Source organism: Narcine bancroftii (assembly GCF_036971445.1).
Source record: "Narcine bancroftii isolate sNarBan1 chromosome 12 unlocalized genomic scaffold, sNarBan1.hap1 SUPER_12_unloc_2, whole genome shotgun sequence".
In the NCBI taxonomy this organism is placed as follows: domain Eukaryota; kingdom Metazoa; phylum Chordata; class Chondrichthyes; order Torpediniformes; family Narcinidae; genus Narcine; species Narcine bancroftii.
Window position 1 is genome coordinate 5,524,094 of NW_027211808.1, and position 72,089 is coordinate 5,596,182.

Genomic DNA, 72,089 nt, shown 5'->3' on the forward strand with positions numbered 1-72,089 from the left:
TATTTCCCACTTATTTTCTAATGTTATTTTCTTTATGTTTGAATGTTATTTCCCGCCACTTTACTAACGTTATTTCCCTGATGTTTGAATGTTATTTCCCTTTTTTTTTCTAATATGATTTTCCTGATGTTTGAATGTTATTTCCCGCTTCTTTTCTAATGTAATTTTCCTGATGTTTGAATGTTATTTCCCGCTTCTTTTCTGACGTTATTTTCCTGATGTTTGAATGTTACTTCCCACTTCCTTTCTAAGGTAATTTTACTGATGTTTAAATGTTATTTCCTGCTTCTTTTGTAATGTAATTTTACTGATGTTTGAATGTTATTTCTCTCTTATTTTCTAATGAAATTTTCATGATGTTTGAATGTTATTACGCGCTTCCTTTCTAATGTTATTTCCTCATTTTTTAATGTTATTTCCCGCTTCTTTTCTAATGTTTTCTTAATGATGTTTGAATGTTATTTCCTGCTTCTTTTCTAATGTAATTTTCCTGATGTTTGAATGTTATCTCCCATTTCTTTTCTAAAGTTATTTTCCTGATGTTTGAATGTTATTTCCCGCTTCTTTTCTAATGTTATTTTCCTGATGTTTGAATGTTGTTTTCTGCTTATCTTCTAATGTTATTTTCCTGATTTTTGAATGTTATTTCCCGCTTCTTTTCTAATGTTAATTTCATGATGTTTGAATATTATTTCGTGCTTCTCTTCTAATGCAATTTATTTGATGTTTGAATGTTATTTCACGATTGATTTCGAATGTTAATTTCATGATGTTTGAATGTTACTTCACACTTCTTTTCTAATGCAATTTTCCTGATGTTTGAATGTTATTTCCAACTTATTTTTTAATGTTATTGTACTGATGTTTGAATGTTACTTCCCACTTCTTTTCTAATGCTATTTCCCTGATGTTTGAATGTTATTTCCCACTTCTTTTCTAATGTTATTTTCCTGATGTTTGGAAGTTATTTCCCGCCTTTTTCCAATGTTATTATACTGATGTTTGATTATTTCCCGCTTCTTTTCTAATGTTATTTCTCTGATGTTTGTATCTTATTTCCCACTTCTTTTCTAATGTTATTTTCCTGATGATTAAATATAATTTCCCACTTCTTTTCTAATGTTAATTTCCTGATGTTTAAATGTTATTTCCCACTTCTTTTCTAATGTTAATTTCCTGATGTTTAAATGTTATTTCCCGCTTCTTTTCTAATGTTAATTTCATAATGTTTAAATGTTAATTCCAACTTCTTTTCTAATGTTATTTATCTGATGTTTGAATGTTATTTCCCGCTTCTGTTCTAATGTAATTTTCCTGATGTTTGAATGTTATTTCCCGCTTCTTTTCTAATGTTAATTTCCTGATGTTTAAATGGTATTTCCCACTTCTTTTCTAATGTTATTTTACTGATGTTTGAATGTTATTTCCCACTGCTTTTCTAATGTTATTTTCCTTATGTTTGAATGTTATTTGCTGCTTCTTTTCTAATGTTATTTTCCTGATATTTGAATGTAATTTCCCGCCTCTTTTCTAATGTTATTTTCCTCTTGTTTGATTATTTCCCGCTTCTTTTCTAATATTATTTTTCCTGATGTTTGTATGTTATTTCCCGCCACTTTACTAACGTTATTTGCCTGATGTTTGAATGTTATTTCCCACTTCTTTTCTAATGTTATTTTCTTGATGTTTGAATGTTATTTCCCTCCTTTTTCCAATGTTATTATACTGATGTTTGATTATTTCCCGCTTCTTTTCTAATGTTAATTTCATAATGTTTAAATGTTAATTCCCACTTCTTTTCTAATGTTATTTATCTGATGTTTGAATGTTATTTCCCGCTTCTGTTCTAATGTAATTTTCCTGATGTTTGAATGTTATTTCCCGCTTCTTTTCTAATGTTATTTGCCTTATGTTTGAATGTTATTTCACGCTTCTTTTCTAATGTTATTTTCCTGATGTTTGAATGTTAATTCCCGCCTCTTTTCTAATGTTATTTTCCTGATGTTGGATTATTTCCCGCTTCTTTTCTAATATTATTTTTCATGATGTTTGTATGTTATTTCCCGCCACCTTACTAACGTTATTTGCCTGATGTTTGAATGTTATTTCCCTTTTTTTCCTAATATGATTTTTCTGATGTTTGAATATTATTTCCCGCTTCTGTTCTAATGTAATTTTCCTGATGTTTTAATGTTATTTCCCGCTTCTTTTCTAACATTATTTTCCTGATGTTTGAATGTTACTTCCCACTTCCTTTCTAATGTAATTTTCCTGATGTTTAAATGTTATTCATGCTTCTTTTGTAATTTAATTTTACTGATGTTTGAATGTTATTTCTCTCTTATTTTCTAATGAAATTTTCATGATGTTTGAATGTTATTACGCGCTTCCTTTCTAATGTTATTTCCTCATTTTTTAATGTTATTTCCCGCTTCTTTTCTAATGTTTTCTTAATGATGTTTGAATGTTATTTCCTGCTTCTTTTCTAATGTAATTTTCCTGATGTTTGAATGTTATCTCCCATTTCTTTTCTAAAGTTATTTTCCTGATGTTTGAATGTTATTTCCCGCTTCTTTTCTAATGTTATTTTCCTGATGTTTGAATGTTGTTTTCTGCTTATCTTCTAATGTTATTTTCCTGATTTTTGAATGTTATTTCCCGCTTCTTTTCTAATGTTAATTTCATGATGTTTGAATATTATTTCGTGCTTCTCTTCTAATGCAATTTATTTGATGTTTGAATGTTATTTCCCACATATTTTCTAATGTTATTATCCTAATGTTTGATTATTTCCCGCTTCTTTTCAAATGTTATTTTAGTGATGTTTGAATGATATTTCCCACTTCTTTTCTATTGTTATTTTCCTGATGTTTGAATGTTATTTACCGCTTATTTTCTAATGTTATTCTCCTGATGTTTGATTATTTCCCGCTTCTGTTCTAATGTTATTTTCCTGATGTTTGAATTTGATTTCCCGCTCCATTTCTAATGTAATTTTACTGATGTTTGAATGTTACTTCGCACTTCTTTTCTAATGCTATTTTCCTGATGTTTGAATGTTATTTCCAATTTTTTTTAATGTTATTTTCCTGATGTTTGAATGTTATATCCCACTTCGTTTCTAAAGTTATTTTCCTGATGTTTGAATGTTACTTCCCACTTCTTTTCTACTGCTATTTTCCTGATTTTTGAATGTTATTTCCCAATTCTTTTCTAATGTTATTTTCCTGATTTTTTTTATCTTATTTCCCACTTCTTTTCTAAAGTTATTTTCCTGATGTTTGAATGTTATTTCCCTCTTATTTTCTAATGTTAATTTCATGATGTTTCAATATTGTTTCCTGCTTCTCTTCTAATGCTATTTACTTGAAGTTTGAATGTTATTTCCCATTTAATTTCTAATTCTATTTTTCTGATATTTCATTGTTATTTCCAACTTCCTTTCTATTGTTATTTTCATTATGTTTGAATGTTATTTCCCGCTTCTTTTCTAATGTTATTTTCCTTATATTTGAATGTTATTTCTCGCTTCTTTTCTAATGTTATTTTCCTGATGTTTGAATTTGTATTTCCTGCTCCTTTTCTAATGTTATTTTAGTGATGTTTGAATGATATTTCCCACTTCTTTTCTATTCTAATTTTCCTGATGTTTGAATTATATTTACCGCTTATTTTCCAATGTTATTCTCCTGATGTTTTAATGTTATTTCCCTCTTCGTTTCTAATGTTAATTTCGTGATGTTTAAATGTTATTTCCCACTTCTTTTCTAATGTTATTTTCCAGATGTTTGAATGTTATTTCACGATTGATTTCGAATGTTAATTTCATGATGTTTGAATGTTACTTCACACTTCTTTTCTAATGCTATTTTCCTGATGTTTGAATGTTATTTCCAACTTATTTTTTAATGTTATTTTACTGATGTTTGAATGTTACTTCCCACTTCTTTTCTAATGCTATTTTCCTGATGTTTGAATGTTATTTCCCACTTCTTTTCTAATGTTATTTTCCTGATGTTTGAATGTTATTTCCCGCATTTTTCCAATGTTATTATACTGATGTTTGATTATTTCCCGCTTCTTTTCTAATGTTATTTCTCTGATGTTTGTATCTTATTTCCCATTTCTTTTCTAATGTTATTTTCCTGATGATTAAATATTATTTCCCACTTCTTTTCTAATGTTAATTTCCTGATGTTTAAATGTTATTTCCCACTTCTTTTCTAATGTTAATTTCCTGAAGTTTAAATGTTATTTCCCGCTTCTTTTCTAATGTTAATTTCATAATGTTTAAATGTTAATTCCCACTTCTTTTCTAATGTTATTTATCTGATGTTTGAATGTTATTTCCTGCTTCTGTTCTAATGTAATTTTCCTGATGTTTGAATGTTATTTCCCGCTTTTTTCTAATGTTAATTTCCTGATGTTTAAATGGTATTTCCCACTTCTTTTCTAATGTTATTTTACTGATGTTTGAATGTTATTTCCCACTTCTTTTCTAATGTTATTTTCCTTATGTTTGAATGGTATTTCCCGCTTCTTTTCTAATGTTATTTTCATGATGTTTGAATGTAATTTCCCGCCTCTTTTCTAATGTTATTTTCCTGATGTTTGATTATTTCCCGCTTCTTTTCTAATATTATTTTTCCTGATGTTTGTATGTTATTTCCCGCCACTTTACTAACGTTATTTGCCTGATGTTTGAATGTTATTTCCCGCCTTTTTCCAATGTTATTATACTGATGTTTGATTATTTCCCGCTTCTTTTCTGATGTTAATTTCATAATGTTTAAATGTTAATTCCCACTTCTTTTCTAATGTTGTTTATCTGATGTTTGAATGTTATTTCCCGCTTCTGTTCTAATGTAATTTTCCTGATGTTTGAATGTTATTTCCCACTTCTTTTCTAATGTTATTTTCCTTATGTTTGAATGTTATTTCCCGCTTCTTTTCTAATGTTATTTTCCTGATGTTTGAAGGTAATTTCCCGCCTCTTTTCTAATGTTATTTACCTGATGTTTGATTATTTCCCGCTTCTTTCTAATGTTATTTTCCTGATGTTTGAATGTTATTTCCCGCTTCTTTGCTAACGTTATTTTCCTGATGTTTGAATGTTACTTCCCACTTCCTTTCTAATCTAATTTTCCTGATGTTTAAATGTTATTTCCTGCTTCTTTTGTAATGTAATTTTACTGATGTTTAAATGTTTTTTCTCCCTTATTTTCTAATGTTATTTTCATGATGTTTGAATGTTATTACGTGCTTCCTTTCTAATGTTATTTCCTCTTGTTTTAATGTTATTTCCCGCTTCTTTTCTAGTATTTTTTTCATGATGTTTGAATGTTGTTTGCTGCTTCTTTTCTAATGTAATTTTCCTGATGTTTGAATGTTATCTCCCATTTCTTTTCTAAAGTTATTTTCCTGATGTTTTAATGTTATTTACCACTTCTTTTCTGACGTTATTTTCCTGATGTTTGAATGTCACTTCCCACTTCCTTTCTAATGTAATTTTACTGATGTTTAAATGTTATTTCCTGCTTCTTTTGTAATGTAATTTTACTGATGTTTGAATGTTATTTCTCTCTTATTTTCTAATGATATTTTCATGATGTTTGAATGTTATTACGCGCTTCCTTTCTAATGTTATTTCCTCATGTTTTAATGTTATTTCCCGCCTTTTTCCAATGTTATTATACTGATGTTTGATTATTTCCCGCTTCTTTTCTAATGTTATTTCTCTGATGTTTGTATCTTATTTCCCACTTCTTTTCTAATGTTATTTTCCTGATAATTAAATATAATTTCCCACTTCTTTTCTAATGTTAATTTCCTGATGTTTAAATGTTATTTCCCACTTCTTTTCTAATGTTAATTTCCTGATGTTTAAATGTTATTTCCCGCTTCTTTTCTAATGTTAATTTCATAATGTTTAAATGTTAATTCCCACTTCATTTCTAATGTTATTTATCTGATGTTTGAATGTTATTTCCTGCTTCTGTTCTAATGTAATTTTCCTGATGTTTGAATGTTATTTCCCGCTTTTTTCTAATCTTAATTTCCTGATGTTTAAATGGTATTTCCCACTTCTTTTCTAATGTTATTTTACTGATGTTTGAATGTTATTTCCCACTTCTTTTCTAATGTTATTTTCCTTATGTTTGAATGTTATTTCCCGCTTCTTTTCTAATGTTATTTTCCTGATGTTTGAATGTAATTTCCCGCCTCTTTTCTAATGTTATTTTCCTGATGTTTGATTATTTCCCGCTTCTTTTCTAATATTATTTTTCCTGATGTTTGTATGTTATTTCCCGCCACTTTACTAACGTTATTTGCCTGATGTTTGAATGTTATTTCCCACTTCTTTTCTAATGTTATTTTCCTGATGTTTGAATGTTATTTCCCGCCTTTTTCCAATGTTATTATACTGATGTTTGATTATTTCCCGCTTCTTTTCTGATGTTAATTTCATAATGTTTAAATGTTAATTCCCTCTTCTTTTCTAATGTTATTTATCTGATGTTTGAATGTTATTTCCCGCTTCTGTTCTAATGTAATTTTCCTGATGTTTGAATGTTATTTCCCGCTTCTTTTCTAATGTTATTTTCCTGATGTTTGAATGTAATTTCCCGCCTCTTTTCTAATGTTATTTTCCTGATGTTTGATTATTTCCCGCTTCTTTCTAATGTTATTTTCCTGATGTTTGAATGTTATTTCCCGCTTCTTTGCTAACGTTATTTTCCTGATGTTTAAATGTTATTTCCTGCTTCTTTTGTAATGTAATTTTACTGATGTTTGAATGTTTTTTCTCCCTTATTTTCTAATGTTATTTTCATGATGTTTGAATGTTATTACGCGCTTCCTTTCTAATGTTATTTCCTCTTGTTTTAATGTTATTTCCCGCTTCTTTTCTAATGTTTTTTTCATGATGTTTGAATGTTGTTTGCTGCTTCTTTTCTAATGTAATTTTCCTGATGTTTGAATGTTATCTCCCATTTCTTTTCAAAAGTTATTTTCCTGATGTTTTAATGTTATTTACCACTTCTTTTCTGACGTTATTTTCCTGATGTTTGGATGTTACTTCCCACTTCCTTTCTAATGTAATTTTACTGATGTTTAAATGTTATTTCCTGCTTCTTTTGTAATGTAATTTTACTGATGTTTGAATATTATTTCTCTCTTATTTTCTAATGATATTTTCATGATGTTTGAATGTTATTACGCGCTTCCTTTCTAATGTTATTTCCTCATGTTTTAATGTTATTTCCCGCTTCTGTTCTAATGTTTTCTTAATGATGTTTGAATGTTATTTCCTGCTTCTTTTCTAATGTAATTTTCCTGATGTTTGAATGTTATCTCCCATTTCTTTTCTAAAGTTATTTTCCTGATGTTTGAATGTTATTTCCCGCTTCTTTTCTAATGTTATTTTCCTGATGTTTGAATGTTGTTTTCCGCTTATCTTCTAATGTTATTTTCCTGATTTTTGAATGTTATTTCCCGCTTCTTTTCTAATGTTAATTTCATGATGTTTGAATATTATTTCGTGCTTCCCTTCTAATGCAATTTATTTGATGTTTGAATGTTATTTCCCACATATTTTCTAATGTTATTATCCTAATGTTTGATTATTTCCCGCTTCTTTTCAAATGTTATTTTAGTGATGTTTGAATGATATTTCCCACTTCTTTTCTATTGTTATTTTCCTGATGTTTGAATGTTATTTACGGCTTATTTTCTAATGTTATTATCCTGATGTTTGATTATTTCCCGCTTCTTTTCTAATGTTATTTTCCTGATGTTTGAATTTGATTTCCCGCTCCATTTCTAATGTTATTTTAGTGATGTTTGAATTATATTTCCCACTTCTTTTCTATTGTTATTTCCTGATGTTTGAATGTTATTTACCGCTTATTTCCTAATGTTATTTTCCCGATGTTTAAATTTTATTTCCCTCTTCATTTCTAATGTTAATTTCGTGATGTTTAAATGTTATTTCCCACTTCTTTTCCAATGTTAATTTCCAGATTTTTGAATGTTATTTCACGATTGATTTCGAATGTTAATTTCAAGATGTTTGAATGTTACCTCGCACTTCTTTTCTAATGCTATTTTCCTGAAGTTTGAATGTTATTTCCAAATTTTTTTAATGTTATTTTCCTGATGTTTGAATGTTATATCCCACTTCGTTTCTAAAGTTATTTTCCTGATGTTTAAATGTTATTTCCCACTTCTTTTCTAATATAATTTTCCTTATGTTTTAATATTATTTCCTGCTTCTTTTCAAATGTTATTTTCCTGATGTTTGAATGCTATTACCCGCTTCCTTTCTAATATTATTTTCCTGATGTTTGAATGTTATTTCCCGCTTCCTTTCTAATGTTATTTTACTGATGTTTGAATGTTATTTCCCGCTTCTGTTCTAATGTTATTTTCCTGATGTTTCAATGTTATTTCCTGCTTCTTTTCTAACGTTAATTTCGTGATGTTTAAATGTTAATTCCCACTTCTTTTCTAATGTCATTTTCCTGATGTTTGAATGTTATTTCCCGCTTCTGTTCTAATGTTATTTTCCTGATTTTTGAATGTTATTTCCCGCTTCTTTTCTAAAGTTAATTTCATGATGTTTGAATATTATTTCGTGCTTCTCTTCTAATGCAATTTATTTGATGTTTGAATGTTATTTCCCACATATTTTCTAATGTTATTATCCTAATGTTTGATTATTTCCCGCTTCTTTTCAAATGTTATTTTAGTGATGTTTGAATGATATTTCCCACTTCTTTTCTATTGTTATTTTCCTGATGTTTGAATGTTATTTACGGCTTATTTTCTAATGTTATTATCCTGATGTTTGATTATTTCCCGCTTCTTTTCTAATGTTATTTTCCTGATGTTTGAATTTGATTTCCCGGTCCATTTCTAATGTTATTTTAGTGATGTTTGAATGATATTTCCCACTTCTTTTCTATTGTTATTTTCCTGATGTTTGAATGTTATTTACCGCTTATTTCCTAATGTTATTTTCCCGATGTTTAAATTTTATTTCCCTCTTCATTTCTAATGTTAATTTCGTGATGTTTAAATGTTATTTCCCACTTCTTTTCTAATGTTAATTTCCAGATTTTTGAATGTTATTTCACGATTGATTTCGAATGTTAATTTCAAGATGTTTGAATGTTACCTCGCACTTCTATTCTAATGCTATTTTCCTGAAGTTTGAATGTTATTTCCAATTTTTTTTAATGTTATTTTCCTGATGTTTGAATGTTATATCCCACTTCGTTTCTAAAGTTATTTTCCTGATGTTTGAATGTTACTTCCCACTTCTTTTCTACTGCTATTTTCCTGATCTTTGAATGTAATTTCCCACTTCCTTTCTAATGTTATTTTCCTGATGTTTTTATCTTATTTCCCACTTCTTTTCTAATGTTATTTTCCTGATGTTTAAATGTTATTTCCCACTTGATTTCTAATGTTAATTTCCTGATGTTTAAATGTTATTTCCCACTTCTTTTCTAATATAATTTTCCTTATGTTTTAATATTATTTCCTGCTTCTTTTCAAATGTTATTTTCCTGATGTTTGAATGCTATTATCCGCTTCCTTTCTAATATTATTTTCCTGATGTTTGAATGTTATTTCCCGCTTCCTTTCTAATGTTATTTTACTGATGTTTGAATGTTATTTCCCGCTTCTGTTCTAATGTTATTTTCCTGATGTTTGAATGTTATTTCCTGCTTCTTTTCTAACGTTAATTTCGTGATGTTTAAATGTTAATTCCCACTTCTTTTCTAATGTCATTTTCCTGATGTTTGAATGTTATTTCTCGCTTCTGTTCTGATGTTATTTTCCTGATGTTTGAATGTTATTTCCCGCTTATTTTGTAATGCTATTTTTCTGATATTTCATTGTTATTTCCAACTTCCTTTCTATTGTTATTTTCATTATGTTTGAATGTTATTTCCCGCTTCTTTTCTAATGTTATTTTCCTTATATTTGAATGTTATTTCTCGCTTCTTTTCTAATGTTATTTTCCTGATGTTTAAATGTTAATTCCCGCTTCTTTTCTAATGTTAATTTCCTGATGTTTAAATGGTATTTCCCACTCCTTTTCTAATGTTATTTTCCTTATGTTTGAATATTATTTCCCGCTTCTTTTCTATTCTAATTTTCCTGATGTTTGAATTATATTTACCGCTTATTTTCCAATGTTATTCTCCTGATGTTTAAATGTTATTTCCCTCTTCGTTTCTAATGTTAATTTCGTGATGTTTAAATGTTATTTCCCACTTCTTTTCTACTGTTATTTTCCTCATGATTGAATGTTATTTCACGATTGATTTCGAATGTTAATTTCATGATGTTTGAATGTTACTTCACACTTCTTTTCTAATGCTATTTTCCTGATGTTTGAATGTTTGTTCCAACTTATTTTTTAATGTTATTTTACTGATGTTTGAATGTTACTTCCCACTTCTTTTCTAATGCTATTTTCCTGATGTTTGAATGTTATTTCCCACTTCTTTTCTAATGTTATTTTCCTGATGTTTGAATGTTATTTCCCGCCTTTTTCCAATGTTATTATACCGATGTTTGATTATTTCCCGCTTCTTTTCTAATGTTATTTCTCTGATGTTTGTATCTTATTTCCCACTTCTTTTCTAATGTTATTTTCCTGATGATTAAATATAATTTCCCACTTCTTTTCTAATGTTAATTTCCTGATGTTTAAATGTTATTTCCCGCTTCTTTTCTAATGTTATTTTCCTGATGTTTGAATGTAATTTCCCGCCTCTTTTCTAATGTTATTTTCCTGATGTTTGATTATTTCCCGCTTCTTTCTAATGTTATTTTCCTGATGTTTGAATGTTATTTCCCGCTTCTTTGCTAACGTTATTTTCCTGATGTTTGAATGTTACTTCCCACTTCCTTTCTAATCTAATTTTCCTGATGTTTAAATGTTATTTCCCGCTTCTTTTCTAATGTTAATTTCCTGATGTTTAAATGGTATTTCCCACTTCTTTTCTAATGTTATTTTACTGATGTTTGAATGTTATTTCCCACTTCTTTTCTAATGTTATTTTCCTTATGTTTGAATGTTATTTGCTGCTTCTTTTCTTATGTTATTTTCCTTATGTTTGAATGTTATTTGCTGCTTCTTTTCTAATGTTATTTTCCTCTTGTTTGATTATTTCCCGCTTCTTTTCTAATATTATTTTTCCTGATGTTTGTATGTTATTTCCCGCCACTTTACTAACGTTATTTGCCTGATGTTTGAATGTTATTTCCCACTTCTTTTCTAATGTTATTTTCTTGATGTTTGAATGTTATTTCCCTCCTTTTTCCAATGTTATTATACTGATGTTTGATTATTTCCCGCTTCTTTTCTAATGTTAATTTCATAATGTTTAAATGTTAATTCCCACTTCTTTTCTAATGTTATTTATCTGATGTTTGAATGTTATTTCCCGCTTCTGTTCTAATGTAATTTTCCTGATGTTTGAATGTTATTTCCCGCTTCTTTTCTAATGTTATTTTCCTTATGTTTGAATGTTATTTCCCGCTTCTTTTCTAATGTTATTTTCCTGATGTTTGAATGTAATTTCCCGCCTCTTTTCTAATGTTATTTTCCTGATGTTGGATTATTTCCCGCTTCTTTTCTAATATTATTTTTCCTGATGTTTGTATGTTATTTCCCGCCACCTTACTAACGTTATTTGCCTGATGTTTGAATGTTATTTCCCTTTTTTTCCTAATATGATTTTTCTGATGTTTGAATATTATTTCCCGCTTCTGTTCTAATGTAATTTTCCTGATTTTTTAATGTTATTTCCCGCTTCTTTTCTAACATTATTTTCCTGATGTTTGAATGTTACTTCCCACTTCCTTTCTAATGTAATTTTCCTGATGTTTAAATGTTATTCATGCTTCTTTTGTAATGTAATTTTACTGATTTTTGAATGTTATTTCTCTCTTATTTTTTAATGATATTTTCATGATGTTTGAATGTTATTACGCGCTTCCTTTCTAATGTTATTTCCTCATGTTTTAATGTTATTTCCCGCTTCTTTTCTAATGTTTTCTTAATGATGTTTGAATGTTATTTCCTGCTTCTTTTCTAATGTAATTTTCCTGATGTTTGAATGTTATCTCCCGCTTCTTTGCTAATGTTATTTTCCTGTTGTTTGAATGTTATTTCCCGCTTCTTTTCTAATATTAATTTCATAATGTTTAAATGTTAATTCCCACTTCTTTTCTAATGTTATTTTCCTGATGTTTCTTTTATTTTCCAATTATTTTCTAATGTTATTTCCTTTATGTTTGAATGTTATTTCCCGCCACTTTACTAACGTTATTTCCCTGATGTTTGAATGTTAATTCCCTTTTTTCTTCTAATATGATTTTCCTGATGTTTGAATGTTATTTCCCGCTTCTTTACTAATCTAATTTTCCTGATGTTTGAATGTTATTTCCCACTTATTTTCTAACGTTATTTTCCTGACGTTTGAATTTTACTTCCCACTTCTTTTCTAATGTCATTTTCCTGTTGTTTAAATGTTATTTCCCACTTCTATTCTAATGTTAATTTCCTGATTATTAAATGTTATTTCCCGCTTCTTTTCTAATGTAATTTTCCTTATGTTTTACTATTATTTCCTGCTTCTTTTCTAATGTTATTTTCCTGATGTTTGAATGCTATTACCCGCTTCCTTTCTAATGTTATTTTCCTGATGTTTGAATGTTATTTCCCACTTCTTTTCTAGTTATTTTCATGATGTTTGAATGTTATTACGCGCTTCCTTTCTAATGTTATTTCCTCATGTTTTAATGTTATCTCCCATTTCTTTTCTAAAGTTATTTTCCTGATGTTTGAATGTTATTTCGCACTTCTTTTCTAATGTTATTTTCCTGATGTTTGAATGTTGTTTTCCGCTTATCTTCTAATGTTATTTTCCTGTTGTTTGAATGTTGTTTTCCGCTTATCTTCTAATGTTATTTTCCTGATGTTTGAATGTTATTTCCCGCTTCTGTTCTAATGTAATTTTCCTGATGTTAAAATGTTATTTCCCGCTTCTTTTCTAATGTTAATTGCATGATGTTTGCATATTATTTCCTGCTTCTCTTCTAATGCTATTTTCCTGATGTTTGAATGTAATTTCCCGCCACTTTACTAACGTTATTTGCCTGATGTTTGAATTTTTTTCCGTTTTTTTTTCTAATATAATTTTCCTGATGTTTGAATGTTATTTCCCACTTCTTTTCTAATGTAATTTTCCTGATGTTTGGATGTTATTTCCCACTTCTTTTCTAATGCTATTTTCCTGACGTTTCAATGTTATTTCCAACTTCCTTTCTACTGTTATTTTCATTATGTTTGAACGTTATATCCTGCTACGTTTTGTAATGTTATTTTACTGATGTTTGAATGTTACTTCCCACTTCTTTTCTAATGATATTTTCCTGATGTTTAAATGTTATTTCCCGCTTCTTTTCTAATATTATTTTCCTGATGTTTAAATGTTAATTCCCGCTTCTTTTCTAATGTTATTTTCCTGGATTGAATGTAATTTCCCGCCTTTTTTCTAATGTTATTTTCCTGATGTTTCTATGTTATTTCCCACTTATTTTCTAATGTTATTTTCTTTATGTTTGAATGTTATTTCCCGCCACTTTACTAACGTTATTTCCCTGATGTTTGAATGTTATTTCCCTTTTTTTTCTAATATGATTTTCCTGATGTTTGAATGTTATTTCCCGCTTCTTTTCTAATGTAATTTTCCTGATGTTTGAATGTTATTTCCCGCTTCTTTTCTGACGTTATTTTCCTGATGTTTGAATGTTACTTCCCACTTCCTTTCTAAGGTAATTTTACTGATGTTTAAATGTTATTTCCTGCTTCTTTTGTAATGTAATTTTACTGATGTTTGAATGTTATTTCTCTCTTATTTTCTAATGAAATTTTCATGATGTTTGAATGTTATTACGCGCTTCCTTTCTAATGTTATTTCCTCATTTTTTAATGTTATTTCCCGCTTCTTTTCTAATGTTTTCTTAATGATGTTTGAATGTTATTTCCTGCTTCTTTTCTAATGTAATTTTCCTGATGTTTGAATGTTATCTCCCATTTCTTTTCTAAAGTTATTTTCCTGATGTTTGAATGTTATTTCCCGCTTCTTTTCTAATGTTATTTTCCTGATGTTTGAATGTTGTTTTCTGCTTATCTTCTAATGTTATTTTCCTGATTTTTGAATGTTATTTCCCGCTTCTTTTCTAATGTTAATTTCATGATGTTTGAATATTATTTCGTGCTTCTCTTCTGATGCAATTTATTTGATGTTTGAATGTTATTTCACGATTGATTTCGAATGTTAATTTCATGATGTTTGAATGTTACTTCACACTTCTTTTCTAATGCTATTTTCCTGATGTTTGAATGTTATTTCCAACTTATTTTTTAATGTTATTTTACTGATGTTTGAATGTTACTTCCCACTTCTTTTCTAATGCTATTTTCCTGATGTTTGAATGTTATTTCCCACTTCTTTTCTAATGTTATTTTCCTGATGTTTGAATGTTATTTCCCGCATTTTTCCAATGTTATTATACTGATGTTTGATTATTTCCCGCTTCTTTTCTAATGTTATTTCTCTGATGTTTGTATCTTATTTCCCATTTCTTTTCTAATGTTATTTTCCTGATGATTAAATATTATTTCCCACTTCTTTTCTAATGTTAATTTCCTGATGTTTAAATGTTATTTCCCACTTCTTTTCTAATGTTAATTTCCTGAAGTTTAAATGTTATTTCCCGCTTCTTTTCTAATGTTAATTTCATAATGTTTAAATGTTAATTCCCACTTCTTTTCTAATGTTATTTATCTGATGTTTGAACGTTATTTCCCGCTTCTGTTCTAATGTAATTTTCCTGATGTTTGAATGTTATTTCCCGCTTTTTTCTAATGTTAATTTCCTGATGTTTAAATGGTATTTCCCACTTCTTTTCTAATGTTATTTTACTGATGTTTGAATGTTATTTCCCACTTCTTTTCTAATGTTATTTTCCTTATGTTTGAATGGTATTTCCCGCTTCTTTTCTAATGTTATTTTCATGATGTTTGAATGTAATTTCCCGCCTCTTTTCTAATGTTATTTTCCTGATGTTTGATTATTTCCCGCTTCTTTTCTAATATTATTTTTCCTGATGTTTGTATGTTATTTCCCGCCACTTTACTAACGTTATTTGCCTGATGTTTGAATGTTATTTCCCGCCTTTTTCCAATGTTATTATACTGATGTTTGATTATTTCCCGCTTCTTTTCTGATGTTAATTTCATAATGTTTAAATGTTAATTCCCACTTCTTTTCTAATGTTGTTTATCTGATGTTTGAATGTTATTTCCCGCTTCTGTTCTAATGTAATTTTCCTGATGTTTGAATGTTATTTCCCACTTCTTTTCTAATGTTATTTTCCTTATGTTTGAATGTTATTTCCCGCTTCTTTTCTAATGTTATTTTCCTGATGTTTGAAGGTAATTTCCCGCCTCTTTTCTAATGTTATTTACCTGATGTTTGATTATTTCCCGCTTCTTTCTAATGTTATTTTCCTGATGTTTGAATGTTATTTCCCGCTTCTTTGCTAACGTTATTTTCCTGATGTTTGAATGTTACTTCCCACTTCCTTTCTAATCTAATTTTCCTGATGTTTAAATGTTATTTCCTGCTTCTTTTGTAATGTAATTTTACTGATGTTTAAATGTTTTTTCTCCCTTATTTTCTAATGTTATTTTCATGATGTTTGAATGTTATTACGTGCTTCCTTTCTAATGTTATTTCCTCTTGTTTTAATGTTATTTCCCGCTTCTTTTCTAGTATTTTTTTCATGATGTTTGAATGTTGTTTGCTGCTTCTTTTCTAATGTAATTTTCCTGATGTTTGAATGTTATCTCCCATTTCTTTTCTAAAGTTATTTTCCTGATGTTTTAATGTTATTTACCACTTCTTTTCTGACGTTATTTTCCTGATGTTTGAATGTCACTTCCCACTTCCTTTCTAATGTAATTTTACTGATGTTTAAATGTTATTTCCTGCTTCTTTTGTAATGTAATTTTACTGATGTTTGAATGTTATTTCTCTCTTATTTTCTAATGATATTTTCATGATGTTTGAATGTTATTACGCGCTTCCTTTCTAATGTTATTTCCTCATGTTTTAATGTTATTTCCCGCCTTTTTCCAATGTTATTATACTGATGTTTGATTATTTCCCGCTTCTTTTCTAATGTTATTTCTCTGATGTTTGTATCTTATTTCCCACTTCTTTTCTAATGTTATTTTCCTGATAAATAAATATAATTTCCCACTTCTTTTCTAATGTTAATTTCCTGATGTTTAAATGTTATTTCCCACTTCTTTTCTAATGTTAATTTCCTGATGTTTAAATGTTATTTCCCGCTTCTTTTCTAATGTTAATTTCATAATGTTTAAATGTTAATTCCCACTTCATTTCTAATGTTATTTATCTGATGTTTGAATGTTATTTCCTGCTTCTGTTCTAATGTAATTTTCCTGATGTTTGAATGTTATTTCCCGCTTTTTTCTAATCTTAATTTCCTGATGTTTAAATGGTATTTCCCACTTCTTTTCTAATGTTATTTTACTGATGTTTGAATGTTATTTCCCACTTCTTTTCTAATGTTATTTTCCTTATGTTTGAATGTTATTTCCCGCTTCTTTTCTAATGTTATTTTCCTGATGTTTGAATGTAATTTCCCGCCTCTTTTCTAATGTTATTTTCCTGATGTTTGATTATTTCCCGCTTCTTTTCTAATATTATTTTTCCTGATGTTTGTATGTTATTTCCCGCCACTTTACTAACGTTATTTGCCTGATGTTTGAATGTTATTTCCCACTTCTTTTCTAATGTTATTTTCCTGATGTTTGAATGTTATTTCCCGCCTTTTTCCAATGTTATTATACTGATGTTTGATTATTTCCCGCTTCTTTTCTGATGTTAATTTCATAATGTTTAAATGTTAATTCCCTCTTCTTTTCTAATGTTATTTATCTGATGTTGGAATGTTATTTCCCGCTTCTGTTCTAATGTAATTTTCCTGATGTTTGAATGTTATTTCCCTCTTCTTTTCTAATGTTATTTTCCTGATGTTTAAATGTTATTTCCTGCTTCTTTTGTAATGTAATTTTACTGATGTTTGAATGTTTTTTCTCCCTTATTTTCTAATGTTATTTTCATGATGTTTGAATGTTATTACGCGCTTCCTTTCTAATGTTATTTTCCTGATGTTTGAATGTTATTTCCCGCCTTTTTCCAATGTTATTATACTGATGTTTGATTATTTCCCGCTTCTTTTCTGATGTTAATTTCATAATGTTTTAATGTTATTTCCCGCTTCTTTTCTAATGTTTTTTTCATGATGTTTGAATGTTGTTTGCTGCTTCTTTTCTAATGTAATTTTCCTGATGTTTGAATGTTATCTCCCATTTCTTTTCAAAAGTTATTTTCCTGATGTTTTAATGTTATTTACCACTTCTTTTCTGACGTTATTTTCCTGATGTTTGGATGTTATTACGCGCTTCCTTTCTAATGTTATTTCCTCTTGTTTTAATGTTATTTCCCGCTTCTTTTCTAATGTTTTTTTCATGATGTTTGAATGTTGTTTGCTGCTTCTTTTCTAATGTAATTTTCCTGATGTTTGAATGTTATCTCCCATTTCTTTTCAAAAGTTATTTTCCTGATGTTTTAATGTTATTTACCACTTCTTTTCTGACGTTTTTTTCCTGATGTTTGGATGTTACTTCCCACTTCCTTTCTAATGTAATTTTACTGATGTTTAAATGTTATTTCCTGCTTCTTTTGTAATGTAATTTTACTGATGTTTGAATATTATTTCTCACTTATTTTCTAATGATATTTTCATGATGTTTGAATGTTATTACGCGCTTCCTTTCTAATGTTATTTCCTCATGTTTTAATGTTATTTCCCGCTTCTGTTCTAATGTTTTCTTAATGATGTTTGAATGTTATTTCCTGCTTCTTTTCTAATGTAATTTTCCTGATGTTTGAATGTTATCTCCCATTTCTTTTCTAAAGTTATTTTCCTGATGTTTGAATGTTATTTCCCGCTTCTTTTCTAATGTTATTTTCCTGATGTTTGAATGTTGTTTTCCGCTTATCTTCTAATGTTATTTTCCTGATTTTTGAATGTTATTTCCCGCTTCTTTTCTAATGTTAATTTCATGATGTTTGAATATTATTTCGTGCTTCCCTTCTAATGCAATTTATTTGATGTTTGAATGTTATTTCCCACATATTTTCTAATGTTATTATCCTAATGTTTGATTATTTCCCGCTTCTTTTCAAATGTTATTTTAGTGATGTTTGAATGATATTTCCCACTTCTTTTCTATTGTTATTTTCCTGATGTTTGAATGTTATTTACGGCTTATTTTCTAATGTTATTATCCTGATGTTTGATTATTTCCCGCTTCTTTTCTAATGTTATTTTCCTGATGTTTGAATTTGATTTCCCGCTCCATTTCTAATGTTATTTTAGTGATGTTTGAATTATATTTCCCACTTCTTTTCTATTGTTATTTCCTGATGTTTGAATGTTATTTACCGCTTATTTCCTAATGTTATTTTCCCGATGTTTAAATTTTATTTCCCTCTTCTTTTCTAATGTTAATTTCGTGATGTTTAAATGTTATTTCCCACTTCTTTTCTAATGTTAATTTCCAGATTTTTGAATGTTATTTCACGATTGATTTCGAATGTTAATTTCAAGATGTTTGAATGTTACCTCGCACTTCTTTTCTAATGCTATTTTCCTGAAGTTTGAATGTTATTTCCAAATTTTTTTAATGTTATTTTCCTGATGTTTGAATGTTATATCCCACTTCGTTTCTAAAGTTATTTTCCTGATGTTTAAATGTTATTTCCCACTTCTTTTCTAATATAATTTTCCTTATGTTTTAATATTATTTCCTGCTTCTTTTCAAATGTTATTTTCCTGATGTTTGAATGCTATTACCCGCTTCCTTTCTAATATTATTTTCCTGATGTTTGAATGTTATTTCCCGCTTCCTTTCTAATGTTATTTTACTGATGTTTGAATGTTATTTCCCGCTTCTGTTCTAATGTTATTTTCCTGATGTTTCAATGTTATTTCCTGCTTCTTTTCTAACGTTAATTTCGTGATGTTTAAATGTTAATTCCCACTTCTTTTCTAATGTCATTTTCCTGATGTTTAAATGTTATTTCCTGCTTCTTTTGTAATGTAATTTTACTGATGTTTGAATGTTTTTTCTCCCTTATTTTCTAATGTTATTTTCATGATGTTTGAATGTTATTACGCGCTTCCTTTCTAATGTTATTTTCCTGATGTTTGAATGTTATTTCCCGCCTTTTTCCAATGTTATTATACTGATGTTTGATTATTTCCCGCTTCTTTTCTGATGTTAATTTCATAATGTTTTAATGTTATTTCCCGCTTCTTTTCTAATGTTTTTTTCATGATGTTTGAATGTTGTTTGCTGCTTCTTTTCTAATGTAATTTTCCTGATGTTTGAATGTTATCTCCCATTTCTTTTCAAAAGTTATTTTCCTGATGTTTTAATGTTATTTACCACTTCTTTTCTGACGTTATTTTCCTGATGTTTGGATGTTATTACGCGCTTCCTTTCTAATGTTATTTCCTCTTGTTTTAATGTTATTTCCCGCTTCTTTTCTAATGTTTTTTTCATGATGTTTGAATGTTGTTTGCTGCTTCTTTTCTAATGTAATTTTCCTGATGTTTGAATGTTATCTCCCATTTCTTTTCAAAAGTTATTTTCCTGATGTTTTAATGTTATTTACCACTTCTTTTCTGACGTTTTTTTCCTGATGTTTGGATGTTACTTCCCACTTCCTTTCTAATGTAATTTTACTGATGTTTAAATGTTATTTCCTGCTTCTTTTGTAATGTAATTTTACTGATGTTTGAATATTATTTCTCACTTATTTTCTAATGATATTTTCATGATGTTTGAATGTTATTACGCGCTTCCTTTCTAATGTTATTTCCTCATGTTTTAATGTTATTTCCCGCTTCTGTTCTAATGTTTTCTTAATGATGTTTGAATGTTATTTCCTGCTTCTTTTCTAATGTAATTTTCCTGATGTTTGAATGTTATCTCCCATTTCTTTTCTAAAGTTATTTTCCTGATGTTTGAATGTTATTTCCCGCTTCTTTTCTAATGTTATTTTCCTGATGTTTGAATGTTGTTTTCCGCTTATCTTCTAATGTTATTTTCCTGATTTTTGAATGTTATTTCCCGCTTCTTTTCTAATGTTAATTTCATGATGTTTGAATATTATTTCGTGCTTCCCTTCTAATGCAATTTATTTGATGTTTGAATGTTATTTCCCACATATTTTCTAATGTTATTATCCTAATGTTTGATTATTTCCCGCTTCTTTTCAAATGTTATTTTAGTGATGTTTGAATGATATTTCCCACTTCTTTTCTATTGTTATTTTCCTGATGTTTGAATGTTATTTACGGCTTATTTTCTAATGTTATTATCCTGATGTTTGATTATTTCCCGCTTCTTTTCTAATGTTATTTTCCTGATGTTTGAATTTGATTTCCCGCTCCATTTCTAATGTTATTTTAGTGATGTTTGAATTATATTTCCCACTTCTTTTCTATTGTTATTTCCTGATGTTTGAATGTTATTTACCGCTTATTTCCTAATGTTATTTTCCCGATGTTTAAATTTTATTTCCCTCTTCTTTTCTAATGTTAATTTCGTGATGTTTAAATGTTATTTCCCACTTCTTTTCTAATGTTAATTTCCAGATTTTTGAATGTTATTTCACGATTGATTTCGAATGTTAATTTCAAGATGTTTGAATGTTACCTCGCACTTCTTTTCTAATGCTATTTTCCTGAAGTTTGAATGTTATTTCCAAATTTTTTTAATGTTATTTTCCTGATGTTTGAATGTTATATCCCACTTCGTTTCTAAAGTTATTTTCCTGATGTTTAAATGTTATTTCCCACTTCTTTTCTAATATAATTTTCCTTATGTTTTAATATTATTTCCTGCTTCTTTTCAAATGTTATTTTCCTGATGTTTGAATGCTATTACCCGCTTCCTTTCTAATATTATTTTCCTGATGTTTGAATGTTATTTCCCGCTTCCTTTCTAATGTTATTTTACTGATGTTTGAATGTTATTTCCCGCTTCTGTTCTAATGTTATTTTCCTGATGTTTCAATGTTATTTCCTGCTTCTTTTCTAACGTTAATTTCGTGATGTTTAAATGTTAATTCCCACTTCTTTTCTAATGTCATTTTCCTGATGTTTGAATGTTATTTCCCGCTTCTGTTCTAATGTTATTTTCCTGATTTTTGAATGTTATTTCCCGCTTCTTTTCTAAAGTTAATTTCATGACGTTTGAATTTTATTTCGTGCTTCTCTTCTAATGCAATTTATTTGATGTTTGAATGTTATTTCCCACATATTTTCTAATGTTATTATCCTAATGTTTGATTATTTCCCGCTTCTTTTCAAATGTTATTTTAGTGATGTTTGAATGATATTTCCCACTTCTTTTCTATTGTTATTTTCCTGATGTTTGAATGTTATTTACGGCTTATTTTCTAATGTTATTATCCTGATGTTTGATTATTTCCCGCTTCTTTTCTAATGTTATTTTCCTGATGTTTGAATTTGATTTCCCGCTCCATTTCTAATGTTATTTTCGTGATGTTTGAATGATATTTCCCACTTCTTTTCTATTGTTATTTTCCTGATGTTTGAATGTTATTTACCGCTTATTTCCTAATGTTATTTTCCCGATGTTTAAATTTTATTTCCCTCTTCATTTCTAATGTTAATTTCGTGATGTTTAAATGTTATTTCCCACTTCTTTTCTAATGTTAATTTCCAGATTTTTGAATGTTATTTCACGATTGATTTCGAATGTTAATTTCAAGATGTTTGAATGTTACCTCGCACTTCTATTCTAATGCTATTTTCCTGAAGTTTGAATGTTATTTCCAATTTTTTTTAATGTTATTTTCCTGATGTTTGAATGTTACATCCCACTTCGTTTCTAAAGTTATTTTCCTGATGTTTGAATGTTACTTCCCACTTCTTTTCTACTGCTATTTTCCTGATCTTTGAATGTAATTTCCCACTTCCTTTCTAATGTTATTTTCCTGATGTTTTTATCTTATTTCCCACTTCTTTTCTAATGTTATTTTCCTGATGTTTAAATGTTATTTCCCACTTGATTTCTAATGTTAATTTCCTGATGTTTAAATGTTATTTCCCACTTGATTTCTAATGTTAATTTCCTGATGTTTAAATGTTATTTCCCACTTCTTTTCTAATATAATTTTCCTTATGTTTTAATATTATTTCCTGCTTCTTTTCAAATGTTATTTTCCTGATGTTTGAATGCTATTATCCGCTTCCTTTCTAATATTATTTTCCTGATGTTTGAATGTTATTTCCCGCTTCCTTTCTAATGTTATTTTACTGATGTTTGAATGTTATTTCCCGCTTCTGTTCTAATGTTATTTTCCTGATGTTTGAATGTTATTTCCTGCTTCTTTTCTAACGTTAATTTCGTGATGTTTAAATGTTAATTCCCACTTCTTTTCTAATGTCATTTTCCTGATGTTTGAATGTTATTTCTCGCTTCTGTTCTGATGTTATTTTCCTGATGTTTGAATGTTATTTCCCGCTTATTTTCTAATGCTATTTTTCTGATATTTCATTGTTATTTCCAACTTCCTTTCTATTGTTATTTTCATTATGTTTGAATGTTATTTCCCGCTTCTTTTCTAATGTTATTTTCCTTATATTTGAATGTTATTTCTCGCTTCTTTTCTAATGTTATTTTCCTGATGTTTAAATGTTAATTCCCGCTTCTTTTCTAATGTTAATTTCCTGATGTTTAAATGGTATTTCCCACTCCTTTTCTAATGTTATTTTCCTTATGTTTGAATATTATTTCCCGCTTCTTTTCTATTCTAATTTTCCTGATGTTTGAATTATATTTACTGCTTATTTTCCAATGTTATTCTCCTGATGTTTAAATGTTATTTCCCTCTTCGTTTCTAATGTTAATTTCGTGATGTTTAAATGTTATTTCCCACTTCTTTTCTACTGTTATTTTCCTCATGATTGAATGTTATTTCACGATTGATTTCGAATGTTAATTTCATGATGTTTGAATGTTACTTCACACTTCTTTTCTAATGCTATTTTCCTGATGTTTGAATGTTTGTTCCAACTTATTTTTTAATGTTATTTTACTGATGTTTGAATGTTACTTCCCACTTCTTTTCTAATGCTATTTTCCTGATGTTTGAATGTTATTTCCCACTTCTTTTCTAATGTTATTTTCCTGATGTTTGAATGTTATTTCCCGCCTTTTTCCAATGTTATTATACTGATGTTTGATTATTTCCCGCTTCTTTTCTAATGTTATTTCTCTGATGTTTGTATCTTATTTCCCACTTCTTTTCTAATGTTATTTTCCTGATGATTAAATATAATTTCCCACTTCTTTTCTAATGTTAATTTCCTGATGTTTAAATGTTATTTCCCACTTCTTTTCTAATGTTAATTTCCTGATGTTTAAATGTTATTTCCCGCTTCTTTTCTAATGTTAATTTCATAATGTTTAAATGTTAATTCCCACTTCTTTTCTAATGTTATTTATCTGATGTTTGAATGTTATTTCCCGCTTCTGTTCTAATGTAATTTTCCTGATGTTTGAATGTTATTTCCCGCTTTTTTCTAATCTTAATTTCCTGATGTTTAAATGGTATTTCCCACTTCTTTTCTAATGTTATTTTACTGATGTTTGAATGTTATTTCCCACTTCTTTTCTAATGTTATTTTCCTTATGTTTGAATGTTATTTCCCGCTTCTTTTCTAATGTTATTTTCCTGATGTTTGAATGTAATTTCCCGCCTCTTTTCTAATGTTATTTTCCTGATGTTTGATTATTTCCCGCTTCTTTTCTAATATTATTTTTCCTGATGTTTGTATGTTATTTCCCGCCACTTTACTAACGTTATTTGCCTGATGTTTGAATGTTATTTCCCACTTCTTTTCTAATGTTATTTTCCTGATGTTTGAATGTTATTTCCCGCCTTTTTCCAATGTTATTATACTGATGTTTGATTATTTCCCGCTTCTTTTCTGATGTTAATTTCATAATGTTTAAATGTTAATTCCCTCTTCTTTTCTAATGTTATTTATCTGATGTTTGAATGTTATTTCCCGCTTCTTTTCTAATGTTTTCTTAATGATGTTTGAATGTTATTTCCTGCTTCTTTTCTAATGTAATTTTCCTGATGTTTGAATGTTATCTCCCATTTCTTTTCTAAAGTTATTTTCCTGATGTTTGAATGTTATTTCCCGCTTCTTTTCTAATGTTATTTTCCTGATGTTTAAATGTTATTTCCCGCTTCTTTTCTAATGTTAATTTCATAATGTTTAAATGTTAATTCCCACTTCTTTTCTAATGTTATTTATCTGATGTTTGAATGTTATTTCCCGCTTCTGTTCTAATGTAATTTTCCTGATGTTTGAATGTTATTTCCCGCTTTTTTCTAATCTTAATTTCCTGATGTTTAAATGGTATTTCCCACTTCTTTTCTAATGTTATTTTACTGATGTTTGAATGTTATTTCCCACTTCTTTTCTAATGTTATTTTCCTTATGTTTGAATGTTATTTCCCGCTTCTTTTCTAATGTTATTTTCCTGATGTTTGAATGTAATTTCCCGCCTCTTTTCTAATGTTATTTTCCTGATGTTTGATTATTTCCCGCTTCTTTTCTAATATTATTTTTCCTGATGTTTGTATGTTATTTCCCGCCACTTTACTAACGTTATTTGCCTGATGTTTGAATGTTATTTCCCACTTCTTTTCTAATGTTATTTTCCTGATGTTTGAATGTTATTTCCCGCCTTTTTCCAATGTTATTATACTGATGTTTGATTTATTCCCGCTTCTTTTCTGATGTTAATTTCATAATGTTTAAATGTTAATTCCCTCTTCTTTTCTAATGTTATTTATCTGATGTTTGAATGTTATTTCCCGCTTCTGTTCTAATGTAATTTTCCTGATGTTTGAATGTTATTTCCCGCTTCTTTTCTAATGTTATTTTCCTGATGTTTGAATGTAATTTCCCGCCTCTTTTCTAATGTTATTTTCCTGATGTTTGATTATTTCCCGCTTCTTTCTAATGTTATTTTCCTGATGTTTGAATGTTATTTCCCGCTTCTTTGCTAACGTTATTTTCCTGATGTTTGAATGTTACTTCCCACTTCCTTTCTAATCTAATTTTCCTGATGTTTAAATGTTATTTCCTGCTTCTTTTGTAATGTAATTTTACTGATGGTTGAATGTTTTTTCTCCCTTATTTTCTAATGTTATTTTCATGATGTTTGAATGTTATTACGCGCTTCCTTTCTAATGTTATTTCCTCTTGTTTTAATGTTATTTCCCGCTTCTTTTCTAATGTTTTTTTCATGATGTTTGAATGTTGTTTGCTGCTTCTTTTCTAATGTAATTTTCCTGATGTTTGAATGTTATCTCCCATTTCTTTTCAAAAGTTATTTTCCTGATGTTTTAATGTTATTTACCACTTCTTTTCTGACGTTATTTTCCTGATGTTTGGATGTTACTTCCCACTTCCTTTCTAATGTAATTTTACTGATGTTTAAATGTTATTTCCTGCTTCTTTTGTAATGTAATTTTACTGATGTTTGAATGTTATTTCTCTCTTATTTTCTAATGATATTTTCATGATGTTTGAATGTTATTACGCGCTTCCTTTCTAATGTTATTTCCTCATGTTTTAATGTTATTTCCCGCTTCTGTTCTAATGTTTTCTTAATGATGTTTGAATGTTATTTCCTGCTTCTTTTCTAATGTAATTTTCCTGATGTTTGAATGTTATCTCCCATTTCTTTTCTAAAGTTATTTTCCTGATGTTTGAATGTTATTTCCCGCTTCTTTTCTAATGTTATTTTCCTGATGTTTGAATGTTGTTTTCCGCTTATCTTCTAATGTTATTTTCCTGATTTTTGAATGTTATTTCCCGCTTCTTTTCTAATGTTAATTTCATGATGTTTGAATATTATTTCGTGCTTCCCTTCTAATGCAATTTATTTGATGTTTGAATGTTATTTCCCACATATTTTCTAATGTTATTATCCTAATGTTTGATTATTTCCCGCTTCTTTTCAAATGTTATTTTCCTGATGTTTGAATTTGATTTCCCGCTCCATTTCTAATGTTATTTTAGTGATGTTTGAATGATATTTCCCACTTCTTTTCTATTGTTATTTTCCTGATGTTTGAATGTTATTTACCGCTTATTTCCTAATGTTATTTTCCCGATGTTTAAATTTTATTTCCCTCTTCATTTCTAATGTTAATGTCGTGATGTTTAAATGTTATTTCCCACTTCTTTTCTAATGTTAATTTCCAGATTTTTGTATGTTATTTCACGATTGATTTCGAATGTTAATTTCAAGATGTTTGAATGTTACTTCGCACTTCTTTTCTAATGCTATTTTCCTGAAGTTTGAATGTTATTTCCAATTTTTTTTAATGTTATTTTCCTGATGTTTGAATGTTATACCCACTTCGTTTCTAAAGTTATTTTCCTGATGTTTGAATGTTACTTCCCACTTCTTTTCTACTGCTATTTTCCTGATCTTTGAATGTTATTTCCCACTTCTTTTCTAATGTTATTTTCCTCATGTTTTTATCTTATTCCCCACTTCTTTTCTAATATTATTTTCCTGATGTTTAAATGTTATTTCCCACTTGATTTCTAATGTTAATATTCTGATGTTTAAATGTTATTTCCCACTTGATTTCTAATGTTAATTTCCTGATGTTTAAATGTTATTTCCCACTTCTTTTCTAATATAATTTTCCTTATGTTTTAATATTATTTCCTGCTTCTTTTCAAATATTATTTTCCTGATGTTTGAATGCTATTACCCGCTTCCTTTCTAATATTATTTTCCTGATGTTTGAATGTTATTTCCTACTTCTTTTCTAACGTTAATTTCGTGATGTTTAAATGTTAATTCCCACTTCTTTTCTAATGTCATTTTCCTGATGTTTGAATGTTATTTCCCGCTTCTGTTCTAATGTTATTTTCCTGATGTTTGAATGTTATTTCCCGCTTATTTTCTAATGTTAATTTCATGATGTTTCAATATTATTTCCTGCTTCTCTTCTAATGCTATTTACTTGAAGTTTGAATGTTATTTCCCATTTATTTTCTAATGCTATTTTTCTGATATTTCATTGTTATTTCCAACTTCCTTTCTATTGTTATTTTCATTATGTTTGAATGTTATTTCCCGCTTCTGTTCTAATGTTATTTTCCTGATGTTTGAATGTTATTTCCCTCTTATTTTCTAATGTTAATTTCATGATGTTTCAATATTATTTCCTGCTTCTCTTCTAATGCTATTTACTTGAAGTTTGAATGTTATTTCCCATTTAATTTCTAATTCTATTTTTCTGATATTTCATTGTTATTTCCAACTTCCTTTCTATTGTTATTTTCATTATGTTTGAATGTTATTTCCCGCTTCTTTTCTAATGTTATTTTCCTTATATTTGAATGTTATTTCTCGCTTCTTTTCTAATGTTATTTTCCTGATGTTTGAATTTGTATTTCCTGCTCCTTTTCTAATGTTATTTTAGTGATGTTTGAATGATATTTCCCACTTCTTTTCTATTCTAATTTTCCTGATGTTTGAATTATATTTACCGCTTATTTTCCAATGTTATTCTCCTGATGTTTTAATGTTATTTCCCTCTTCGTTTCTAATGTTAATTTCGTGATGTTTAAATGTTATTTCCCACTTCTTTTCTAATGTTATTTTCCTGATGTTTGAATGTTATTTCACGATTGATTTCGAATGTTAATTTCATGATGTTTGAATGTTACTTCACACTTCTTTTCTAATGCTATTTTCCTGATGTTTGAATGTTATTTCCAACTTATTTTTTAATGTTATTTTACTGATGTTTGAATGTTACTTCCCACTTCTTTTCTAATGCTATTTTCCTGATGTTTGAATGTTATTTCCCACTTCTTTTCTAATGTTATTTTCCTGATGTTTGAATGTTATTTCCCGCATTTTTCCAATGTTATTATACTGATGTTTGATTATTTCCCGCTTCTTTTCTAATGTTATTTCTCTGATGTTTGTATCTTATTTCCCATTTCTTTTCTAATGTTATTTTCCTGATGATTAAATATTATTTCCCACTTCTTTTCTAATGTTAATTTCCTGATGTTTAAATGTTATTTCCCACTTCTTTTCTAATGTTAATTTCCTGAAGTTTAAATGTTATTTCCCGCTTCTTTTGTAATGTTAATTTCATAATGTTTAAATGTTAATTCCCACTTCTTTTCTAATGTTATTTTCCTTATGTTTGAATGGTATTTCCCGCTTCTTTTCTAATGTTATTTTCATGATGTTTGAATGTAATTTCCCGCCTCTTTTCTAATGTTATTTTCCTGATGTTTGATTATTTCCCGCTTCTTTTCTAATATTATTTTTCCTGATGTTTGTATGTTATTTCCCGCCACTTTACTAACGTTATTTGCCTGATGTTTGAATGTTATTTCCCACTTCTTTTCCAATGTTATTTTCCTGATGTTTGAATGTTATTTCCCGCTTCTTTTCTAATGTTATTTTCCTTATGTTTGAATGTTATTTCCCGCTTCTTTTCTAATGTTATTTTCCTGATGTTTGAATGTAATTTCCCGCCTCTTTTCTAATGTTATTTACCTGATGTTTGATTATTTCCCGCTTCTTTGCTAACGTTATTTTCCTGATGTTTGAATGTTATTTCCCGCTTCTTTTCTAATGTTATTTTCCTGATGTTTTAATGTTGTTTTCCGCTTATCTTCTAATGTTATTTTCCTGATTTTTGAATGTTATTTCCCGCTTCTTTTCTAATGTTAATTTCATGATGTTTGAATATTATTTCGTGCTTCTCTTCTAATGCAATTTATTTGATGTTTGAATGTTATTTCCCACATATTTTCTAATGTTATTATCCTAATGTTTGATTATTTCCCGCTTCTTTTCAAATGTTATTTTAGTGATGTTTGAATGATATTTCCCACTTCTTTTCTATTGCTATTTTCCTGATGTTTGAATGTTATTTACTGCTTATTTTCTAATGTTATTATCCTGATGTTTGATTATTTCCCGCTTCTTTTCTAATGTTATTTTCCTGATGTTTGAATTTGATTTCCCGCTCCATTTCTAATGTTATTTTAGTGATGTTTGAATGATATTTCCCACTTCTTTTCTATTGTTATTTCCTGATGTTTGAATGTTATTTACCGCTTATTTCCTAATGTTATTTTCCCGATGTTTAAATTTAATTCCCTCTTCATTTCTAATGTTAATTTCGTGATGTTTAAATGTTATTTCCCACTTCTTTTCTAATGTTAATTTCCAGATTTTTGAATGTTATTTCACGATTGATTTCGAATGTTAATTTCAAGATGTTTGAATGTTACCTCGCACTTCTTTTCTAATGCTATTTTCCTGAAGTTTCAATGTTATTTCCAATTTTTTTTAATGTTATTTTCCTGATGTTTGAATGTTATATCCCACTTCGTTTCTAAAGTTATTTTCCTGATGTTTAAATGTTATTTCCCACTTCTTTTCTAATATAATTTTCCTTATGTTTTAATATTATTTCCTGCTTCTTTTCAAATGTTATTTTCCTGATGTTTGAATGCTATTACCCGCTTCCTTTCTAATATTATTTTCCTGATGTTTGAATGTTATTTCCTGCTTCTGTTCTAATGTTTTCTTAATGATGTTTGAATGTTATTTCCTGCTTCTTTTCTAATGTAATTTTCCTGATGTTTGAATGTTATCTCCCATTTCTTTTCTAAAGTTATTTTCCTGATGTTTGAATGTTATTTCCCGCTTCTTTTCTAATGTTATTTTCCTGATGTTTGAATGTTGTTTTCCGCTTATCTTCTAATGTTATTTTCCTGATTTTTGAATGTTATTTCCCGCTTCTTTTCTAATGTTAATTTCATGATGTTTGAATATTATTTCGTGCTTCCCTTCTAATGCAATTTATTTGATGTTTGAATGTTATTTCCCACATATTTTCTAATGTTATTATCCTAATGTTTGATTATTTCCCGCTTCTTTTCAAATGTTATTTTAGTGATGTTTGAATGATATTTCCCACTTCTTTTCTATTGTTATTTTCCTGATATTTGAATGTTATTTACGGCTTATTTTCTAATGTTATTATCCTGATGTTTGATTATTTCCCGCTTCTTTTCTAATGTTATTTTCCTGATGTTTGAATTTGATTTCCCGCTCCATTTCTAATGTTATTTTAGTGATGTTTGAATGATATTTCCCACTTCTTTTCTATTGTTATTTTCGTGATGTTTGAATGTTATTTACCGCTTATTTCCTAATGTTATTTTCCCGATGTTTAAATTTTATTTCCCTCTTCATTTCTAATGTTAATTTCGTGATGTTTAAATGTTATTTCCCACTTCTTTTCTAATGTTAATTTCCAGATTTTTGAAAGTTATTTCACGATTGATTTCGAATGTTAATTTCAAGATGTTTGAATGTTACCTCGCACTTCTTTTCTAATGCTATTTTCCTGAAGTTTGAATGTTATTTCCAATTTTTTTAAATGTTATTTTCCTGATGTTTGAATGTTATATCCCACTTCGTTTCTAAAGTTATTTTCCTGATGTTTGAATGTTACTTCCCACTTCTTTTCTACTGCTATTTTCCTGATCTTTGAATGTAATTTCCCACTTCCTTTCTAATGTTATTTTCCTGATGTTTTTATCTTATTTCCCACTTCTTTTCTAATGTTATTTTCCTGATGTTTAAATGTTATTTCCCACTTGATTTCTAATGTTAATTTCCTGATGTTTAAATGTTATTTCCCACTTGATTTCTAATGTTAATTTCCTGATGTTTAAATGTTATTTCCCACTTCTTTTCTAATATAATTTTCCTTATGTTTTAATATTATTTCCTGCTTCTTTTCAAATGTTATTTTCCTGATGTTTGAATGCTATTACCCGCTTCCTTTCTAATATTATTTTCCTGATGTTTGAATGTTATTTCCCGCTTCCTTTCTAATGTTATTTTACTGATGTTTGAATGTTATTTCCCGCTTCTGTTCTAATGTTATTTTCCTGATGTTTGAATGTTATTTCCTGCTTCTTTTCTAACGTTAATTTCGTGATGTTTAAATGTTAATTCCCACTTCTTTTCTAATGTCATTTTCCTGATGTTTGAATGTTATTTCCCGCTTATTTTCTAATGCTATTTTTCTGATATTTCATTGTTATTTCCAACTTCCTTTCTATTGTTATTTTCATTATGTTTGAATGTTATTTCCCGCTTCTTTTCTAATGTTATTTTCCTTATATTTGAATGTTATTTCTCGCTTCTTTTCTAATGTTATTTTCCTGATGTTTAAATGTTAATTCCCGCTTCTTTTCTAATGTTAATTTCCTGATGTTTAAATGGTATTTCCCACTCCTTTTCTAATGTTATTTTCCTTATGTTTGAATATTATTTCCCGCTTCTTTTCTATTCTAATTTTCCTGATGTTTGAATTATATTTACCGCTTATTTTCCAATGTTATTCTCCTGATGTTTTAATGTTATTTCCCTCTTCGTTTCTAATGTTAATTTCGTGATGTTTAAATGTTATTTCCCACTTCTTTTCTAATGTTATTTTCCTGATGTTTGAATGTTATTTCACGATTGATTTCGAATGTTAATTTCATGACGTTTGAATGTTACTTCACACTTCTTTTCTAATGCTATTTTCCTGATGTTTGAATGTTATTTCCAACTTATTTTTTAATGTTATTTTACTGATGTTTGAATGTTACTTCCCACTTCTTTTCTAATGCTATTTTCCTGATGTTTGAATGTTATTTCCCACTTCTTTTCTAATGTTATTTTCCTGATGTTTGAATGTTATTTCCCGCATTTTTCCAATGTTATTATACTGATGTTTGATTATTTCCCACTTCTTTTCTAATGTTATTTCTCTGATGTTTGTATCTTATTTCCCATTTCTTTTCTAATGTTATTTTCCTGATGATTAAATATTATTTCCCACTTCTTTTCTAATGTTAATTTCCTGATGTTTAAATGTTATTTCCCACTTCTTTTCTAATGTTAATTTCCTGAAGTTTAAATGTTATTTCCCACTTCTTTTCTAATGTTAATTTCTTGATGTTTAAATGTTATTTCCCGCTTCTTTTCTAATGTTAATTTCATAATGTTTAAATGTTAATTCCCACTTCTTTTCTAATGTTATTTATCTGATGTTTGAATGTTATTTCCCGCTTCTGTTCTAATGTAATTTTCCTGATGTTTGAATGTTATTTCCCGCTTTTTTCTAATCTTAATTTCCTGATGTTTAAATGGTATTTCCCACTTCTTTTCTAATGTTATTTTACTGATGTTTGAATGTTATTTCCCACTTCTTTTCTAATGTTATTTTCCTTATGTTTGAATGGTATTTCCCGCTTCTTTTCTAATGTTATTTTCATGATGTTTGAATGTAATTTCCCGCCTCTTTTCTAATGTTATTTTCCTGATGTTTGATTATTTCCCGCTTCTTTTCTAATATTATTTTTCCTGATGTTTGTATGTTATTTCCCGCCACTTTACTAACGTTATTTGCCTGATGTTTGAATGTTATTTCCTACTTCTTTTCCAATGTTATTTTCCTGATGTTTGAATGTTATTTCCCGCCTTTTTCCAATGTTATTATACTGATGTTTGATTATTTCCCGCTTCTTTTCTGATGTTAATTTCATAATGTTTAAATGTTAATTCCCACTTCTTTTCTAATGTTGTTTATCTGATGTTTGAATGTTATTTCCCGCTTCTGTTCTAATGTAATTTTCCTGATGTTTGAATGTTATTTCCGGCTTCTTTTCTAATGTTATTTTCCTTATGTTTGAATGTTATTTCCCGCTTCTTTACTAATGTTATTTTCCTGATGTTTGAATGTTATATCCCACTTCGTTTCTAAAGTTATTTTCCTGATGTTTGAATGTTACTTCCCACTTCTTTTCTACTGCTATTTTCCTGATCTTTGAATGTAATTTCCCACTTCCTTTCTAATGTTATTTTCCTGATGTTTTTATCTTATTTCCCACTTCTTTTCTAATGTTATTTTCCTGATGTTTAAATGTTATTTCCCACTTGATTTCTAATGTTAATTTCCTGATGTTTAAATGTTATTTCCCACTTGATTTCTAATGTTAATTTCCTGATGTTTAAATGTTATTTCCCACTTCTTTTCTAATATAATTTTCCTTATGTTTTAATATTATTTCCTGCTTCTTTTCAAATGTTATTTTCCTGATGTTTGAATGCTATTACCCGCTTCCTTTCTAATATTATTTTCCTGATGTTTGAATGTTATTTCCCGCTTCCTTTCTAATGTTATTTTACTGATGTTTGAATGTTATTTCCCGCTTCTGTTCTAATGTTATTTTCCTGATGTTTGAATGTTATTTCCTGCTTCTTTTCTAACGTTAATTTCGTGATGTTTAAATGTTAATTCCCACTTCTTTTCTAATGTCATTTTCCTGATGTTTGAATGTTATTTCCCGCTTATTTTCTAATGCTATTTTTCTGATATTTCATTGTTATTTCCAACTTCCTTTCTATTGTTATTTTCATTATGTTTGAATGTTATTTCCCGCTTCTTTTCTAATGTTATTTTCCTTATATTTGAATGTTATTTCTCGCTTCTTTTCTAATGTTATTTTCCTGATGTTTAAATGTTAATTCCCGCTTCTTTTCTAATGTTAATTTCCTGATGTTTAAATGGTATTTCCCACTCCTTTTCTAATGTTATTTTCCTTATGTTTGAATATTATTTCCCGGTTCTTTTCTATTCTAATTTTCCTGATGTTTGAATTATATTTACCGCTTATTTTCCAATGTTATTCTCCTGATGTTTTAATGTTATTTCCCTCTTCGTTTCTAATGTTAATTTCGTGATGTTTAAATGTTATTTCCCACTTCTTTTCTAATGTTATTTTCCTGATGTTTGAATGTTATTTCACGATTGATTTCGAATGTTAATTTCATGACGTTTGAATGTTACTTCACACTTCTTTTCTAATGCTATTTTCCTGATGTTTGAATGTTATTTCCAACTTATTTTTTAATGTTATTTTACTGATGTTTGAATGTTACTTCCCACTTCTTTTCTAATGCTATTTTCCTGATGTTTGAATGTTATTTCCCACTTCTTTTCTAATGTTATTTTCCTGATGTTTGAATGTTATTTCCCGCATTTTTCCAATGTTATTATACTGATGTTTGATTATTTCCCACTTCTTTTCTAATGTTATTTCTCTGATGTTTGTATCTTATTTCCCATTTCTTTTCTAATGTTATTTTCCTGATGATTAAATATTATTTCCCACTTCTTTTCTAATGTTAATTTCCTGATGTTTAAATGTTATTTCCCACTTCTTTTCTAATGTTAATTTCCTGAAGTTTAAATGTTATTTCCCACTTCTTTTCTAATGTTAATTTCTTGATGTTTAAATGTTATTTCCCGCTTCTTTTCTAATGTTAATTTCATAATGTTTAAATGTTAATTCCCACTTCTTTTCTAATGTTATTTATCTGATGTTTGAATGTTATTTCCCGCTTCTATTCTAATGTAATTTTCCTGATGTTTGAATGTTATTTCCCGCTTTTTTCTAATCTTAATTTCCTGATGTTTAAATGGTATTTCCCACTTCTTTTCTAATGTTATTTTACTGATGTTTGAATGTTATTTCCCACTTCTTTTCTAATGTTATTTTCCTTATGTTTGAATGGTATTTCCCGCTTCTTTTCTAATGTTATTTTCATGATGTTTGAATGTAATTTCCCGCCTCTTTTCTAATGTTATTTTCCTGATGTTTGATTATTTCCCGCTTCTTTTCTAATATTATTTTTCCTGATGTTTGTATGTTATTTCCCGCCACTTTACTAACGTTATTTGCCTGATGTTTGAATGTTATTTCCCACTTCTTTTCCAATGTTATTTTCCTGATGTTTGAATGTTATTTCCCGCCTTTTTCCAATGTTATTATACTGATGTTTGATTATTTCCCGCTTCTTTTCTGATGTTAATTTCATAATGTTTAAATGTTAATTCCCACTTCTTTTCTAATGTTGTTTATCTGATGTTTGAATGTTATTTCCCGCTTCTGTTCTAATGTAATTTTCCTGATGTTTGAATGTTATTTCCGGCTTCTTTTCTAATGTTATTTTCCTTATGTTTGAATGTTATTTCCCGCTTCTTTACTAATGTTATTTTCCTGATGTTTGAATGTAATTTCCCGCCTCTTTTCTAATGTTATTTACCTGATGTTTGATTATTTCCCGCTTCTTTCTAATGTTATTTTCCTGATGTTTGAATGTTATTTCCCGCTTCTTTGCTAACGTTATTTTCCTGATGTTTGAATGTTACTTCCCACTTCCTTTCTAATCTAATTTTCCTGATGTTTAAATGTTATTTCCTGCTTCTTTTGTAATGTAATTTTACTGATGTTTAAATGTTTTTTCTCCCTTATTTTCTAATGTTATTTTCATGATGTTTGAATGTTATTACGTGCTTCCTTTCAAATGTTATTTCCTCTTGTTTTAATGTTATTTCCCGCTTCTTTTCTAGTGTTTTTTTCATGATGTTTGAATGTTGTTTGCTGCTTCTTTTCTAATGTAATTTTCCTGATGTTTGAATGTTATCTCCCATTTCTTTTCTAAAGTTATTTTCCTGATGTTTTAATGTTATTTACCACTTCTTTTCTGACGTTATTTTCCTGATGTTTGAATGTTACTTCCCACTTCCTTTCTAATGTAATTTTACTGATGTTTAAATGTTATTTCCTGCTTCTTTTGTAATGTAATTTTACTGATGTTTGAATGTTATTTCTCTCTTATTTTCTAATGATATTTTCATGATGTTTGAATGTTATTACGCGCTTCCTTTCTAATGTTATTTCCTCATGTTTTAATGTTATTTCCCGCTTCTTTTCTAATGTTTTCTTAATGATGTTTGAATGTTATTTCCTGCTTCTTTTCTAATGTAATTTTCCTGATGTTTGAATGTTATCTCCCATTTCTTTTCTAAAGTTATTTTCCTGATGTTTGAATGTTATTTCCCGCTTCTTTTCTAATGTTATTTTCCTGATGTTTTAATGTTGTTTTCCGCTTATCTTCTAATGTTATTTTCCTGATTTTTGAATGTTATTTCCCGCTTCTTTTCTAATGTTAATTTCATGATGTTTGAATATTATTTCGTGCTTCTCTTCTAATGCAATTTATTTGATGTTTGAATGTTATTTCCCACATATTTTCTAATGTTATTATCCTAATGTTTGATTATTTCCCGCTTCTTTTCAAATGTTATTTTAGTGATGTTTGAATGATATTTCCCACTTCTTTTCTATTGTAATTTTCCTGATGTTTGAATGTTATTTACGGCATATTTTCTAATGTTATTATCCTGATGTTTGATTATTTCCCGCTTCTTTTCTAATGTTATTTTCCTGATGTTTGAATTTGATTTCCCGCTCCATTTCTAATGTTATTTTAGTGATGTTTGAATGATATTTCCCACTTCTTTTCTATTGTTATTTCCTGATGTTTGAATGTTATTTACCGCTTATTTCCTAATGTTATTTTCCCGATGTTTAAATTTTATTTCCTTCTTCATTTCTAATGTTAATTTCGTGATGTTTAAATGTTATTTCCCACTTCTTTTCTAATGTTAATTTCCAGATTTTTGAATGTTATTTCACGATTGATTTCGAATGTTAATTTCAAGATGTTTGAATGTTACCTCGCACTTCTTTTCTAATGCTATTTTCCTGAAGTTTGAATGTTATTTCCAATTTTTTTAAATGTTATTTTCCTGATGTTTGAATGTTATATCCCACTTCGTTTCTAAAGTTATTTTCCTGATGTTTGAATGTTACTTCCCACTTCTTTTCTACTGCTATTTTCCTGATCTTTGAATGTAATTTCCCACTTCCTTTCTAATGTTATTTTCCTGATGTTTTTATCTTATTTCCCACTTCTTTTCTAATGTTATTTTCCTGATGTTTAAATGTTATTTCCCACTTGATTTCTAATGTTAATTTCCTGATGTTTAAATGTTATTTCCCACTTGATTTCTAATGTTAATTTCCTGATGTTTAAATGTTATTTCCCACTTCTTTTCTAATATAATTTTCCTTATGTTTTAATATTATTTCCTGCTTCTTTTCAAATGTTATTTTCCTGATGTTTGAATGCTATTACCCGCTTCCTTTCTAATATTATTTTCCTGATGTTTGAATGTTATTTCCCGCTTCCTTTCTAATGTTATTTTACTGATGTTTGAATGTTATTTCCCGCTTCTGTTCTAATGTTATTTTCCTGATGTTTGAATGTTATTTCCTGCTTCTTTTCTAACGTTAATTTCGTGATGTTTAAATGTTAATTCCCACTTCTTTTCTAATGTCATTTTCCTGATGTTTGAATGTTATTTCCCGCTTCTGTTCTGATGTTATTTTCCTGATGTTTGAATGTTATTTCCCGCTTATTTTCTAATGCTATTTTTCTGATATTTCATTGTTATTTCCAACTTCCTTTTTATTGTTATTTTCATTATGTTTGAATGTTATTTCCCGCTTCTTTTCTAATGTTATTTTCCTTATATTTGAATGTTATTTCTCGCTTCTTTTCTAATGTTATTTTCCTGATGTTTAAATGTTAATTCCCGCTTCTTTTCTAATGTTAATTTCCTGATGTTTAAATGGTATTTCCCACTCCTTTTCTAATGTTATTTTCCTTATGTTTGAATATTATTTCCCGCTTCTTTTCTATTCTAATTTTCCTGATGTTTGAATTATATTTACCGCTTATTTTCCAATGTTATTCTCCTGATGTTTAAATGTTATTTCCCTCTTCGTTTCTAATGTTAATTTCGTGATGTTTAAATGTTATTTCCCACTTCTTTTCTACTGTTATTTTCCTCATGATTGAATGTTATTTCACGATTGATTTCGAATGTTGATTTCATGATGTTTGAATGTTACTTCACACTTCTTTTCTAATGCTATTTTCCTGATGTTTGAATGTTTTTTCCAACTTATTTTTTAATGTTATTTTACTGATGTTTGAATGTTACTTCCCACTTCTTTTCTAATGCTATTTTCCTGATGTTTGAATGTTATTTCCCACTTCTTTTCTAATGTTATTTTCCTGATGTTTGAATGTTATTTCCCGCCTTTTTCCAATGTTATTATACTGATGTTTGATTATTTCCCGCTTCTTTTCTAATGTTATTTCTCTGATGTTTGTATCTTATTTCCCACTTCTTTTCTAATGTTTTTTTCCTGATGATTAAATATAATTTCCCACTTCTTTTCTAATGTTAATTTCCTGATGTTTAAATGTTATTTCCCACTTCTTTTCTAATGTTAATTTCCTGATGTTTAAATGTTATTTCCCACTTCTTTTCTAATGTTAATTTCTTGATGTTTAAATGTTATTTCCCGCTTCTTTTCTAATGTTAATTTCATAATGTTTAAATGTTAATTCCCACTTCTTTTCTAATGTTATTTATCTGATGTTTGAATGTTATTTCCCGCTTCTGTTCTAATGTAATTTTCCTGATGTTTGAATGTTATTTCCCGCTTTTTTCTAATCTTAATTTCCTGATGTTTAAATGGTATTTCCCACTTCTTTTCTAATGTTATTTTACTGATGTTTCAATGTTATTTCCCACTTCTTTTCTAATGTTATTTTCCTTATTTTTGAATGTTATTTCCCGCTTCTTTTCTAATGTTATTTTCCTGATGTTTGAATGTAATTTCCCGCCTCTTTTCTAATGTTATTTTCCTGATGTTTGATTATTTCCCGCTTCTTTTCTAATATTATTTTTCCTGATGTTAGTATGTTATTTCCCGCCACTTTACTAACGTTATTTGCCTGATGTTTGAATGTTATTTCCCACTTCTTTTCTAATGTTATTTTCCTGATGTTTGAATGTTATTTCCCGCCTTTTTCCAATGTTATTATACTGATGTTTGATTATTTCCCGCTTCTTTTCTGATGTTAATTTCATAATGTTGAAATGTTAATTCCCTGTTCTTTTCTAATGTTATTTATCTGATGTTTGAATGTTATTTCCCGCTTCTGTTCTAATGTAATTTTCCTGATGTTTGAATGTTATTTCCCGCTTCTTTTCTAATGTTATTTTCCTGATGTTTGAATGTAAATTCCCGCCTCTTTTCTAATGTTATTTTCCTGATGTTTGATTATTTCCCGCTTCTTTCTAATGTTATTTTCCTGATGTTTGAATGTTATTTACCACTTCTTTTCTGACGTTATTTTCCTGATGTTTGAATGTTACTTCCCACTTCCTTTCTAATGTAATTTTACTGATGTTTAAATGTTATTTCCTGCTTCTTTTGTAATGTAATTTTACTGATGTTTGAATGTTATTTCTCTCTTATTTTCTAATGATATTTTCATGATGTTTGAATGTTATTACGCGCTTCCTTTCTAATGTTATTTCCTCATGTTTTAATGTTATTTCCCGCTTCTGTTCAAAGTTTTCTTAATGATGTTTGAATGTTATTTCCTGCTTCTTTTCTAATGTAATTTTCCTGATGTTTGAATGTTATCTCCCATTTCTTTTCTAAAGTTATTTTCCTGATGTTTGAATGTTATTTCCCGCTTCTTTTCTAATGTTATTTTCCTGATGTTTGAATGTTGTTTTCCGCTTATCTTCTAATGTTATTTTCCTGATTTTTGAATGTTATTTCCCGCTTCTTTTCTAATGTTAATTTCATGATGTTTGAATATTATTTCGTGCTTCCCTTCTAATGCAATTTATTTGATGTTTGAATGTTATTTCCCACATATTTTCTAATGTTATTTTAGTGATGTTTGAATGATATTTCCCACTTCTTTTCTATTGTTATTTTCCTGATGTTTGAATGTTGTTTACGGCTTATTTTCTAATGTTATTATCCTGATGTTTGATTATTTCCCGCTTCTGTTCTAATGTTATTTTCCTGATGTTTGAATTTGATTTCCCGCTCCATTTCTAATGTTATTTTAGTGATGTTTGAATGATATTTCCCACTTCTTTTCTATTGTTATTTTCCTGATGTTTGAATGTTATTTACCGCTTATTTCCTAATGTTATTTTCCCGATGTTTAAATTTTATTTCCCTCTTCATTTCTAATGTTAATGTCGTGATGTTTAAATGTTATTTCCCACTTCTTTTCTAATGTTAATTTCCAGATTTTTGTATGTTATTTCGCGATTGATTTCGAATGTTAATTTCAAGATGTTTGAATGTTACTTCGCACTTCTTTTCTAATGCTATTTTCCTGAAGTTTGAATGTTATTTCCAATTTTTTTTAATGTTATTTTCCTGATGTTTGAATATTATACTCACTTCGTTTCTAAAGTTATTTTCCTGATGTTTGAATGTTACTTCCCACTTCTTTTCTAATGTTATTTTCTTCATGTTTTTATCTTATTCCCCACTTCTTTTCTAATATTATTTTCCTGATGTTTAAATGTTATTTCCCACTTGATTTCTAATGTTAATATTCTGATGTTTAAATGTTATTTCCCACTTGATTTCTAATGTTAATTTCCTGATGTTTAAATGTTATTTCCCACTTCTTTTCTAATATAATTTTCCTTATGTTTTAATATTATTTCCTGCTTCTTTTCAAATGTTATTTTCCTGATGTTTGAATGCTATTACCCGCTTCCTTTCTAATATTATTTTCCTGATGTTTGAATGTTATTTCCTACTTCTTTTCTAACGTTAATTTCGTGATGTTTAAATGTTAATTCCCACTTCTTTTCTAATGTCATTTTCCTGATGTTTGAATGTTATTTCCCGCTTCTGTTCTAATGTTATTTTCCTGATGTTTGAATGTTATTTCCCGCTTATTTTCTAATGTTATTTTCATGATGTTTCAATATTATTTCCTGCTTCTCTTCTAATGCTATTTACTTGAAGTTTGAATGTTATTTCCCATTTATTTTCTAAGGCTATTTTTCTGATATTTCATTGTTATTTCCAACTTCCTTTCTATTGTTATTTTCATTATGTTTGAATGTTATTTCCCGCTTCTGTTCTAATGTTATTTTCCTGATGTTTGAATGTTATTTCCCTCTTATTTTCTAATGTTAATTTCATGATGTTTCAATATTATTTCCTGCTTCTCTTCTAATGCTATTTACTTGAAGTTTGAATGTTATTTCCCATTTAATTTCTAATTCTATTTTTCTGATATTTCATTGTTATTTCCAACTTCCTTTCTATTGTTATTTTCATTATGTTTGAATGTTATTTCCCGCTTCTTTTCTAATGTTATTTTCCTTATATTTGAATGTTATTTCTCGCTTCTTTTCTAATGTTATTTTCCTGATGTTTGAATTTGTATTTCCTGCTCCTTTTGTAATGTTATTTTAGTGATGTTTGAATGATATTTCCCACTTCTTTTCTATTCTAATTTTCCTGATGTTTGAATTATATTTATCGCTTATTTTCCAATGTTATTCTCCTGATGTTTTAATGTTATTTCCCTCTTCGTTTCTAATGTTAATTTCGTGATGTTTAAATGTTATTTCCCACTTCTTTTCTAATGTTATTTTCCTGATGTTTGAATGTTATTTCACGATTGATTTCGAATGTTAATTTCATGATGTTTAAATGTTATTTCCCACTTCTTTTCTACTGTTATTTTCCTCATGATTGAATGTTATTTCACGATTGATTTCGAATGTTAATTTCATGATGTTTGAATGTTACTTCACACTTCTTTTCTAATGCTATTTTCCTGATGTTTGAATGTTATTTCCAACTTATTTTTTAATGTTATTTTACTGATGTTTGAATGTTACTTCCCACTTCTTTTCTAATGCTATTTTCCTGATGTTTGAATGTTATTTCCCACTTCTTTTCTAATGTTATTTTCCTGATGTTTGATTGTTATTTCCCGCATTTTTCCAATGTTATTATACTGATGTTTGATTATTTCCCGCTTCTTTTCTAATGTTATTTCTCTGATGTTTGTATCTTATTTCCCATTTCTTTTCTAATGTTATTTTCCTGATGATTAAATATTATTTCCCACTTCTTTTCTAATGTTAATTTCCTGATGTTTAAATGTTATTTCCCACTTCTTTTCTAATGTTAATTTCCTGAAGTTTAAATGTTATTTCCCGCTTCTTTTCTAATGTTAATTTCATAATGTTTAAATGTTAATTCCCACTTCTTTTCTAATGTTATTTATCTGATGTTTGAATGTTATTTCCCGCTTCTGTTCTAATGTAATTTTCCTGATGTTTGAATGTTATTTCCCGCTTTTTTCTAATGTTAATTTCCTGATGTTTAAATGATATTTCCCACTTCTTTTCTAATGTTATTTTACTGATGTTTGAATGTTATTTCCCACTTCTTTTCTAATGTTATTTTCCTTATGTTTGAATGGTATTTCCCGCTTCTTTTCTAATGTTATTTTCATGATGTTTGAATGTAATTTCCCGCCTCTTTTCTAATGTTATTTTCCTGATGTTTGATTATTTCCCGCTTCTTTTCTAATATTATTTTTCCTGATGTTTGTATGTTATTTCCCGCCACTTTACTAACGTTATTTGCCTGATGTTTGAATGTTATTTCCCACTTCTTTTCCAATGTTATTTTCCTGATGTTTGAATGTTATTTCCCGCCTTTTTCCAATGTTATTATACTGATGTTTGATTATTTCCCGCTTCTTTTCTGATGTTAATTTCATAATGTTTAAATGTTAATTCCCACTTCTTTTCTAATGTATTTTATCTGATGTTTGAATGTTATTTCCCGCTTCTGTTCTAATGTAATTTTCCTGATGTTTGAATGTTATTTCCGGCTTCTTTTCTAATGTTATTTTCCTTATGTTTGAATGTTATTTCCCGCTTCTTTACTAATGTTATTTTCCTGATGTTTGAATGTAATTTCCCGCCTCTTTTCTAATGTTATTTACCTGATGTTTGATTATTTCCCGCTTCTTTCTAATGTTATTTTCCTGATGTTTGAATGTTATTTCCCGCTTCTTTGCTAACGTTATTTTCCTGATGTTTGAATGTTACTTCCCACTTCCTTTCTAATCTAATTTTCCTGATGTTTAAATGTTATTTCCTGTTTCTTTTGTAATGTAATTTTACTGATGTTTAAATGTTTTTTCTCCCTTATTTTCTAATGTTATTTTCATGATGTTTGAATGTTATTACGTGCTTCCTTTCTAATGTTATTTCCTCTTGTTTTAATGTTATTTCCCGCTTCTTTTCTAGTGTTTTTTTCATGATGTTTGAATGTTGTTTGCTGCTTCTTTTCTAATGTAATTTTCCTGATGTTTGAATGTTATCTCCCATTTCTTTTCTAAAGTTATTTTCCTGATGTTTGAATGTTACTTCCCACTTCCTTTCTAATGTAATTTTACTGATGTTTAAATGTTATTTCCTGCTTCTTTTGTAATGTAATTTTACTGATGTTTGAATGTTATTTCTCTCTTATTTTCTAATGATATTTTCATGATGTTTGAATGTTATTACGCGCTTCCTTTCTAATGTTATTTCCTCATGTTTTAATGTTATTTCCTGCTTCTTTTCTAATGTAATTTTCCTGATGTTTGAATGTTATCTCCCATTTCTTTTCTAAAGTTATTTTCCTGATGTTTGAATGTTATTTCCCGCTTCTTTTCTAATGTTATTTTCCTGATGTTTTAATGTTGTTTTCCGCTTATCTTCTAATGTTATTTTCCTGATTTTTGAATGTTATTTCCCGCTTCTTTTCTAATGTTAATTTCATTATGTTTGAATATTATTTCGTGCTTCTCTTCTAATGCAATTTATTTGATGTTTGAATGTTATTTCCCACATATTTTCTAATGTTATTATCCTAATGTTTGATTATTTCCCGCTTCTTTTCAAATGTTATTTTAGTGATGTTTGAATGATATTTCCCACTTCTTTTCTATTGTAATTTTCCTGATGTTTGAATGTTATTTACGGCATATTTTCTAATGTTATTATCCTGATGTTTGATTATTTCCCGCTTCTTTTCTAATGTTATTTTCCTGATGTTTGAATTTGATTTCCCGCTCCATTTCTAATGTTATTTTAGTGATGTTTGAATGATATTTCCCACTTCTTTTCTATTGTTATTTCCTGATGTTTGAATGTTATTTACCGCTTATTTCCTAATGTTATTTTCCCGATGTTTAAATTTTATTTCCTTCTTCATTTCTAATGTTAATTTCGTGATGTTTAAATGTTATTTCCCACTTCTTTTCTAATGTTAATTTCCAGATTTTTGAATGTTATTTCACGATTGATTTCGAATGTTAATTTCAAGATGTTTGAATGTTACCTCGCACTTCTTTTCTAATGCTATTTTCCTGAAGTTTGAATGTTATTTCCAATTTTTGTTAATGTTATTTTCCTGATGTTTGAATGTTATATCCCACTTCGTTTCTAAAGTTATTTTCCTGATGTTTAAATGTTATTTCCCACTTCTTTTCTAATATAATTTTCCTTATGTTTTAATATTATTTCCTGCTTCTTTTCAAATGTTATTTTCCTGATGTTTGAATGCTATTACCCGCTTCCTTTCTAATATTATTTTCCTGATGTTTGAATGTTATTTCCCGCTTCCTTTCTAATGTTATTTTACTGATGTTTGAATGTTATTTCCCGCTTCTGTTCTAATGTTATTTTCCTGATGTTTCAATGTTATTTCCTGCTTCTTTTCTAACGTTAATTTCGTGATGTTTAAATGTTAATTCCCACTTCTTTTCTAATGTCATTTTCCTGATGTTTGAATGTTATTTCCCGCTTCTGTTCTAATGTTATTTTCCTGATTTTTGAATGTTATTTCCCTCTTCTTTTCTAATGTTAATTTCATGATGTTTGAATATTATTTCGTGCTTCTCTTCTAATGCAATTTATTTGATGTTTGAATGTTATTTCCCACATATTTTCTAATGTTATTATCCTAATGTTTGATTATTTCCCACTTCTTTTCAAATGTTATTTTAGTGATGTTTGAATGATATTTCCCACTTCTTTTCTATTGTTATTTTCCTGATGTTTGAATGTTATTTACGGCTTATTTTCTAATGTTATTATCCTGATGTTTGATTATTTCCCGCTTCTTTTCTAATGTTATTTTCCTGATGTTTGAATTTGATTTCCCGCTCCATTTCTAATGTTATTTTAGTGATGTTTGAATGATATTTCCCACTTCTTTTCTATTGTTATTTTCCTGATGTTTGAATGTTATTTACCGCTTATTTCCTAATGTTATTTTCCCGATGTTTAAATTTTATTTCCCTCTTCATTTCTAATGTTAATTTCGTGATGTTTAAATGTTATATCCCACTTCGTTTCTAAAGTTATTTTCCTGATGTTTGAATGTTACTTTCCACTTCTTTTCTACTGCTATTTTCCTGATCTTTGAATGTAATTTCCCACTTCCTTTCTAATGTTATTTTCCTGATGTTTTTATCTTATTTCCCACTTCTTTTCTAATGTTATTTTCCTGATGTTTAAATGTTATTTCCCACTTGATTTCTAATGTTAATTTCCTGATGTTTAAATGTTATTTCCCACTTGATTTCTAATGTTAATTTCCTGATGTTTAAATGTTATTTCCCACTTCTTTTCTAATATAATTTTCCTTATGTTTTAATATTATTTCCTGCTTCTTTTCAAATGTTATTTTCCTGATGTTTGAATGCTATTACCCGCTTCCTTTCTAATATTATTTTCCTGATGTTTGAATGTTATTTCCCGCTTCATTTCTAATGTTATTTTACTGATGTTTGAATGTTATTTCCCGCTTCTGTTCTAATGTTATTTTCCTGATGTTTGAATGTTATTTCCTGCTTCTTTTCTAACGTTAATTTCGTGATGTTTAAATGTTAATTCCCACTTCTTTTCTAATGTCATTTTCCTGATGTTTGAATGTTATTTCCCGCTTCTGTTCTAATGTTATTTTCCTGATGTTTGAATGTTATTTCCCGCTTCTTTTCTAATGTTATTTTCCTTATATTTGAATGTTATTTCTCGCTTCTTTTCTAATGTTATTTTCCTGATGTTTAAATGTTAATTCCCGCTTCTTTTCTAATGTAAATTTCCTGATGTTTAAATGGTATTTCCCACTCCTTTTCTAATGTTATTTTCCTTATGTTTGAATATTATTTCCCGCTTCTTTTCTATTGTAATTTTCCTGATGTTTGAATTATATTTACCGCTTATTTTCCAATGTTATTCTCCTGATGTTTAAATGTTATTTCCCTCTTCGTTTCTAATGTTAATTTCGTGATGTTTAAATGTTATTTCCCACTTCTTTTCTACTGTTATTTTCCTCATGATTGAATGTTATTTCACGATTGATTTCAAATGTTAATTTCATGATGTTTGAATGTTACTTCACACTTCTTTTCTAATGCTATTTTCCTGATGTTTGAATGTTTTTTCCAACTTATTTTTTAATGTTATTTTACTGATGTTTGAATGTTACTTCCCACTTCTTTTCTAATGCTATTTTCCTGATGTTTGAATGTTATTTCCCACTTCTTTTCTAATGTTATTTTCCTGATGTTTGAATGTTATTTCCAGCCTTTTTCCAATGTTATTATACTGATGTTTGATTATTTCCCGCTTCTTTTCTAATGTTATTTCTCTGATGTTTGTATCTTATTTCCCACTTCTTTTCTAATGTTATTTTACTGATGATTAAATATAATTTCCCACTTCTTTTCTAATGTTAATTTCCTGATGTTTAAATGTTATTTCCCATTTCTTTTCTAATGTTAATTTCTTGATGTTTAAATGTTATTTCCCGCTTCTTTTCTAATGTTAATTTCATAATGTTTAAATGTTAATTCCCACTTCTTTTCTAATGTTATTTATCTGATGTTTGAATGTTATTTCCCGCTTCTGTTCTAATGTAATTTTCCTGATGTTTGAATGTTATTTCCCGCTTTTTTCTAATCTTAATTTCCTGATGTTTAAATGGTATTTCCCACTTCTTTTCTAATGTTATTTTCCTTATGTTTGAATATTATTTCCCGCTTCTTTTCTATTCTAATTTTCCTGATGTTTGAATTATATTTACCGCTTATTTTCCAATGTTATTCTCCTGATGTTTAAATGTTATTTCCCTCTTCGTTTCTAATGTTAATTTCGTGATGTTTAAATGTTATTTCCCACTTCTTTTCTACTGTTATTTTCCTCATGATTGAATGTTATTTCACGATTGATTTCGAATGTTGATTTCATGATGTTTGAATGTTACTTCACACTTCTTTTCTAATGCTATTTTCCTGATGTTTGAATGTTATTTCCCACTTCTTTTCTAATGTTATTTTCCTGATGTTTGAATGTTATTTCCCGCCTTTTTCCAATGTTATTATACTGATGTTTGATTATTTCCCGCTTCTTTTCTAATGTTATTTCTCTGATGTTTGTATCTTATTTCCCACTTCTTTTCTAATGTTTTTTTCCTGATGATTAAATATAATTCTAATGTTAATTTCTTGATGTTTAAATGTTATTTCCCGCTTCTTTTCTAATGTTAATGTTTAAATGTTAATTCCCACTTCTTTTCTAATGTTATTTATCTGATGTTTGAATGTTATTTCCCGCTTCTGTTCTAATGTAATTTTCCTGATGTTTGAATGTTATTTCCCGCTTTTTTCTAATCTTAATTTCCTGATGTTTAAATGGTATTTCCCACTTCTTTTCTAATGTTATTTTCCTTATGTTTGAATATTATTTCCCGCTTCTTTTCTATTCTAATTTTCCTGATGTTTGAATTATATTTACCGCTTATTTTCCAATGTTATTCTCCTGATGTTTAAATTTTATTTCCTTCTTCATTTCTAATGTTAATTTCGTGATGTTTAAATGTTATTTCCCACTTCTTTTCTAATGTTAATTTCCAGATTTTTGAATGTTATTTCACGATTGATTTCGAATGTTAATTTCAAGATGTTTGAATGTTACCTCGCACTTCTTTTCTAATGCTATTTTCCTGAAGTTTGAATGTTATTTCCAATTTTTTTAAATGTTATTTTCCTGATGTTTGAATGTTATATCCCACTTCGTTTCTAAAGTTATTTTCCTGATGTTTGAATGTTACTTCCCACTTCTTTTCTACTGCTATTTTCCTGATCTTTGAATGTAATTTCCCACTTCCTTTCTAATGTTATTTTCCTGATGTTTTTATCTTATTTCCCACTTCTTTTCTAATGTTATTTTCCTGATGTTTAAATGTTATTTCCCACTTGATTTCTAATGTTAATTTCCTGATGTTTAAATGTTATTTCCCACTTGATTTCTAATGTTAATTTCCTGATGTTTAAATGTTATTTCCCACTTCTTTTCTAATATAATTTTCCTTATGTTTTAATATTATTTCCTGCTTCTTTTCAAATGTTATTTTCCTGATGTTTGAATGCTATTACCCGCTTCCTTTCTAATATTATTTTCCTGATGTTTGAATGTTATTTCCCGCTTCCTTTCTAATGTTATTTTACTGATGTTTGAATGTTATTTCCCGCTTCTGTTCTAATGTTATTTTCCTGATGTTTGAATGTTATTTCCTGCTTCTTTTCTAACGTTAATTTCGTGATGTTTAAATGTTAATTCCCACTTCTTTTCTAATGTCATTTTCCTGATGTTTGAATGTTATTTCCCGCTTCTGTTCTGATGTTATTTTCCTGATGTTTGAATGTTATTTCCCGCTTATTTTCTAATGCTATTTTTCTGATATTTCATTGTTATTTCCAACTTCCTTTTTATTGTTATTTTCATTATGTTTGAATGTTATTTCCCGCTTCTTTTCTAATGTTATTTTCCTTATATTTGAATGTTATTTCTCGCTTCTTTTCTAATGTTATTTTCCTGATGTTTAAATGTTAATTCCCGCTTCTTTTCTAATGTTAATTTCCTGATGTTTAAATGGTATTTCCCACTCCTTTTCTAATGTTATTTTCCTTATGTTTGAATATTATTTCCCGCTTCTTTTCTATTCTAATTTTCCTGATGTTTGAATTATATTTACCGCTTATTTTCCAATGTTATTCTCCTGATGTTTAAATGTTATTTCCCTCTTCGTTTCTAATGTTAATTTCGTGATGTTTAAATGTTATTTCCCACTTCTTTTCTACTGTTATTTTCCTCATGATTGAATGTTATTTCACGATTGATTTCGAATGTTGATTTCATGATGTTTGAATGTTACTTCACACTTCTTTTCTAATGCTATTTTCCTGATGTTTGAATGTTTTTTCCAACTTATTTTTTAATGTTATTTTACTGATGTTTGAATGTTACTTCCCACTTCTTTTCTAATGCTATTTTCCTGATGTTTGAATGTTATTTCCCACTTCTTTTCTAATGTTATTTTCCTGATGTTTGAATGTTATTTCCCGCCTTTTTCCAATGTTATTATACTGATGTTTGATTATTTCCCGCTTCTTTTCTAATGTTATTTCTCTGATGTTTGTATCTTATTTCCCACTTCTTTTCTAATGTTTTTTTCCTGATGATTAAATATAATTTCCCACTTCTTTTCTAATGTTAATTTCCTGATGTTTAAATGTTATTTCCCACTTCTTTTCTAATGTTAATTTCCTGATGTTTAAATGTTATTTCCCACTTCTTTTCTAATGTTAATTTCTTGATGTTTAAATGTTATTTCCCGCTTCTTTTCTAATGTTAATTTCATAATGTTTAAATGTTAATTCCCACTTCTTTTCTAATGTTATTTATCTGATGTTTGAATGTTATTTCCCGCTTCTGTTCTAATGTAATTTTCCTGATGTTTGAATGTTATTTCCCGCTTTTTTCTAATCTTAATTTCCTGATGTTTAAATGGTATTTCCCACTTCTTTTCTAATGTTATTTTACTGATGTTTGAATGTTATTTCCCACTTCTTTTCTAATGTTATTTTCCTGATGTTTGAATGTAATTTCCCGCCTCTTTTCTAATGTTATTTTCCTGATGTTTGATTATTTCCCGCTTCTTTTCTAATATTATTTTTCCTGATGTTTGTATGTTATTTCCCGCCACTTTACTAACGTAATTTGCCTGATGTTTGAATGTTATTTCCCACTTCTTTTCTAATGTTATTTTCCTGATGTTTGAATGTTATTTCCCGCCTTTTTCCAATGTTATTATAGTGATGTTTGATTATTTCCCGCTTCTTTTCTGATGTTAATTTCATAATGTTTAAATGTTAATTCCCTCTTCTTTTCGAATGTTATTTATCTGATGTTTGAATGTTATTTCCCGCTTCTGTTCTAATGTAATTTTCCTGATGTTTGAATGTTATTTCCCGCTTCTTTTCTAATGTTATTTTCCTGATGTTTGAATGTAATTTCCCGCCTCTTTTCTAATGTTATTTTCCTGATGTTTGATTATTTCCCGCTTCTTTCTAATGTTATTTTCCTGATGTTTGAATGTTATTTCCCGCTTCTTTGCTAACGTTATTTTCCTGATGTTTGAATGTTACTTCCCACTTCCTTTCTAATCTAATTTTCCTGATGTTTAAATGTTATTTCCTGCTTCTTTTGTAATGTAATTTTACTGATGTTTGAATGTTTTTTCTCCCTTATTTTCTAATGTTATTTTCATGATGTTTGAATGTTATTACGCGCTTCCTTTCTAATGTTATTTCCTCTTGTTTTAATGTTATTTTCCGCTTCTTTTCTAATGTTTTTTTCATGATGTTTGAATGTTGTTTGCTGCTTCTTTTCTAATGTAATTTTCCTGATGTTTGAATGTTATCTCCCATTTCTTTTCAAAAGTTATTTTCCTGATGTTTTAATGTTATTTACCACTTCTTTTCTGACGTTATTTTCCTGATGTTTGAATGTTACTTCCCACTTCCTTTCTAATGTAATTTTACTGATGTTTAAATGTTGTTTTCCGCTTATCTTCTAATGTTATTTTCCTGATTTTTGAATGTTATTTCCCTCTTCTTTTCTAATGTTAATTTCATGATGTTTGAATATTATTTCGTGCTTCCCTTCTAATGCAATTTATTTGATGTTTGAATGTTATTTCCCACATATTTTCTAATGTTATTATCCTAATGTTTGATTATTTCCCGCTTCTTTTCAAATGTTATTTTAGTGATGTTTGAATGATATTTCCCACTTCTTTTCTATTGTTATTTTCCTGATATTTGAATGTTATTTACGGCTTATTTTCTAATGTTATTATCCTGATGTTTGATTATTTCCCGCTTCTTTTCTAATGTTATTTTCCTGATGTTTGAATTTGATTTCCCGCTCCATTTCTAATGTTATTTTAGTGATGTTTGAATGATATTTCCCACTTCTTTTCTATTGTTATTTTCCTGATGTTTGAATGTTATTTACGGCTTATTTTCTAATGTTATTATCCTGATGTTTGATTATTTCCCGCTTCTTTTCTAATGTTATTTTCCTGATGTTTGAATTTGATTTCCCGCTCCATTTCTAATGTTATTTTAGTGATGTTTGAATGATATTTCCCACTTCTTTTCTATTGTTATTTTCCTGATGTTTGAATGTTATTTACCGCTTATTTCCTAATGTTATTTTCCCGATGTTTAAATTTTATTTCCCTCTTCATTTCTAATGTTAATGTCGTGATGTTTAAATGTTATTTCCCACTTCTTTTCTAATGTTAATTTCCAGATTTTTGTATGTTATTTCACGATTGATTTCGAATGTTAATTTCAAGATGTTTGAATGTTACTTCGCACTTCTTTTCTAATGCTATTTTCCTGAAGTTTGAATGTTATTTCCAATTTTTTTTAATGTTATTTTCCTGATGTTTGAATGTTATATCCCACTTCGTTTCTAAAGTTATTTTCCTGATGTTTGACTGTTACTTCCCACTTCTTTTCTACTGCTATTTTCCTCATCTTTGAATGTTATTTCCCACTTCTTTTCTAATGTTATTTTCCTCATGTTTTTATCTTATTCCCCACTTCTTTTCTAATATTATTTTCCTGATGTTTAAATGTTATTTCCCACTTGATTTCTAATGTTAATATTCTGATGTTTAAATGTTATTTCCCACTTGATTTCTAATGTTAATTTCCTGATGTTTAAATGTTATTTCCCACTTCTTTTCTAATATAATTTTCCTTATGTTTTAATATTATTTCCTGCTTCTTTTCAAATGTTATTTTCCTGATGTTTGAATGCTATTACCCGCATCCTTTCTAATATTATTTTCCTGATGTTTGAATGTTACTTCCCACTTCCTTTCTAATCTAATTTTCCTGATGTTTAAATGTTATTTCATGCTTCTTTTGTAATGTAATTATACTGATGTTTAAATGTTATTTCCCGCTTCTGTTCTAATGTTATTTTCCTGATGTTTGAATGTTATTTCCCGCTTATTTTCTAATGTTAATTTCATGATGTTTCAATATTATTTCCTGCTTCTCTTCTAATGCTATTTACTTGAAGTTTGAATGTTATTTCCCATTTATTTTCTAATGCTATTTTTCTGATATTTCATTGTTATTTCCAACTTCCTTTCTATTGTTATTTTCATTATGTTTGAATGTTATTTCCCGCTTCTTTTCTAATGTTATTTTCCTTATATTTGAATGTTATTTCTCGCTTCTTTTCTAATGTTAATTTCCTGATGTTTGAATTTGTATTTCCTGCTCCTTTTCTAATGTTATTTTAGTGATGTTTCAATGATATTTCCCACTTCTTTTCTATTCTAATTTTCCTGATGTTTGAATTATATTTACCACTTATTTTCCAATGTTATTCTCCTGATGTTTAAATGTTATTTCCCACTTCGTTTCTAATGTTATTTTCCTGATGTTTGAATGTTATTTCACGATTGATTTCGAATGTTAATTTCATGATGTTTGAATGTTACTTCACACTTCTTTTCTAATGCTATTTTCCTGATGTTTGAATGTTATTTCCAACTTATTTTTTAATGTTATTTTACTGATGTTTGAATGTTCCTTCCCACTTCTTTTCTAATGCTATTTTCCTGATGTTTGAATGTTATTTCGAACTTCTTTTCTAATGTTATTTTCCTGATGTTTGAATGTTATTTCCCACTTCTTTTCTAATGTTATTTTCCTGATGTTTGAATGTTATTTCCAGCCTTTTTCCAATGTTATTATACTGATGTTTGATTATTTCCCGCTTCTTTTCTAATGTTATTTCTCTGATGTTTGTATCTTATTTCCCACTTCTTTTCTAATGTTATTTTCCTGATGATTAAATATAATTTCCCACTTCTTTTCTAATGTTAATTTCCTGATGTTTAAATGTTATTTCCCACTTCTTTTCTAATGTTAATTTCCTGATGTTTAAATGTTATTTCCCGCTTCTTTTCTAATGTTAATTTCATAATGTTTAAATGTTAATTCCCACTTCTTTTCTAATGTTATTTATCTGATGTTTGAATGTTATTTCCCGCTTCTGTTCTAATGTAATTTTCCTGATGTTTGAATGTTATTTCCCGCTTTTTTCTAATCTTAATTTCCTGATGTTTAAATGGTATTTCCCACTTCTTTTCTAATGTTATTTTACTGATGTTTGAATGTTATTTCCCACTTCTTTTCTAATGTTATTTTCCTGATGTTTGAATGTAATTTCCCGCCTCTTTTCTAATGTTATTTTCCTGATGTTTGATTATTTCCCGCTTCTTTTCTAATATTATTTTTCCTGATGTTTGTATGTTATTTCCCGCCACTTTACTAACGTTATTTGCCTGATGTTTGAATGTTATTTCCCACTTCTTTTCTAATGTTATTTTCCTGATGTTTGAATGTTATTTCCCGCCTTTTTCCAATGTTATTATACTGATGTTTGATTATTTCCCGCTTCTTTTCTGATGTTAATTTCATAATGTTTAAATGTTAATTCCCTCTTCTTTTCTAATGTTATTTATCTGATGTTTGAATGTTATTTCCCGCTTCTGTTCTAATGTAATTTTCCTGATGTTTGAATGTTATTTCCCGCTTCTTTTCTAATGTTATTTTCCTGATGTTTGAATGTAATTTCCCGCCTCTTTTCTAATGTTATTTTCCTGATGTTTGATTATTTCCCGCTTCTTTCTAATGTTATTTTCCTGATGTTTGATTATTTCCCGCTTCTTTCTAATGTTATTTTCCTGATGTTTGAATGTTACTTCCCACTTCTTTTCTAATGTTATTTTCTTCATGTTTTTATCTTATTCCCCACTTCTTTTCTAATATTATTTTCCTGATGTTTAAATGTTATTTCCCACTTGATTTCTAATGTTAATATTCTGATGTTTAAATGTTATTTCCCACTTGATTTCTAATGTTAATTTCCTGATGTTTAAATGTTATTTCCCACTTCTTTTCTAATATAATTTTCCTTATGTTTTAATATTATTTCCTGCTTCTTTTCAAATGTTATTTTCCTGATGTTTGAATGCTATTACCCGCTTCCTTTCTAATATTATTTTCCTGATGTTTGAATGTTATTTCCTACTTCTTTTCTAACGTTAATTTCGTGATGTTTAAATGTTAATTCCCACTTCTTTTCTAATGTCATTTTCCTGATGTTTGAATGTTATTTCCCGCTTCTGTTCTAATGTTATTTTCCTGATGTTTGAATGTTATTTCCCGCTTATTTTCTAATGTTATTTTCATGATGTTTCAATATTATTTCCTGCTTCTCTTCTAATGCTATTTACTTGAAGTTTGAATGTTATTTCCCATTTATTTTCTAAGGCTATTTTTCTGATATTTCATTGTTATTTCCAACTTCCTTTCTATTGTTATTTTCATTATGTTTGAATGTTATTTCCCGCTTCTGTTCTAATGTTATTTTCCTGATGTTTGAATGTTATTTCCCTCTTATTTTCTAATGTTAATTTCATGATGTTTCAATATTATTTCCTGCTTCTCTTCTAATGCTATTTACTTGAAGTTTGAATGTTATTTCCCATTTAATTTCTAATTCTATTTTTCTGATATTTCATTGTTATTTCCAACTTCCTTTCTATTGTTATTTTCATTATGTTTGAATGTTATTTCCCGCTTCTTTTCTAATGTTATTTTCCTTATATTTGAATGTTATTTCTCGCTTCTTTTCTAATGTTATTTTCCTGATGTTTGAATTTGTATTTCCTGCTCCTTTTGTAATGTTATTTTAGTGATGTTTGAATGATATTTCCCACTTCTTTTCTATTCTAATTTTCCTGATGTTTGAATTATATTTATCGCTTATTTTCCAATGTTATTCTCCTGATGTTTTAATGTTATTTCCCTCTTCGTTTCTAATGTTAATTTCGTGATGTTTAAATGTTATTTCCCACTTCTTTTCTAATGTTATTTTCCTGATGTTTGAATGTTATTTCACGATTGATTTCGAATGTTAATTTCATGATGTTTAAATGTTATTTCCCACTTCTTTTCTACTGTTATTTTCCTCATGATTGAATGTTATTTCACGATTGATTTCGAATGTTAATTTCATGATGTTTGAATGTTACTTCACACTTCTTTTCTAATGCTATTTTCCTGATGTTTGAATGTTATTTCCAACTTATTTTTTAATGTTATTTTACTGATGTTTGAATGTTACTTCCCACTTCTTTTCTAATGCTATTTTCCTGATGTTTGAATGTTATTTCCCACTTCTTTTCTAATGTTATTTTCCTGATGTTTGATTGTTATTTCCCGCATTTTTCCAATGTTATTATACTGATGTTTGATTATTTCCCGCTTCTTTTCTAATGTTATTTCTCTGATGTTTGTATCTTATTTCCCATTTCTTTTCTAATGTTATTTTCCTGATGATTAAATATTATTTCCCACTTCTTTTCTAATGTTAATTTCCTGATGTTTAAATGTTATTTCCCACTTCTTTTCTAATGTTAATTTCCTGAAGTTTAAATGTTATTTCCCGCTTCTTTTCTAATGTTAATTTCATAATGTTTAAATGTTAATTCCCACTTCTTTTCTAATGTTATTTATCTGATGTTTGAATGTTATTTCCCGCTTCTGTTCTAATGTAATTTTCCTGATGTTTGAATGTTATTTCCCGCTTTTTTCTAATGTTAATTTCCTGATGTTTAAATGATATTTCCCACTTCTTTTCTAATGTTATTTTACTGATGTTTGAATGTTATTTCCCACTTCTTTTCTAATGTTATTTTCCTTATGTTTGAATGGTATTTCCCGCTTCTTTTCTAATGTTATTTTCATGATGTTTGAATGTAATTTCCCGCCTCTTTTCTAATGTTATTTTCCTGATGTTTGATTATTTCCCGCTTCTTTTCTAATATTATTTTTCCTGATGTTTGTATGTTATTTCCCGCCACTTTACTAACGTTATTTGCCTGATGTTTGAATGTTATTTCCCACTTCTTTTCCAATGTTATTTTCCTGATGTTTGAATGTTATTTCCCGCCTTTTTCCAATGTTATTATACTGATGTTTGATTATTTCCCGCTTCTTTTCTGATGTTAATTTCATAATGTTTAAATGTTAATTCCCACTTCTTTTCTAATGTATTTTATCTGATGTTTGAATGTTATTTCCCGCTTCTGTTCTAATGTAATTTTCCTGATGTTTGAATGTTATTTCCGGCTTCTTTTCTAATGTTATTTTCCTTATGTTTGAATGTTATTTCCCGCTTCTTTACTAATGTTATTTTCCTGATGTTTGAATGTAATTTCCCGCCTCTTTTCTAATGTTATTTACCTGATGTTTGATTATTTCCCGCTTCTTTCTAATGTTATTTTCCTGATGTTTGAATGTTATTTCCCGCTTCTTTGCTAACGTTATTTTCCTGATGTTTGAATGTTACTTCCCACTTCCTTTCTAATCTAATTTTCCTGATGTTTAAATGTTATTTCCTGTTTCTTTTGTAATGTAATTTTACTGATGTTTAAATGTTTTTTCTCCCTTATTTTCTAATGTTATTTTCATGATGTTTGAATGTTATTACGTGCTTCCTTTCTAATGTTATTTCCTCTTGTTTTAATGTTATTTCCCGCTTCTTTCCTAGTGTTTTTTTCATGATGTTTGAATGTTGTTTGCTGCTTCTTTTCTAATGTAATTTTCCTGATGTTTGAATGTTATCTCCCATTTCTTTTCTAAAGTTATTTTCCTGATGTTTTAATGTTATTTACCACTTCTTTTCTGACGTTATTTTCCTGATGTTTGAATGTTACTTCCCACTTCCTTTCTAATGTAATTTTACTGATGTTTAAATGTTATTTCCTGCTTCTTTTGTAATGTAATTTTACTGATGTTTGAATGTTATTTCTCTCTTATTTTCTAATGATATTTTCATGATGTTTGAATGTTATTACGCGCTTCCTTTCTAATGTTATTTCCTCATGTTTTAATGTTATTTCCTGCTTCTTTTCTAATGTAATTTTCCTGATGTTTGAATGTTATCTCCCATTTCTTTTCTAAAGTTATTTTCCTGATGTTTGAATGTTATTTCCCGCTTCTTTTCTAATGTTATTTTCCTGATGTTTTAATGTTGTTTTCCGCTTATCTTCTAATGTTATTTTCCTGATTTTTGAATGTTATTTCCCGCTTCTTTTCTAATGTTAATTTCATGATGTTTGAATATTATTTCGTGCTTCTCTTCTAATGCAATTTATTTGATGTTTGAATGTTATTTCCCACATATTTTCTAATGTTATTATCCTAATGTTTGATTATTTCCCGCTTCTTTTCAAATGTTATTTTAGTGATGTTTGAATGATATTTCCCACTTCTTTTCTATTGTAATTTTCCTGATGTTTGAATGTTATTTACGGCATATTTTCTAATGTTATTATCCTGATGTTTGATTATTTCCCGCTTCTTTTCTAATGTTATTTTCCTGATGTTTGAATTTGATTTCCCGCTCCATTTCTAATGTTATTTTAGTGATGTTTGAATGATATTTCCCACTTCTTTTCTATTGTTATTTCCTGATGTTTGAATGTTATTTACCGCTTATTTCCTAATGTTATTTTCCCGATGTTTAAATTTTATTTCCTTCTTCATTTCTAATGTTAATTTCGTGATGTTTAAATGTTATTTCCCACTTCTTTTCTAATGTTAATTTCCAGATTTTTGAATGTTATTTCACGATTGATTTCGAATGTTAATTTCAAGATGTTTGAATGTTACCTCGCACTTCTTTTCTAATGCTATTTTCCTGAAGTTTGAATGTTATTTCCAATTTTTGTTAATGTTATTTTCCTGATGTTTGAATGTTATATCCCACTTCGTTTCTAAAGTTATTTTCCTGATGTTTAAATGTTATTTCCCACTTCTTTTCTAATATAATTTTCCTTATGTTTTAATATTATTTCCTGCTTCTTTTCAAATGTTATTTTCCTGATGTTTGAATGCTATTACCCGCTTCCTTTCTAATATTATTTTCCTGATGTTTGAATGTTATTTCCCGCTTCCTTTCTAATGTTATTTTACTGATGTTTGAATGTTATTTCCCGCTTCTGTTCTAATGTTATTTTCCTGATGTTTCAATGTTATTTCCTGCTTCTTTTCTAACGTTAATTTCGTGATGTTTAAATGTTAATTCCCACTTCTTTTCTAATGTCATTTTCCTGATGTTTGAATGTTATTTCCCGCTTCTGTTCTAATGTTATTTTCCTGATTTTTGAATGTTATTTCCCTCTTCTTTTCTAATGTTAATTTCATGATGTTTGAATATTATTTCGTGCTTCTCTTCTAATGCAATTTATTTGATGTTTGAATGTTATTTCCCACATATTTTCTAATGTTATTATCCTAATGTTTGATTATTTCCCACTTCTTTTCAAATGTTATTTTAGTGATGTTTGAATGATATTTCCCACTTCTTTTCTATTGTTATTTTCCTGATGTTTGAATGTTATTTACGGCTTATTTTCTAATGTTATTATCCTGATGTTTGATTATTTCCCGCTTCTTTTCTAATGTTATTTTCCTGATGTTTGAATTTGATTTCCCGCTCCATTTCTAATGTTATTTTAGTGATGTTTGAATGATATTTCCCACTTCTTTTCTATTGTTATTTTCCTGATGTTTGAATGTTATTTACCGCTTATTTCCTAATGTTATTTTCCCGATGTTTAAATTTTATTTCCCTCTTCATTTCTAATGTTAATTTCGTGATGTTTAAATGTTATATCCCACTTCGTTTCTAAAGTTATTTTCCTGATGTTTGAATGTTACTTTCCACTTCTTTTCTACTGCTATTTTCCTGATCTTTGAATGTAATTTCCCACTTCCTTTCTAATGTTATTTTCCTGATGTTTTTATCTTATTTCCCACTTCTTTTCTAATGTTATTTTCCTGATGTTTAAATGTTATTTCCCACTTGATTTCTAATGTTAATTTCCTGATGTTTAAATGTTATTTCCCACTTGATTTCTAATGTTAATTTCCTGATGTTTAAATGTTATTTCCCACTTCTTTTCTAATATAATTTTCCTTATGTTTTAATATTATTTCCTGCTTCTTTTCAAATGTTATTTTCCTGATGTTTGAATGCTATTACCCGCTTCCTTTCTAATATTATTTTCCTGATGTTTGAATGTTATTTCCCGCTTCATTTCTAATGTTATTTTACTGATGTTTGAATGTTATTTCCCGCTTCTGTTCTAATGTTATTTTCCTGATGTTTGAATGTTATTTCCTGCTTCTTTTCTAACGTTAATTTCGTGATGTTTAAATGTTAATTCCCACTTCTTTTCTAATGTCATTTTCCTGATGTTTGAATGTTATTTCCCGCTTCTGTTCTAATGTTATTTTCCTGATGTTTGAATGTTATTTCCCGCTTCTTTTCTAATGTTATTTTCCTTATATTTGAATGTTATTTCTCGCTTCTTTTCTAATGTTATTTTCCTGATGTTTAAATGTTAATTCCCGCTTCTTTTCTAATGTAAATTTCCTGATGTTTAAATGGTATTTCCCACTCCTTTTCTAATGTTATTTTCCTTATGTTTGAATATTATTTCCCGCTTCTTTTCTATTGTAATTTTCCTGATGTTTGAATTATATTTACCGCTTATTTTCCAATGTTATTCTCCTGATGTTTAAATGTTATTTCCCTCTTCGTTTCTAATGTTAATTTCGTGATGTTTAAATGTTATTTCCCACTTCTTTTCTACTGTTATTTTCCTCATGATTGAATGTTATTTCACGATTGATTTCAAATGTTAATTTCATGATGTTTGAATGTTACTTCACACTTCTTTTCTAATGCTATTTTCCTGATGTTTGAATGTTTTTTCCAACTTATTTTTTAATGTTATTTTACTGATGTTTGAATGTTACTTCCCACTTCTTTTCTAATGCTATTTTCCTGATGTTTGAATGTTATTTCCCACTTCTTTTCTAATGTTATTTTCCTGATGTTTGAATGTTATTTCCAGCCTTTTTCCAATGTTATTATACTGATGTTTGATTATTTCCCGCTTCTTTTCTAATGTTATTTCTCTGATGTTTGTATCTTATTTCCCACTTCTTTTCTAATGTTATTTTACTGATGATTAAATATAATTTCCCACTTCTTTTCTAATGTTAATTTCCTGATGTTTAAATGTTATTTCCCATTTCTTTTCTAATGTTAATTTCCTGATGTTTAAATGTTATTTCCCGCTTCTTTTCTAATGTTAATTTCATAATGTTTAAATGTTAATTCCCACTTCTTTTCTAATGTTATTTATCTGATGTTTGAATGTTATTTCCCGCTTCTGTTCTAATGTAATTTTCCTGATGTTTGAATGTTATTTCCCGCTTTTTTCTAATCTTAATTTCCTGATGTTTAAATGGTATTTCCCACTTCTTTTCTAATGTTATTTTACTGATGTTTGAATGTTATTTCCCACTTCTTTTCTAATGTTATTTTCCTGATGTTTGAATGTAATTTCCCGCCTCTTTTCTAATGTTATTTTCCTGATGTTTGATTATTTCCCGCTTCTTTTCTAATATTATTTTTCCTGATGTTTGTATGTTATTTCCCGCCACTTTACTAACGTAATTTGCCTGATGTTTGAATGTTATTTCCCACTTCTTTTCTAATGTTATTTTCCTGATGTTTGAATGTTATTTCCCGCCTTTTTCCAATGTTATTATAGTGATGTTTGATTATTTCCCGCTTCTTTTCTGATGTTAATTTCATAATGTTTAAATGTTAATTCCCTCTTCTTTTCGAATGTTATTTATCTGATGTTTGAATGTTATTTCCCGCTTCTGTTCTAATGTAATTTTCCTGATGTTTGAATGTTATTTCCCGCTTCTTTTCTAATGTTATTTTCCTGATGTTTGAATGTAATTTCCCGCCTCTTTTCTAATGTTATTTTCCTGATGTTTGATTATTTCCCGCTTCTCTCTAATGTTATTTTCCTGATGTTTGAATGTTATTTCCCGCTTCTTTGCTAACGTTATTTTCCTGATGTTTGAATGTTACTTCCCACTTCCTTTCTAATCTAATTTTCCTGATGTTTAAATGTTATTTCCTGCTTCTTTTGTAATGTAATTTTACTGATGTTTGAATGTTTTTTCTCCCTTATTTTCTAATGTTATTTTCATGATGTTTGAATGTTATTACGCGCTTCCTTTCTAATGTTATTTCCTCTTGTTTTAATGTTATTTTCCGCTTCTTTTCTAATGTTTTTTTCATGATGTTTGAATGTTGTTTGCTGCTTCTTTTCTAATGTAATTTTCCTGATGTTTGAATGTTATCTCCCATTTCTTTTCAAAAGTTATTTTCCTGATGTTTTAATGTTATTTACCACTTCTTTTCTGACGTTATTTTCCTGATGTTTGAATGTTACTTCCCACTTCCTTTCTAATGTAATTTTACTGATGTTTAAATGTTGTTTTCCGCTTATCTTCTAATGTTATTTTCCTGATTTTTGAATGTTATTTCCCTCTTCTTTTCTAATGTTAATTTCATGATGTTTGAATATTATTTCGTGCTTCCCTTCTAATGCAATTTATTTGATGTTTGAATGTTATTTCCCACATATTTTCTAATGTTATTATCCTAATGTTTGATTATTTCCCGCTTCTTTTCAAATGTTATTTTAGTGATGTTTGAATGATATTTCCCACTTCTTTTCTATTGTTATTTTCCTGATATTTGAATGTTATTTACGGCTTATTTTCTAATGTTATTATCCTGATGTTTGATTATTTCCCGCTTCTTTTCTAATGTTATTTTCCTGATGTTTGAATTTGATTTCCCGCTCCATTTCTAATGTTATTTTAGTGATGTTTGAATGATATTTCCCACTTCTTTTCTATTGTTATTTTCCTGATGTTTGAATGTTATTTACGGCTTATTTTCTAATGTTATTATCCTGATGTTTGATTATTTCCCGCTTCTTTTCTAATGTTATTTTCCTGATGTTTGAATTTGATTTCCCGCTCCATTTCTAATGTTATTTTAGTGATGTTTGAATGATATTTCCCACTTCTTTTCTATTGTTATTTTCCTGATGTTTGAATGTTATTTACCGCTTATTTCCTAATGTTATTTTCCCGATGTTTAAATTTTATTTCCCTCTTCATTTCTAATGTTAATGTCGTGATGTTTAAATGTTATTTCCCACTTCTTTTCTAATGTTAATTTCCAGATTTTTGTATGTTATTTCACGATTGATTTCGAATGTTAATTTCAAGATGTTTGAATGTTACTTCGCACTTCTTTTCTAATGCTATTTTCCTGAAGTTTGAATGTTATTTCCAATTTTTTTTAATGTTATTTTCCTGATGTTTGAATGTTATATCCCACTTCGTTTCTAAAGTTATTTTCCTGATGTTTGACTGTTACTTCCCACTTCTTTTCTACTGCTATTTTCCTGATCTTTGAATGTTATTTCCCACTTCTTTTCTAATGTTATTTTCCTCATGTTTTTATCTTATTCCCCACTTCTTTTCTAATATTATTTTCCTGATGTTTAAATGTTATTTCCCACTTGATTTCTAATGTTAATATTCTGATGTTTAAATGTTATTTCCCACTTGATTTCTAATGTTAATTTCCTGATGTTTAAATGTTATTTCCCACTTCTTTTCTAATATAATTTTCCTTATGTTTTAATATTATTTCCTGCTTCTTTTCAAATGTTATTTTCCTGATGTTTGAATGCTATTACCCGCATCCTTTCTAATATTATTTTCCTGATGTTTGAATGTTACTTCCCACTTCCTTTCTAATCTAATTTTCCTGATGTTTAAATGTTATTTCATGCTTCTTTTGTAATGTAATTATACTGATGTTTAAATGTTATTTCCCGCTTCTGTTCTAATGTTATTTTCCTGATGTTTGAATGTTATTTCCCGCTTATTTTCTAATGTTAATTTCATGATGTTTCAATATTATTTCCTGCTTCTCTTCTAATGCTATTTACTTGAAGTTTGAATGTTATTTCCCATTTATTTTCTAATGCTATTTTTCTGATATTTCATTGTTATTTCCAACTTCCTTTCTATTGTTATTTTCATTATGTTTGAATGTTATTTCCCGCTTCTTTTCTAATGTTATTTTCCTTATATTTGAATGTTATTTCTCGCTTCTTTTCTAATGTTAATTTCCTGATGTTTGAATTTGTATTTCCTGCTCCTTTTCTAATGTTATTTTAGTGATGTTTCAATGATATTTCCCACTTCTTTTCTATTCTAATTTTCCTGATGTTTGAATTATATTTACCACTTATTTTCCAATGTTATTCTCCTGATGTTTAAATGTTATTTCCCACTTCGTTTCTAATGTTATTTTCCTGATGTTTGAATGTTATTTCACGATTGATTTCGAATGTTAATTTCATGATGTTTGAATGTTACTTCACACTTCTTTTCTAATGCTATTTTCCTGATGTTTGAATGTTATTTCCAACTTATTTTTTAATGTTATTTTACTGATGTTTGAATGTTCCTTCCCACTTCTTTTCTAATGCTATTTTCCTGATGTTTGAATGTTATTTCGAACTTCTTTTCTAATGTTATTTTCCTGATGTTTGAATGTTATTTCCCACTTCTTTTCTAATGTTATTTTCCTGATGTTTGAATGTTATTTCCAGCCTTTTTCCAATGTTATTATACTGATGTTTGATTATTTCCCGCTTCTTTTCTAATGTTATTTCTCTGATGTTTGTATCTTATTTCCCACTTCTTTTCTAATGTTATTTTCCTGATGATTAAATATAATTTCCCACTTCTTTTCTAATGTTAATTTCCTGATGTTTAAATGTTATTTCCCACTTCTTTTCTAATGTTAATTTCCTGATGTTTAAATGTTATTTCCCGCTTCTTTTCTAATGTTAATTTCATAATGTTTAAATGTTAATTCCCACTTCTTTTCTAATGTTATTTATCTGATGTTTGAATGTTATTTCCCGCTTCTGTTCTAATGTAATTTTCCTGATGTTTGAATGTTATTTCCCGCTTTTTTCTAATCTTAATTTCCTGATGTTTAAATGGTATTTCCCACTTCTTTTCTAATGTTATTTTACTGATGTTTGAATGTTATTTCCCACTTCTTTTCTAATGTTATTTTCCTGATGTTTGAATGTAATTTCCCGCCTCTTTTCTAATGTTATTTTCCTGATGTTTGATTATTTCCCGCTTCTTTTCTAATATTATTTTTCCTGATGTTTGTATGTTATTTCCCGCCACTTTACTAACGTAATTTGCCTGATGTTTGAATGTTATTTCCCACTTCTTTTCTAATGTTATTTTCCTGATGTTTGAATGTTATTTCCCGCCTTTTTCCAATGTTATTATAGTGATGTTTGATTATTTCCCGCTTCTTTTCTGATGTTAATTTCATAATGTTTAAATGTTAATTCCCTCTTCTTTTCGAATGTTATTTATCTGATGTTTGAATGTTATTTCCCGCTTCTGTTCTAATGTAATTTTCCTGATGTTTGAATGTTATTTCCCGCTTCTTTTCTAATGTTATTTTCCTGATGTTTGAATGTAATTTCCCGCCTCTTTTCTAATGTTATTTTCCTGATGTTTGATTATTTCCCGCTTCTCTCTAATGTTATTTTCCTGATGTTTGAATGTTATTTCCCGCTTCTTTGCTAACGTTATTTTCCTGATGTTTGAATGTTACTTCCCACTTCCTTTCTAATCTAATTTTCCTGATGTTTAAATGTTATTTCCTGCTTCTTTTGTAATGTAATTTTACTGATGTTTGAATGTTTTTTCTCCCTTATTTTCTAATGTTATTTTCATGATGTTTGAATGTTATTACGCGCTTCCTTTCTAATGTTATTTCCTCTTGTTTTAATGTTATTTTCCGCTTCTTTTCTAATGTTTTTTTCATGATGTTTGAATGTTGTTTGCTGCTTCTTTTCTAATGTAATTTTCCTGATGTTTGAATGTTATCTCCCATTTCTTTTCAAAAGTTATTTTCCTGATGTTTTAATGTTATTTACCACTTCTTTTCTGACGTTATTTTCCTGATGTTTGAATGTTACTTCCCACTTCCTTTCTAATGTAATTTTACTGATGTTTAAATGTTGTTTTCCGCTTATCTTCTAATGTTATTTTCCTGATTTTTGAATGTTATTTCCCTCTTCTTTTCTAATGTTAATTTCATGATGTTTGAATATTATTTCGTGCTTCCCTTCTAATGCAATTTATTTGATGTTTGAATGTTATTTCCCACATATTTTCTAATGTTATTATCCTAATGTTTGATTATTTCCCGCTTCTTTTCAAATGTTATTTTAGTGATGTTTGAATGATATTTCCCACTTCTTTTCTATTGTTATTTTCCTGATATTTGAATGTTATTTACGGCTTATTTTCTAATGTTATTATCCTGATGTTTGATTATTTCCCGCTTCTTTTCTAATGTTATTTTCCTGATGTTTGAATTTGATTTCCCGCTCCATTTCTAATGTTATTTTAGTGATGTTTGAATGATATTTCCCACTTCTTTTCTATTGTTATTTTCCTGATGTTTGAATGTTATTTACGGCTTATTTTCTAATGTTATTATCCTGATGTTTGATTATTTCCCGCTTCTTTTCTAATGTTATTTTCCTGATGTTTGAATTTGATTTCCCGCTCCATTTCTAATGTTATTTTAGTGATGTTTGAATGATATTTCCCACTTCTTTTCTATTGTTATTTTCCTGATGTTTGAATGTTATTTACCGCTTATTTCCTAATGTTATTTTCCCGATGTTTAAATTTTATTTCCCTCTTCATTTCTAATGTTAATGTCGTGATGTTTAAATGTTATTTCCCACTTCTTTTCTAATGTTAATTTCCAGATTTTTGTATGTTATTTCACGATTGATTTCGAATGTTAATTTCAAGATGTTTGAATGTTACTTCGCACTTCTTTTCTAATGCTATTTTCCTGAAGTTTGAATGTTATTTCCAATTTTTTTTAATGTTATTTTCCTGATGTTTGAATGTTATATCCCACTTCGTTTCTAAAGTTATTTTCCTGATGTTTGACTGTTACTTCCCACTTCTTTTCTACTGCTATTTTCCTGATCTTTGAATGTTATTTCCCACTTCTTTTCTAATGTTATTTTCCTCATGTTTTTATCTTATTCCCCACTTCTTTTCTAATATTATTTTCCTGATGTTTAAATGTTATTTCCCACTTGATTTCTAATGTTAATATTCTGATGTTTAAATGTTATTTCCCACTTGATTTCTAATGTTAATTTCCTGATGTTTAAATGTTATTTCCCACTTCTTTTCTAATATAATTTTCCTTATGTTTTAATATTATTTCCTGCTTCTTTTCAAATGTTATTTTCCTGATGTTTGAATGCTATTACCCGCATCCTTTCTAATATTATTTTCCTGATGTTTGAATGTTACTTCCCACTTCCTTTCTAATCTAATTTTCCTGATGTTTAAATGTTATTTCATGCTTCTTTTGTAATGTAATTATACTGATGTTTAAATGTTATTTCCCGCTTCTGTTCTAATGTTATTTTCCTGATGTTTGAATGTTATTTCCCGCTTATTTTCTAATGTTAATTTCATGATGTTTCAATATTATTTCCTGCTTCTCTTCTAATGCTATTTACTTGAAGTTTGAATGTTATTTCCCATTTATTTTCTAATGCTATTTTTCTGATATTTCATTGTTATTTCCAACTTCCTTTCTATTGTTATTTTCATTATGTTTGAATGTTATTTCCCGCTTCTTTTCTAATGTTATTTTCCTTATATTTGAATGTTATTTCTCGCTTCTTTTCTAATGTTAATTTCCTGATGTTTGAATTTGTATTTCCTGCTCCTTTTCTAATGTTATTTTAGTGATGTTTCAATTATATTTCCCACTTCTTTTCTATTCTAATTTTCCTGATGTTTGAATTATATTTACCACTTATTTTCCAATGTTATTCTCCTGATGTTTAAATGTTATTTCCCACTTCGTTTCTAATGTTATTTTCCTGATGTTTGAATGTTATTTCACGATTGATTTCGAATGTTAATTTCATGATGTTTGAATGTTACTTCACACTTCTTTTCTAATGTTATTTTACTGATGTTTGAATGTTCCTTCCCACTTCTTTTCTAATGCTATTTTCCTGATGTTTGAATGTTATTTCGAACTTCTTTTCTAATGTTATTTTCCTGATGTTTGAATGTTATTTCCCGCCTTTTTCCAATGTTATTATACTGATGTTTGATTATTTCCCGCTTCTTTTCTAATGTTATTTCTCTGATGTTTGTATCTTATTTCCCACTTCTTTTCTAATGTTATTTTCCTGATGATTAAATATTATTTCCCACTTCTTTTCTAATGTTAATTTCCTGATGTTTAAATGTTATTTCCCACTACTTTTCTAATGTTAATTTCCTGATGTTTAAATGTTATTTCCCGCTTCTTTTCTAATGTTAATTTCATAAAGTTTAAATGTTAATTCCCACTTCTTTTCTAATGTTATTTATCTGATGTTTGAATGTTATTTACCGCTTCTGTTCTAATGTAATTTTCCTGATATTTGAATGTTATTTCCCGCTTTTTTCTAATGTTAATTTCCTGATGTTTAAATGGTATTTCCCATTTCTTTTCTAATGTTATTTTACTGATGTTTGAATGTTATTTCCCACTTCTTTTCTAATGTAATTTTCCTTATGTTTGAATGTTATTTCCCGCTTCTTTTCTAATGTTATTTTCCTGATGTTTGAATGTAATTTCCCGCCTCTTTTCTAATATTATTTTCCTGATGTTTGATTATTTCCCGCTTCTTTTCTAATATTATTGTTCCTGATGTTTGTATGTTATTTCCCGCCACTTTACTAACGTTATTTGCCTGATGTTTGAATGTTATATCCCACTTCTTTTCTAATGTTATTTTCCGGATGTTTGAATGTTATTTCCCGCCTTTTTCCAATGTTATTATTCTGATGTTTGATTATTTCCCGCTTCTTTTCTGATGTTAATTTCATAATGTTTAAATGTTAATTCCCACTTCTTTTCTAATGTTATTTATCTGATGTTTGAATGTTATTTCCCGCTTCTGTTCTAATGTAATTTTCCTGATGTTTGAATGTTATTTCCCGCTTCTTTTCTAATGTTATTTTCCTTATGTTTGAATGTTATTTCCCGCTTCTTTTCTAATGTCATTTTCCTGATGTTTGAATGTTATTTCCCGCTTCTGTTCTGATGTTATTTTCCTGTTGTTTGAATGTTATTTCCCGCTTATTTTCTAATGTTAATTTCATGATGTTTCAATGTTATTTCCCGCTTCTGTTCTTATGTTATTTTCCTGATGTTTGAATGTTATTTCCTGCTTCTTTTCTAACGTTAATTTCGTGATGTTTAAATGTTAATTCCCACTTCTTTTCTAATGTCATTTTCCTGATGTTTGAATGTTATTTCCCGCTTCTGTTCTAATGTTATTTTCCTGATGTTTGAATGTTATTTCCCGCTTATTTTCTAATGTTAATTTCATGATGTTTCAATATTATTTCCTGCTTCTCTTCTAATGCTATTTACTTGAAGTTTGAATGTTATTTCCCATTTATTTTCTAATGCTATTTTTCTGATATTTCATTGTTATTTCCAACTTCCTTTCTATTGTTATTTTCATTATGTTTGAATGTTATTTCCCGCTTCTTTTCTAATGTTATTTTCCTTATATTTGAATGTTATTTCTCGCTTCTTTTCTAATGTTATTTTCCTGATGTTTAAATGTTAATTCCCGCTTCTTTTCTAATGTTAATTTCCTGATGTTTAAATGGTATTTCCCACTCCTTTTCTAATGTTATTTTTCTTATGTTTGAATATTATTTCCCGCTTCTTTTCTATTCTAATTTTCCTGATGTTTGAATTATATTTACCGCTTATTTTCCAATGTTATTCTCCTGATGTTTAAATGTTATTTCCCTCTTCGTTTCTAATGTTAATTTCGTGATGTTTAAATGTTATTTCCCACTTCTTTTCTACTGTTATTTTCCTCATGATTGAATGTTATTTCACGATTGATTTCGAATGTTAATTTCATGATGTTTGAATGTTACTTCACACTTCTTTTCTAATGCTATTTTCCTGATGTTTGAATGTTTTTTCCAACTTATTTTTTAATGTTATTTTACTGATGTTTGAATGTTACTTCCCACTTCTTTTCTAATGCTATTTTCCTGATGTTTGAATGTTATTTCCCACTTCTTTTCTAATGTTATTTTCCTGATGTTTGAATGTTATTTCCCGCCTTTTTCCAATGTTATTATACTGATGTTTGATTATTTCCCGCTTCTTTTCTAATGTTATTTCTCTGATGTTTGTATCTTATTTCCCACTTCTTTTCTAATGTTATTTTCCTGATGATTAAATATAATTTCCCACTTCTTTTCTAATGTTAATTTCCTGATGTTTAAATGTTATTTCCCACTTCTTTTCTAATGTTAATTTCCTGATGTTTAAATGTTATTTCCCGCTTCTTTTCTAATGTTAATTTCATAATGTTTAAATGTTAATTCCCACTTCTTTTCTAATGTTATTTATCTGATGTTTGAATGTTATTTCCCGCTTCTGTTCTAATGTAATTTTCCTGATGTTTGAATGTTATTTCCCGCTTTTTTCTAATCTTAATTTCCTGATGTTTAAATGGTATTTCCCACTTCTTTTCTAATGTTATTTTACTGATGTTTGAATGTTATTTCCCACTTCTTTTCTAATGTTATTTTCCTTATGTTTGAATGTTATTTCCCGCTTCTTTTCTAATGTTATTTTCCTGATGTTTGAATGTAATTTCCCGCCTCTTTTCTAATGTTATTTTCCTGATGTTTGATTATTTCCCGCTTCTTTTCTAATATTATTTTTCCTGATGTTTGTATGTTATTTCCCGCCTCTTTACTAACGCTATTTGCCTGATGTTTGAATGTTATTTCCCACTTCTTTTCTAATGTTATTTTCCTGATGTTTGAATGTTATTTCCCGCCTTTTTCCAATGTTATTATACTGATGTTTGATTATTTCCCGCTTCTTTTCTGATGTTAATATCATAATGTTTAAATGTTAATTCCCTCTTCTTTTCTAATGTTATTTATCTGATGTTTGAATGTTATTTCCCGCTTCTGTTCTAATGTAATTTTCCTGATGTTTGAATGTTATTTCCCGCTTCTTTTCTAATGTTATTTTCCTGATGTTTGAATGTAATTTCCCGCCTCTTTTCTAATGTTATTTTCCTGATGTTTGATTATTTCCCGCTTCTTTCTAATGTTATTTTCCTGATGTTTGAATGTTATTTCCCGCTTCTTTGCTAACATTATTTTCCTGATGTTTGAATGTTACTTCCCACTTCCTTTCTAATCTAATTTTCCTGATGTTTAAATGTTATTTCCTGCTTCTTTTGTAATGTAATTTTACTGATGTTTGAATGTTTTTTCTCCCTTATTTTCTAATGTTATTTTCATGATGTTTGAATGTTATTACGCGCTTCCTTTCTAATGTTATTTCCTCTTGTTTTAATGTTATTTCCCGCTTCTTTTCTAATGTTTTTTTCATGATGTTTGAATGTTGTTTGCTGCTTCTTTTCTAATGTAATTTTCCTGATGTTTGAATGTTATCTCCCATTTCTTTTCAAAATTTATTTTCCTGATGTTTTAATGTTATTTACCACTTCTTTTCTGACGTTATTTTCCTGATGTTTGAATGTTACTTCCCACTTCCTTTCTAATGTAATTTTACTGATGTTTAAATGTTATTTCCTGCTTCTTTTGTAATGTAATTTTACTGATGTTTGAATGTTATTTCTCTCTTATTTTCTAATGATATTTTCATGATGTTTGAATGTTATTACGCGCTTCCTTTCTAATGTTATTTCCTCATGTTTTAATGTTATTTCCCACTTCTGTTCTAATGTTTTCTTAATGATGTTTGAATGTTATTTCCTGCTTCTTTTCTAATGTAATTTTCCTGATGTTTGAATGTTATCTCCCATTTCTTTTCTAAAGTTATTTTCCTGATGTTTGAATGTTATTTCCCGCTTCTTTTCTAATGTTATTTTCCTGATGTTTGAATGTTGTTTTCCGCTTATCTTCTAATGTTATTTTCCTGATTTTTGAATGTTATTTCCCGCTTCTTTTCTAATGTTAATTTCATGATGTTTGAATATTATTTCGTGCTTCCCTTCTAATGCAATTTATTTGATGTTTGAATGTTATTTCCCACATATTTTCTAATGTTATTATCCTAATGTTTGATTATTTCCCGCTTCTTTTCAAATGTTATTTTAGTGATGTTTGAATGATATTTCCCACTTCTTTTCTATTGTTATTTTCCTGATATTTGAATGTTATTTACGGCTTATTTTCTAATGTTATTATCCTGATGTTTGATTATTTCCCGCTTCTTTTCTAATGTTATTTTCCTGATGTTTGAATTTGATTTCCCGCTCCATTTCTAATGTTATTTTAGTGATGTTTGAATGATATTTCCCAC